The sequence below is a fragment of the Ursus americanus genome, chromosome 5 (assembly GCF_024610735.1).
Source record: "Ursus americanus isolate L20-20 chromosome 5, mUrsAme1.1.p, whole genome shotgun sequence".
In the NCBI taxonomy this organism is placed as follows: Eukaryota; Metazoa; Chordata; class Mammalia; order Carnivora; family Ursidae; genus Ursus; species Ursus americanus.
Genome location: NC_142131.1, coordinates 86,263,900 through 86,335,988, shown reverse-complemented (window position 1 = coordinate 86,335,988; position 72,089 = coordinate 86,263,900). Strand labels below are relative to the sequence as shown.

The 72,089-nt window shown below is 41.7% G+C and overlaps 1 protein-coding gene and 1 pseudogene across 1 annotated transcript; one reads left to right on the top strand and one right to left on the bottom strand.

Annotated features, from left to right (window-relative positions):
* The first annotated feature begins 15,417 nt into the window (after positions 1–15,417).
* On the top strand, positions 15,418–16,362 carry LOC123791145 (olfactory receptor 14A2-like). The gene has a single exon (XM_045795787.2). It carries the CDS (start codon positions 15,418–15,420, stop codon positions 16,360–16,362), a length of 945 nt encoding a protein of 314 aa, XP_045651743.2.
* Positions 16,363–38,198: 21,836 nt separating this feature from the next.
* Positions 38,199–50,620, bottom strand: LOC123791194 (5'-AMP-activated protein kinase subunit gamma-2-like; annotated as a pseudogene).
* Positions 50,621–72,089: the final 21,469 nt, after the last annotated feature.

The window sequence follows — 72,089 nt, the reverse complement described above, 5'->3', positions numbered from 1 at the left end:
ATTCATTCTTGAGCAGGATGGATCTTAGTTTCCAAGTGTTTGAGTTTCTTCCAAATTTTTCCTTGTGATTGAGTTCCAGTTTCAAAGCATTTTGGTCTGACAATATGCAGGGAATAATCTCAGTCTTTTGGTATCAGTTAAGACCTGTTTTATGACCCAGTATATGGTCTATTCTGGAGAACGTTCCATGTGCATTCAAAAAGAATGAGTATTCTGATGTTCTGGGTTGTAGTGTTCTGTATATATCTATGAGGTCCATCTGTTCCAGTATGTCATTCAAAGCTCTTGTTTCTTTGTTGATTTTCTGCTTAGGTAATCTGTCTATTGCTGAGAGCAGAGCATTGAGGTCCCCTAGTATTAATGTATTATTATGTATATGTGTCTTTATTCCAGTTAAGATTTGGTTTGTGTATCTAGCTGCTCCCCTTTTGGGGGCATAGATATTTATAATTATCGTATCCACTTGTTGGATACATCCTTTAAGAATAATAGTGAGGGGCGCCTGTGTGGCACAGCGGTTAAGTGTATGCCTTCAGCTCAGGGCGTGATCCTGGCATTATGGGATCAAGCCCCACATCAGGCTCCTCTGCTATGAGCCTGCTTCTTCCTTTCCCACTCCCCCTGCTTGTGTTCCCTCTCTCCATGGCTGTCTCTATCTCTGTCAAAAAATAAATAAAATCTTAAAAAAAGAATAATATAGTGACCTTCTGTATCTCTCACTACAGTCTTTAATTTAAAACCTAATCTATCTGATATGAGAATCACTACCCCAGCTTTCTTTTGAGGTCCATTGGCATGAAAAATGGTTTTCCTTCCCTTCACTTTCAGTCTGGATGTATCTTTAGGTTCAAAATGAGTCTCTTGCAGACAGCAAATGGATGGGTCATGTATTTTAATCCAATCTGCAACCCTATGGCTTTTTATGGGAGCATTTAGGCCATTCACATTGAGAGTGATTATTGAGAGAGATGACTTTAATGATGTGTTTCCTGTGAAGTCATTGTTTTTATAGATTGCAAATTTCTGTTCTGTATCACTCTTGGGGCCTTTTTACTTTTATAGAACCCCCCCTTAATATCTCCTGTAGGGCTGGATTTGTGGTTACGAATTCCTTCAGTTTCTGCCGATCCTGGAATGTCCTTATCTCTCCATCAATTCTGAATGACAGCCCTGCTGTAAAAAGGATCCCTGTCTGCATGTTCTTCTCAGATAGTTTTGAAAATACCCTGCCAAACCTTCCTACCCTGCCAGGTGTCTGTAGACAGGCTGACGTTATTCTGATATTTTTCCCTCTGTACGTAAGGATTTTCTTCACCGTGGCATCTTTCAATACTGTATCCTTGGATTTATATTTGTGAATTGCACTATGACGTGACGCGGTGTAGGTCTGTACTCATTGACCTTGGGAGAGGTCCTCTCTGCTTCTTGGACACGAATGCTTGTTTCCTTTGCCAGAATAGGAAAGTTCTCAGCTATAATTTGTTCAAATATCTCTTCTAGACCTCTCTCTTTCTCCATGCCCTTGGGGTGTTGATGATTCTGACATTGGAACATTTCATTGAGTCAGTAATCTCCCATAATCTACATTCTTGAGATTGGATTTTTTTTGAGCCAAGTTTCTGTTTTAACTTTCTCTTCTATCATCCCATCCTCCAATTCACTAATTCGTCTTCTGCCTCATTTACCCTGGCGTCAGAGCATCTAGTTCAGACTGCATTTTATTCATAGCATTTATAATTTCTGCCAGACTCGCTTTCATTTCTGCCCGTAGAGATTCTATATTCTCATTAATATTTTCATTAATAGTCTTTTCAAGCTTACACATCATCTTGAGCATTGTTACTCTGAACTCCATTTCTGACAATTTGGTTATATCCATATCCATCAGTTCTGTGGCAGAGGCCACAGACTCATTATCTTTTGTTTGCTGGGGGGGATTTCTCCTTTTCGTCAATGAAGAGAAGAGGTTGTGGGGATGCCCAGGGCCTACTTATTGACCAGGAGACAGGCAGTGTGCACTTGGTTTATAGGGACCTTAGGAATGGTGGCTTCCTGATTTTTTAGCCTGACTTCTGGGTGAGAGGCCTGCTGCGCTGATATTTAGGCAACCCTGTTTGGGTAGAGTTGCACCATCCCCTGCAAGGGGGGATGGGGATGGGCACAATATGAGATGGTATTTCTGTGCTTTGTTGCCTTGCAGCTTTCCCTGGTGGTATCTCTGCCTTTTCTAAGAGGCAGAGCCACAGTGGCCGTATCCTAGCCTCTGTCTCAGAATAGGAGGTCGCAGTTTGCTCTTCACTGAGCTCTCTTGGCCACTTTAACTCTGTTTCTGTCAGTGCTGCTAAAAACCCTGCAGTGACCCGGGATGTTCACCCCACAGCCTGTGTCCCAGCCCTCACTTCCAGGGCTGGCATGTCTCTGTCTTTGTGCTCCTAACACCACCAGCCGCCCCAGTTCCCACACACGCTCCCGAGCTCCTTAGCTCCCTGTTTCAGTGTGGTTCACGTGTGCTCTGGAGCTCCAGTTTTCAGGTCACATGTGTTCCAGGACTCACAGTCTCAGTCTGCTCTCTCACGGGTGCCGGTCCATGAGTCTGGCCCATTCCCCAACACAAATGGCTACTGCTTCCCAGGGCCCAAGTGCAGAGGCTCCCTCCCCCTTCCGTTTATCTTCCTATATCTGTGCGCGGATTCACAGCTCCCTGTTTCATACCTTAATACTCAGCACTGGAGATGTTCATTTGTAGAGATCCAGATGTATCTTCCTACATCTCAGGCTGATTCTCTGGGTTTTCCAGATGGCCTGGTAGATATCCATCTCCACTTGGGACCAGCTGATAAAGGGTCTCCTACTATTCCGCCATCTTTTCTCCTCCTTGCAGAAAGTGGTTGCTTTTCTGTTCCTAGAGTTTCTGCTACTCTTTTCTTCATTCTCCAGTTGTGTTCATAGGTATTTAGAATGGTTTGGTAGCTCTCTTGCTGAATTCGTGGGACCAGATGAACTTTAGGTCTCCTGCTCCTCCGCCATCTTGGAATGCCGAGCTGGAGCTCAACACCTGTTTTAAACTGGGTTCCTTGCAGAAAGTGGTCGCTTTTCTGTTCATAGAGTTGCTGCTATTCCTTTCTTCATTCTCCAGTTGAGTTTGTAGGTGTTCATAATAGTCTGATAGCTATCTAGCTGAATTCCTGGGACTAGATGAATTTTAAGCCTCCTGCTCCTCCACCATCTTGGACTCTTCCTTCCCACATTGTCTTTATACATTCATCAGTCGATGGACATCTGGGCTCTTTCCATGGTTTGGCTATTGTAGATAATGCTGCAAAGATGATCAACATCACTTAGCATCAGGGAAATACAAATCAAAACCTCAATGAGATACCACCTCACACCAGTCAGAATAGCTAAAATCAACATCACAAGAAGCAAGAGATCTTGAAGAGGATGTGGAGAAAGGGGAGCTCTCTTGCACTGTTGGTGGGAATGAAAACTGTTTTGTCCGTTCTGGAAAACAGTATAGAGTTTCTCCCAAAAGTTAAAAATGGAGTACCCTACAACCCAGCAATTGCACTGCTAGGTATTTTTGCAGAGAATACAAACATACTAATTCAAAGGAATATATTCACATCAATGTTGACAGCAGCATTATCTACAGTAGGCAAATTTTGGAAGCAGTATCCACAATGGAATAACACCCAGCCATAAAAAAATAAATAATGAAATATTACCATTTGAATGACAAGGATGGAGCTAGAGAGCATTATGCTAAGTAAAGTAAGTGAGTCAGAGAAAGACAAATGCCATATGATTTCACTCATATGTGGCATTTGAGAAACAAACCAGACAAGCAAAGGAAGCGAAAAGAGAGAGAGTCAAACCAACAAACACATTCTTGACTTTACAGAACAACTTGATCGTTATGAGGGGAGGTGGTTGGGGGAATAGGTTTAATAGGTAATAGATATTAAGGAATGTACTTCCTGGGTGTTGTTTGGAAGTGTTGAATCACTATATCATCCATGTGAAAGTAATGTTACACTGTACATGAACTAACTGAAATTTAAATAAAAATGTGTCAAAAAGAAGTAACAAATCCAATCGTATTTTGTTTTGCTTTGTTTTGTTTTAGTGCCATAAAATTTCAAATAATCCTTAATATTTACCAGGATAGAAGAAATAAAGGGTAAAAAAAAAAGAAGGAGTTGTTAACAAAAATTAACTGCTTGGCTCAGTTGCTTGGAATGTCTTTTTCATAGTCTGGGGTTTGTCTTATTTATGATTAGCAGATATTTAGTGAAGTTTTTTGCATATGTAAAGCAGAAATTCTTTATGTGGGCGAAAATGCCTTTTATTTTTATTTCTTTTGCTGTATTCAAAATAATTACGTGTGTAAAAAACAAGTTTGATATGCCTGGGCTTTGAACCATGATCCTAGTCTATGAATAAGTAAACAACATAGTGGTCAATATGCTGAAGCTTTCACTGACTCACTTAAAGACACTCTGAAGATGTCCTTCATGTCTTACTAATACATTTTCACAAGGCTTTTTATTTGCAGCATTATTTGCAATTGTAAAATTTGGAAAGTACAAAGACACAGGATGTTTTTTAAATAAACTGTGCCATATGTATGCAATGGATTCTTTTTTGGCTATAAAAAATAATGAAGGGAATCCATGAGCTGAAGTGTAGTGATCCCAATCATACATCAAGTAAAACATTAAAGGAAATGAGATTCCATAGTATACTATATAATAAGAAAACACACATGACTCTTCTTTTTTTGCAAAAGGAAACACAAGAAAGGATTAATCCATTAAGCCTTGAGACTGGTGTTCTGCAAGGTGCTGAGTGACAGAGTAGAAAGTATAGGAAGGGAATGGACTTTCAACGAGCATAATTTTGTTGTTGTTGTCTTTCTGCATATTTTTCTTTAGTAAGGCATGTTATTTTTCTACACATTCAGAAACTTAATTTATCAAAGATGGATGTCAAAAATTTAAAGTTGAACGCAAACTGAATCAAATGAAATAACCATTTCAGAATAAAACATAACTATTGAAAATTAAAAATAATAAATTGTTCCACACAAGTTTTGATCAGTTCTTCAATTATATACACTTAATCTAGAGAAGAAAAAAAAGAACTACAGAAAATCTTCACCTATTTTATGTAGGCTGGTTATTGCAGTGATATGATTTTAGAAATTGTAAAACCATGTTATCCTTATTTTAGGATTGTACAAATGAATTAATAATTTAATATTATGGGATCTAGAGCTTCCAGTATAAAGGAATGGAATATGAATCCAGTGGGAAATCAGGAATCACTAGTATTAATTCATGATATAATTTCTGCTAAAATGATATAGAAGCAATGAAGCCCCAGTAGCAATAACCAAATGGAGGGATTCTCAACACAAATTGTGCTTTTGTTCCTTTCCATTCACAGGTTTTAATTTCCCAGGAAACATTTTGTGGTACTACTCCATCCTTTCCCAGAGACCACTACTTGACACACAAATAAATAAAAACAGTATGGCTCATAACCCATTTAACAAGATAAAGATAAACTAATATTGTATGCTTCTGTGTATGCACAGAATACTCTAGTCAAAGTTGCTAATCTAAATGTTATTATGCGGAAATGTGTCCATCAAAAATGAAAGCACTTTCCTTTAGAAATGGTCATATAATTTTCAAAAGTGTCAATGTCATGAAAGAAAAGAAAGATTGAATAACTGTTTCAGTTTATAGAAGACAAAAGGAATGTTGCCACCGAACACAATACATCATCTTGAACAGTATATTTTTTTATTTTTTAATGTTTTTTTTATTATATTATGTTAGTCACCATACAGTACATCCCCGGTTTCCGATGTAACATTCGATAATTCATTAGTTGCGTATAACACCCAGTGCACCATGCAATATGTGCCCTCCTTACTACCCATCACCGGTCTATGAACAGTATATTTCTTAAAAAGAAAAGTGATGAAAAAGAAAGAATGATGTTAATTAAATGAAATAACAATTTTCAACTCATGTATTTTTTTTCTAATAAATAAGCTGTGACAAAGTGTTAAAAATTGGGGAACCAGAGTGAAGGTTATTGGACAGTTCTTTTTAATATCCTTGCAACTGTTTTGTAAGCTTGGATTTATTTTAAAAAATCAGGATGTATTAGAAAAAAACAAGCTTATAACAAAATAACCATGTATATTTTGCAATAATTTCAAAATATATTTTCCAGTTATATTTAATATCTAATTAATATGCTCATAATTTAATGAAGTACATAAAATTTTAATTGAAAGTTTTGAGACCTATTTATACAACATAATAAAATTCTATATCTCCTTTTTTTAATGTTTTTTATTATATTACATTAGTCACCATACAGTACATCCCTGTTTCTGATGTAAAGTTTGATGATTCATTAGTTGTGTATAACACCCACCATGCAATACGTGCCCTACTTACTACCCATCACCAGCCTATCCCATTCCCCCACGCCCTTCCCCTCTGAGGCCTTCAGTTGCTTTCTCAGAGTCCATAGTCTCATGCTTCAATCCCCCTTCTGATTTCCCCCCTTTCTTTATCCCTTTCTTCTGCTACTGAACTTCCTAGTTCTTATGTTCCATAGATGAGAAAAATCATATGATAATAGTCTTTCTCTGCTTGACTTATTTCACTTAGCATTATCTCCTCCAATACTGTCCACGTTGCAACAAAAGTTGAGAACTCGTTCTTTCTGATAGCTAAGTAATATTCCATTGTATATATGGACCACAACTTCTTAATCCAGTCAGCTGTTAATGGGCATCTCGGTTCCTTCCACGATTTAGATATTGTGGAAAATACTGCTATGATCATTGGGGTGCATATGGCCCTTCTCTTCACTATGTCTGTATCTTTGGGGTAAATACCCAGTATTGCAATGGGTGGGTCAAAGGGTAGCTAAATTTTTACTTTTTAAGGGACCTCCACACTGTTTTCCAGAGTGGCTGCACCAACCTGCATTCTAACCAACAATGTAGGAGTGATCCCCTCTCTCCACATCCTCTTCAGCAATTGTTGTTTCTTGCCTTGTCAATTGATGACATTCTAACTGCCATAAGGTGGTATCTTAGTGTGGTTTTGATTTGAATTTCCCTGATGGCTAATGATTTTGAACATTTTTTCATGTGTCTGTAAGCCATTTGTATGTCCTCATTGGAAAAGTGTCTGTTCATATCTTCTGCCCATATCATGATTTGCTTATTTGTTTCTCGTGTATTGAGTTACAGAAGTTCTTTGTAGATCTTGGATACCAGTCTTTTATCTGTAGTATCATTTGCAAATATATTCTCCCATTCCGTGGGCTGCCTCTTAGTTTTTTTGACTGTTTCCTTGGTTGTGCAGAAGCTTTTTATCTTGATGAAGTCCCACAAGTTCATTTTATCTTTTGTTTCTCTTGCCTTTGGAGATGTGTCATGAAAAAAGTTTGCTTTGGCCGATGTCCTAGAGGTTGCTACCTATGTTCTCTTCTAGGATTTTGATGGATTCCTGTCTCACATTGAGGTCTTTCATCCATTTGGAATTTATCTTTGTATGTGATGTGAGAGAGTGGTCAAGTTTCATTCTTTTGCATGTAGCTGTCCAATTTTCCCAGCACCATTTATTGAAGAGACTGTCTTTTTTCCACCGCATGTTTTTTCCTGCTTTATCAAAGATTAGTTGCCCAAAGAGCCAAGGGTCCATTTCTGGGTTCTCTATTCTGTTCCATTGGTCTATGTGTCTGTTTTTGTGCCAGTACCATACTGTCTTTGTGATGACAGCTTTGTAGTACAGCTAGAAATCCGGCATTGTGATGCCCCCAGCTTTGTTTTTCCCTTTGAACAGTTCCTTTGCGAACGGGGCCTTTTCTGATTCCATACAAATTTAAGGACTATTTGTTCCAGTTCCTTGAAAAATGTCATTGGTATTTTGATCGGGATAGCATTGAAAGTGTAGATTGCTCTGGGTAGCATGGACATTTTAACTATGTTAATTCTTCTGATCCATGAGCATGGAATATTTTTCTATCTTTTTGTGTATTCTTCAATGTCTTTCAAGAGTGATTTATAGTTCCTAGAATATAGATCCTTACGTCTCTGGTTAAGTTAATTCCAAGGTAATGTATGGTTTTTGATGCTATTGTAAATGGTATGGATTCCCTAATTTCTCTTCTTCAGTCTCATTGTTCGTGTATAGAAATGCAACTGATTTCTGAGCATTGATTTTGTATCCCGCCACGTTACTGAATTGCTCTATAACTTCTAATAGTTTGAGAGTGGATTCTTTTGTGTTTTCCATATGGAGTATCATTTCATCTGCGAAGAGAGACAGTTTGACTTCTTCTTTGCCGATTTGGATACCTTTTATCCCTTTTTGTCGTCTGATTGCTGTTGCAAGGACTTCTAGTACTATGCTGATTAATAGTGTTGAGAGTGGACATCTTTGTCGTGTTCCTGATCTTAAGCAAAATATACTAGCTTTTCCTCATTGAGAATTATATTTGCTGAAGGCTTCTCATAGATGGTTTTTATGAGATTGAGGAATGTACCCTCTATCCCTACACTCTGAAGTGTTTTAATCAGGAAAGGATGCTGTATTTTGTCAAATGTTGTTTTCTGCATCTATTGAGAGAATCATATGATTTCTGAATTTTTCCTTCTGGATAAAATCTAAGACACTGATAGATTTGCGAATGTTGAACCACCCTTGCATCCCAGCGATGAATCCCACTTGATCATGATGGATAATCATTTTAATGTACTGTTGGATTCTATTAGTCAGGATCTTGTTGAGAATTTTGGCGTCCATATTCATTAAGGAAATCGGTCTGTAATTCTCCTTTTTGATGGGGTCTTTGCCTGGTTTGGGGATCAAGGTAATATTGGCCTCATAGAATGAATTTGGTAGCTTTCCTTCTGTTTCTATTTTTTGAAATAGCTTTAGGAGAATAGGTATTATTTCTTCTTTGAATGTTTGGTAGAATTCCCCAGGAAAACCATCGAGGCCTGGAGTTTTGTTATTTGGAAGGTTGTTTATCACTGACTCAATCTCTTCATAATTAATTGGCCTGTTTAAAAAATCAATTTCTTCCTGTTTCAGTCTTGGTAGTTTATAGGTTTCCAGGAAGGCCTCCATCTCTTCCATATTGCTTAATTTATTGGCAAAACGCTGTTGATAAATGTTTGTAATAATCCTTCCAATTTCATTGGTGTTGGTTGTTACCTCTCCTTTTTCATCATAATTTTATTAATTTGTGTCCTTTCTCTATTCTTTTGGATAAGTCCTGCCAGTGGTCTGTCAATTTTATTGATTCTCTCAAAGAACCAGCTTCTAGTTCTGTTGATCTGCTCTACTTTACTCCTGTTTTCTAATTCATTGATTTCTTTCTAATCTTTGTCTACTGCTTCCTCGTGCATGGATTAGGCCTGTCCCTCTGTTGCTGTTCCAGCTTCTTGAGGTGAGAATATAAAAACTGCATTTTTGATTTTTCTATTCTTTTGAGTGAGGCTTGGATGGCTATGTATTTCCCCCTTAGTACTGCCATTGCATTATCCCATAGGTTTTGGACCATTTTGTTTTCATTCTTGTTGGTCTCCATAAATTAAATTGATTTTTGATTTCCTGGTTTATTGAATCATTCCTGAGCAGGATGGTTCTTAGTCTCCAAGTGTTTGAGTGTCTTTCAAATTTTTCCTTGTGGTTGAGTTCCAATTTCAAAGCGTTGTGGTCTGAGAATATGCAGGGAATAATTTCAGCCTTTTGGTATCGGTTGAGACCTGTTTTTTGACCCAGAACATGGTCTAATCTTGAGAATGTTCCACGGGCATTAGAATAGAATGAGTATTCTTTGGTTCTGGGGTGTAGTGTTCTATATATATATCTATGAGGTCCAACTCATCGAGTATGGCATTCAAAGCCTTTGATTCTTTGCTTAGTTTTTGCCAGGGTGTTCTGTCTATTTCTGATAGTGGAGTGTTGAGGTCCCCTACTATTATTGTATTTTTATCTATATGTCTCTTTATTCTGGTTAAGAGTTGGCTTGTGTATCTTGCTGCTCCCCTGTTGGGGGCATATATATTTATAATTGTCATATCCACTTGTTGAATACTTCCTTTAAGAATAATATAGCTCCCTTCTGCGTCTCTAACTATAGTCTCTAGTTTAAAATCCAATCTATCTGATATGAGAATTGCTACCCCAGCTTTCTTTTGAGGTCGATTTGAATGAAAGATGGTACTCCATCGTGTTACTCTCATTCTGAATGCATCTTTGGGTTCGAAATGAGTCTCTTGTAGACAGCAAATGGATGGGTCATTTCTTTTTATCCAATCTGCAACCCTGTGCCGTTTATGGGACCGTTCAAACCATTTACATTGTCACTAAGAACTGAGAGATAGAATTTTAATGATGCCATGTTGCCAGTAAAGTCTTTGTTTGTATTGGTTGTGACTTTCTTTTCTGTATCACTCTTGGGGCCTTTTTACCTTATAGAACCCCCCTTAATATATCCTGTAGTGCTGGTTTCATGGTTACGAAATTGGTTAATGACTGGCTATTCTGAAATGTCTTTATTTCTCCATCAATTCTGAATGACAGCCTTGCTGGATAAAGGATCCTTGGCTGCATGTTTTTCTCTGAAAGAGCTTTAAAAATGCCCCCCCAACCCTTTCTCTCATTCCAGGTCTGTGTAGACAGGTCTGACAAAGTTCTGATGCCTTTACCTTGGTACGTGAGAAATTTCTTTGCCCTGGCTGCTTTCAATACTGTGTCCTTGGATCTAATATTTGCAAATTGCACTAGGACGTTACGTGGCGTAGGTTTGTCGTGGTTGAGCTTGGGAGGGGTCCCCTCTGCCTCTTGGACACGATTGTTTGTTTCCCTTGCTAAATTAGGCAAGTTTTCAGCTACAATTTGTTCAAATATCTCTTCTAGACCTCTGTTTTTCTCCACCCCCTCTGGGATGCTGATGATTCTGACATTGGATCGTTTCATTGAGTCAGTAATCTCCTGTAACCTACATTCGTGGGCGTGGATTTTTTTAAGACCAGCTTCTATTTTCATTTTTTCCTCTATTAACCTATCCTCCAATTCACTAATACGTTCCTCTGTTTTGGTGACCCTGGCCGTCAGAGCCTCTAGTTTTGCCTGCATTTGGCTCATAGAATTTTTAATTTCTTTCAGATTCGCTCTCATTTCTGTCCTTAGGGATTCTATATTCTCAGTAAACTTTTCGTTAATACTTTTTTCAATTCTACTCATTATTTTGACCTTAGTTACTCTGAATTCCATTTCTGAGAATTTGGTTACATCCATATCCATTAGTTCTGTGGCAGAGGCCACAGACTCATTGTCTTTTCTTTGCTTGCGGGGGGGGGGGGCTTCTCCTTCTTGTTATTCTTATGTGGAGAGGTTGCGGGGTTGTCCAGAGCCCAAATTATTGACTGGGTCCCAGGCCGTGCCCCTTGTTTTATAGGGATCTTGGGGATGTGGGCTTCTTCTTTAAAGATTTTATTTATTTATATGTGGCAGAGAGCCAACCAGCGAAAGAGGGAACACAAGCAGGGGAGTGGGAGAGGAAGAAGCAGGCTCCCAGTGGAGGAGCCTGATGAGGGACTCCTTTCCGGAAAGCCGGGATCATGCCCCAAGCTGAAGACAGGTGCTCAATGACTGTGCCACCCAGGCGCCCCGGGTTGTGGGCTTCTTGATTTTTCAGCCTGCCTTCTGTGTTCTGGGGGAGGGGCCTGCTGCCCCGATACTCAGGCAACCCTGTTTGGGTAGACTCTCTGTATCCCCTGCAAGGGGGATGGGGATGGGTATACTGTGAGCCGGTACTTCCAGTCTTTTGTTCTCTGGCAGCTTTCCCTGGCGGTCTGCTGTGCCTCTTCTGAGAGTCAGAGCAGCAACAGCCGAATTTCAGCCTCTGTCTCAGAACAGAGGGATTGCGGCCCATTCTCCACCGATGTTCTGGCCACTTTAACTCCGTTACTGTTGGTGCTGCTCAACCCTGCATGTCCCGGGATGTGCACCGCACACCCGGAGTCCCAGCCCTCACTTCCAGGGCCGGCGCTTCTCTGTCATTTGTGTTTCTAACACCGCCAGCCACCCCCGTGCGCTCCCGGATCTCCGGGTCTCAGTCTATTTCCGGTGAGCACACCAGGATTCCAGGGATTCCAGGGTTCAGTGAGAAGCCTGGTGGTGCGCGCTCCTGGCTCAGGTTCTCAGTCTGCTGTTTCACGGGTGCCGTGGGCGAGTCCGCCCGCTCCCCCATGCAGGTGGCCGCCAGCCCGCCAGCCACCCTGCGCGTGCTCTGGGAGCTCCCGGTCTCAGTCTGGATCCAGTGAGCACACCGGGATTATGGTGTTCCGCGAGATGCCTGGTGCCGCGCTCCTGGCTCACCGGTCTCAGTCTGTTCTCTCGTGGGTGCCATCTCCAAGTCCACCCACTCCCCCGTGCAGGTGGCCACCGCTTCCCGGCACCCGAGCGTGGCTGCTCCCTCCCCCTTCCGTTTATCTTCCGATATCTGTGCGCGCTTTCACGGCTCCCCACTTTGTACATCAATACTCAGCGCTGAAGATGTTCATTTGTAGAGATCCAGATGTATCTTCCTGTGTCTCAGGCTGCTTCTGTGGTTGTTTTAGCTGGACTGGTACCTATCCAGCTCGACTCAGGGGACCGGCTGAAAAAGGGGTCCCCTACTCCCCTGCCATCTTAACTCCTCCTGTGATCTATAACTACATCTTTAAAAATGATTTGGTTTATAACTCTACAATGATGGTTCTTAACTGATGACCAAAAGTTTATTTTGCTCTTTTAGTTGGCAGCTTATAGCAAGGATTATCAAAGCATACTGCACATCTGATTCCCCAAGTCAATTGACTAAATGAACATCCTTGCACTACAATCAGATAAACATTGAGTCTGTAATTAACAGTATTTGACAGAACTCTTCATGTTCAGCCAAGTGCTCAAGTTATTAGTAGCAATTATAAAGTGATAACCAGAAGCTTATAGTTTATTCCTAAGGGAATTAAGGAAATATTTAAGTACTTTATTATTATTCTAGTAGGACTCTGAATGACATCCTCTATGAGGTATTACCCAAGTTTTCTGGGAATTGAACAATTCTGTCTATAGTGAATACCAGTGATTACAATACAAAAGTTCTTAAGAGATACTCAATAAGGCTTTTCAGAAAATATTTAAGAGTTTCTTCTTTTGAGAATTCAAAGTTATTAGTCACACACCTTAAAAATAATTTGTTGTGGAGACTGACTACAGAATGATCAAATAAAGGGCAAATGACATTCCTGGTTGCATTTAATATTCATCCTTCCACGTATTAATTTCTAAAATAATACTCTTCAAAAATTTTTAATGATACTCAACAGTATATGACTCTTTCCCTCATTTAAGGTTTATTTATACCTCCTTGTCTGCCTCCTCACATTGACAGAAAGCTCCTGGAAAACAATCTTTTTTTTTTTTAATCTCTGCCATCAACTTTGGTGTCATTAATGAAACACTTCTTGATTTTTTCAATAAATAATAAATAATTAAACAAGAGTAACTAATAACCTAGGGAAATATTTTGAACTTTGAGAGAAGATATCTGATATAATTACAACATAAATTATAAATAACATCATATGAAGAAGAAAACCTATTTAGACAGTAAGAATGGAGAAGACATTTTTATGGTGACTTCTAAAGTAAATTTTATTTAAAAAATGACTCTTTTTTATTTCTCTTTGCCTATTTGTTCTTTTTTTTTAATTCCACATATGAATGAAATCATATGGATTTTGTCTCTCTGACTGACTTATTTTGCTCCACATAATTTTCATTAGCTCCATCCACATCTTTGCATATGGCAAGGTTTCATTCTTTTTGACGTGGATCTCACATTACATGATTTGGAGAGAGAAAGAGAGCACATGAGAGAGATTATATATATTAATATAATATATATTATATATTCACATTATATATGCATATATGTATATATTATACATAACATATATATTATGTTTTGGTGTCTTCCCTAATGTAAATAATATGTATGGATATAAATGTATATGTGTGTATGTATCACATCTTTATCCATTCATCAGTCAATGGACACTTGGTCTGTTTCCATGATTTAGTTATTGTAGATAATGCTGCTCTAAACATTGAATAGCATTCATCTCTTTGGATTAGTATTTTTGTATTCTTTGGTTAAATACCTAGCAGTAATATTTCTGGATCATAAGGTACTTCTATTTTAAAATTTCTGAGGAACCGCTATACTGTTTTCCAAAGTGGCTGCACCAGTTTGCATTCCCAGCAACAGTGCAAGAGGATTCCCCTTTCTCTGCATCCTCACAAAACCTGTTGGTTCTTGTATAGGTGACTTTAGTCATTCTGACTCGGGTGAGATGATATCTCATTAGGCGATGGGGATTAAAGAGTGCATTTGTTGTGATGAGCACCCGATGTTGTATGGAAGTGTTGAATCACTATCTTGCACACTTGGAACTAATATTACACTATATGTTAAGTAACTGGAATTTAAATAAAATTTTAGAGAAAAATATTAAAAATGCAACCACTAGAAAGGCCCCACAATAACACAGTAACATGGTTTTCTAGACATATGTGTATTCAATGGAAATGAAGTTTTGCTAAATAATTTATTTCCCTAATACATGACTGAAACATTCAGCACATGTGAATTGCATGACCTCAAGATAACACAAACATTGGACAAATGATGCTTAATTCATTCCTTTGTTTATGTCCATAAGTTAGAAAAAGTTAGTTGGTTTTGCTGGTATATTTAATACATTGTAAATGTGAAATCATAATTGTCACCAACAAATGAGAATTGATAATTTGTTTGTTAGATTATTAGTAATGCTAACACATATGAAGACATAATCTGCATTGTTTTACAGAAATTTAAAGGATTTATCATTATGCATGACACAATAATAATTTGATGTAAATACCTAACGTGTTGGAAAATGTCCATATTTCTTCAAATAATACACATCTGATAGAAAGTTAAAGTTGAAGTTACAGGATCTTATGTAATTCATATTGGGATTAATTGAATTCACATACTACTTATAGAATCGCTTTACCTTAAAAAAAGATTGAACTACTGAAGAAGTATTACAGTAGATACAGGGCCCTTTTCCATTTAAATAATTTGACTAATTGAATTTAAATAAAAAAATAAAGTACATGGAACAAATACAAAAATACTTTTAAAAACCCAAAATAAATATATATATCAACAGTGTTCTTAGATGTGTAAATTTATTATTATTGTTATTATTATTATTATTATTAATTTGGTATATCTCCTTGTGCTGACAGGCAGTGAAGAGACTAGAGCATGACCAATGTCACCTTGGTGGCAGGATTTCTCCTTGTGGGGTTTTCTGACATCCAAGAGCTTCAGATTGTATATGGGATGCTCTTCCTGGTGATTTATCTGGCTATCCTAATGAGTGACCTTCTCATCATTAATCTCACTACCCTAGACCTGCAGCTACAAACACCAATGTACTTTTTCCTGAAAAACTTGTCTTTCCTGGATGTCTTCCTTGTGTCTGTCCCAATCCCCAATTTCGTTGTCAACAACCTAACTGACAGCAATTCCATTTCCCCTTTAAGATGTGCCTTCCAGCTACTTTTAATGACTTCCGTCCCAGCGGGTGAGGTATTTGTCCTCACTGCCATGTCCTATGACCAATATGTAGCCATGTGTCGTCCCCTGCACTATGAGGTCATCATGAATGGTGGTGCCTGTGTACTGATGGCAGGTGTTTCCTGGGCCGTTGGGGGACTCTTTGGAGCTCTGTACACTGCTGGCACATTTTTTATGCCGTTCTGTGGCTCCAATGTGATACCACAGTTTTTCTGTGATGTTCCCTCATTGCTAAGGATTTCCTGTTCTGAAACACTCCTGGTAGTTTACATAGGTATTGGAATAGGCATGTGCTTATGCATGTCGTGTTTCATCTCCATTGTTACATCTTATGCTCATATTTTCTCCACTGTGCTGAAGATTCCAGCCACAAAAGGCCAGTCGAAAGCTTTCTCCATATGCTTTCCCCATCTCATTGTTTTTACTCTTTTCATTATAACTGCTTGTTTTGTTTATCTCAAACTATCTTCAAATCCACCTGCAGTTATTGACAGGCTGCTTTCTGTAATCTACACTGTGGTACCTCCAATACTCAACCCTGTAATCTACAGCCTGAGGAACAAGGACATGAAATGGACTCTCATGAGATTGCTGCACAAAACCTGTGGCCAAGAGTCACATTCCATTTAACACTGTCTAAGGTCAGTGCTCTAGTGCCTTACTGATCACAGTAGACTTTCTCATCAGTTACCTCATTCTTAACTGCAAGACTTGAGACAAGAAAGGTAATGTACTCACATACACCTAAGGAAATAAATGCTCAAGTGCTGAATTGAGTGATTCCAAGGTTGGATAATAGCATTATACCCAGCTAACAGATAGGTGTCATGTTTCTCATTCAGAGATCTTCTATGACAAAGAATCTCTCCCTTTGTGGTATAACTTTCTGAAAAAAAAATGCTCCTGTTTTTCATGGTGTTTATAATTTTGGCCATTGAATAATTCATTTTATCTATTTTATTTCCTGGAAATTAAAACAAAAATGAGGCACTTCAACAGGTAAGGTACCATAAAGACTATGTGAGCTACCATGATAAAATTTACACAATACTTTCCCAAAGGATCAGACTGTCTAATGCTGAATCAGAGCAAAAAGTGAACAAAAATAATATAGTAGAGAGGTGCATTCTAGAGGTGTGCCTACATCTGTAAGCAATATTCAGGAGAGACACCTAAAACAGACACAGTATCCTGGAGGGAGATGCAACCCAGCACAGTTCCTAAAGATAAGTAGTGGTCAACTGGGTAAAGCGTATATGCAGAGAGAAACTAGACAGAGGTCTGGAACTATAAAACATGAGTGTCTGCAGGTCTACCTGTTTTTACCTCCATTTGTGTCAGAGTGAAATTTTGTAAAATTTGTTTAAAAAAGCTATGAAATATGTTACAATTATAGGAGAAGTAGCCAAATTTGGGATGAACCTTCTTTGGCTTATTCTCTGGGGCCTACAATGCTCACATTAAAAAAAAAAAAACCTAGATTTTTTCCCCTTACTTTGTATATAAATCTGCCTTGTGATTGATGTTTTATCAAAGTTACTTTTTTGTCTTTATATTGATTTATTTTAATATTTAATTATTTGAAAGAATACAATTCCTTAGATATTTTCAACCATGTTCTGTTACTTTTAAACCATGATATTGTTTTATTGTCACTTGGATTAAATAGCTGGTATTGTTTCTCAGTAATATGTGATCTTATTTAATCATATAGCCAAATATTCTTTAACAACTTCAGATTTTTACTATAGTAATAACAAATTGTAAAAGTAAATAAATGAGTGTGATAAAAGAAAACTTTGCATCCCTTACACATAAATTTATCATTATTTTCCCATAGGATCCATAGAAAAGTATCCAAATTTTAAAATTATTTTCCATTAAAGAAAGAGATATGCTGAAGTTCATTATATTTGCTTGATGTGTACATTTACCAATGCACCAGTTTGCATTCCCACCAACAGAGCTTGAGGGTTCTTTCTCTCCAAATCCTCACTAATACTTATTGTTTCTTCCATTTGTGTGTGTGTGTGTGTGTGTGTGTGTGTGTGTGTATGTGTGGGTTTTGTTGTTGTTGTTGTTGTTGTTGACATTTTAATAGGTGTGAGGTGATATGTCATTGTAGTTTTGATTTGCATTTCCCTCATAATGAGTGAAATTGAGCATCTCTTCATGTGTCTCTTGACCATCTGGATATCTTCTTTGGAAAAAGGTCTGTTCATGTCTTCCACTTATTTTTAAATTGTTCCTTTGTTTGTTTGGTGTTGAGTTGCATTGGTTCTTTATATATTTTGCACTAACCTTTTATCAGATATGTCATTTGCAAATACCTTCTCCCAACCAGTAGTTTGACTTTTACTTTTGTTGATAGTTTCCTTTTCTTTGCAGAAGCTTTTTACTTTTATGTGGTCCCAGTAGTTTATGTTTACTTTTGTTTCCCTTGCCTCAAGAGACTTATCTAGAAAAATGTTGCTATAGTCAAGGTCAGAGACATTACTTCCAGGGTTCTCTTCTTCTTTTTTTTTTTTTTTCTTGTGTGATTTCACGTAACACATTTAGGTTTTTAATCCATTTGAACTTATTTTTGTGTATGGCATAAGGAAGTGGTCCAGTTTCATTCCTTTGCATATAGCTGTCTAGTTTTCCCAAAACCATTTGTTGAAGAGACTGGCTTTTTCTCACTGTGTATTCTTTTCCCCCTTATCTATTATGACCATATAACTGTGGGTTTATTTCTGGATTTTCTCTTCTGTTCCAATGATCTACATGTCTTTTTGTTTGTTTGCTTGTTTGTTCCAGTACCATACTCTTCTGATCAATACAACTTTGTAATATAAGTTGAAATCTGAAATTGTGATGCTTCCAGCTTTTCTTTTCTTTTTGATTGCTTTGGCTATTCAGGTTTGTTGTTGTTGTTGCTGTGTTCCATAAAAATTTTGAGAGTGTTTGTTCTAGTTCTGTGAAAAAAGGTGTTGGTATTTTGACAGGGATTGCATTAAATCTGTAGGTTGCTTTGGGTAGTGTAAAAATTTAAGACTGTGTTTTTCCAACCAATGAACATGGAATATCTTTCCATTTCTTTGTGTTTTCTTCCATTTCTTTCATCAGTGTTTTATAGTTTTCAGATTACTTGTCTTTCACTTCTGTTATGTTTATTTCTAGATATTTTGTTGCTTTGGAACAGTTGTAAAAAATACACTGTTACTTCATCAAATTGAAAAGCTTCTGCACAGCAATGGAAACAACCAACAAAACTAAAAGGCAGCCTTCATAATGGGAATAGATAATTTGCAACTGATATATTTGATAATGGGTTAGTACCCACAGTATATAAAGAACTTACCAATTCAATCCCCAAAAAACACACAATCTACTTAAAAATAAGATTGTTGTCTTAATTTCACTTTCTCATCGTTCATTATTAGTGTATAAGACTGCAACAGATTTATTTACATTGACTTTGTATCCTGTGATTTTACTTAATTCATGCATCAGTTCTAACAAGCTTTTTGGTGCAGTCTTTAGGGTTTTCTATATATATAGTATTATGTCATTTGAAAATAGTGAAAATTCTAATTCTTCCTTATGAATTTGTTTTGTTTTGTTTTGTTTTGTTTTGGAGGCGGTCTAATTTCCATAGCTAGGATTTCCAATACTATCTTAAATAGAGGTGGTGAAATTGCACATCTTTGTCTTGTTCCTGACCCTGGGGAATGTTCTCATTTTGTTGTTGTTGTTGTTGTTGTTGTTGTTTTGTGTGTATTTTGTTCAATGTGCCTTTTTCATGTAAGTCCTTTACTATGTTGAGATATGTTTCCTACAAACCTACTTTAATGAGGTTTTATTATAAGTGGAATAATCTTGGCAAATGGCTTTTCTTCATGTATTGAAATGATTATATTGTTTTTATGCTTTATCTTCTTGAAGTGATGTATCATGTAGAATGATTTGCAAAAATTCCACCACCTTTGCTTCCTGGGAATAAATCCCATATGATCATGGTGAAGATATTTTAATCTTTTTTAATCATATTGCTAGTATTTTGTTGAATATTTTTGCATTTATGTTCATTATAGTTATTGCCCGTGTTTCTCTTTTTTGTGTTGTCTATCCAATACCTCCCATATTGAGGTAATGTTGGACCCATAGAATCAATTTGGTAGTTTTCTTTTCTCCTCTTTGTTTTGGAGTAGTTTGGAAAGAATGTGCATTAATTCTTTATTAAACGTTTGGTAGAATTTGCCCATGAAGCCATCTGGTCCAGGACTTTTGTTTGTCCAGAGTCTTGTGAGGTTTTTTGGTTTGCTTGTTGTTTTGTTTGTTGTTATTGTTGTTTGTTTTGTTTTGATTACTCATTCAATTAATTACTATTAATTGGTCTGTTCATTTTTTAAATTTCTTCCTGCTTAAATTTTGTTAGTTTTGATATGTTCCTACATATTTATCCATTTTTTCTATGTTGTCCAATATTTGGCATATAATTTTTCATGATATTTTCTTACAATTCTTTTTATTTGTTTGGTGATATTTTTTACTTCTCCATTATCATTTGCAAGGATTTTTTTTTCTTTGAGTTTTCTCTCTCCCTCTGTCTTTCTCTCTCTTTGCTGTTGTTGTTATTTTTGTTGTTTTTGTTGTTGTCATCGTCCTTGGTGAATCTGGCTAGCATTTTACTAATTTTGCCAGTCTTCTCAAAGAACCGGCTCCTGGTTTAATTGAATTCATCTGCAGTTTTTTTGTTTTGTTTTGTTTTTCCTTTTTATCTTCTATATCATTTATTCTTGGTCTAATCTTTATTATTTCCTCCCACTGGTTTTGTTTTTAGGTTGTTCTTTTTCTAGTTCCCTCAAGTGTAAGGTCAGTTAGTTTTCTTATGTTGATTATTAGCACTCTCACATATTTGGGTGCTCCCATGTTGGGTGTATAAATACTTATATTTGTCCTATCTTCTTTATGGATTGTCTCCTTTGTTATTATATAATGTATTATTTTAAGTTTGTATTTAAATTCCAGTTAGTTAACGTACAGTGTGATATTAGATTCAGTCTTTTTGTATCTCATTATATTCTGTATTAAACTCTATTTCTGGGATGCCTTGGTGGCTCAGTCATTATCCAGCTGCCTTTGGCTCAGGGCGTGATACCAGGGTCCTGGGATTGAGCCCGGATCAGGCTCCCTGCTCTGCTGGGAGTCTGCTTCTTTCTCTCCCACTCCCCTGCTTCTGTTCCCTCTCTCACTGGCTGTCTTTCTCTCTGTCAATTAATAAATAAAATATTTTTTAAAAACTCTATTTCTTTAAGTTTTCATTTTTAAAGTATATTTTTTCTGATATATGTATTGCTACTTATGCTTTCTTTTGACATCAATCTGCATGATAAATGTACTGACCTCCCCTCATTTTCTTTTCTCTTATTACTTAAATTCAATTAGCCAACATACACTATGCCATTATTTTCAGATGTAAGGTTCAGTAATTTATCAATTGTAAATAACACCCAGTGCTCATCACATCATGTGCCCTCCTTAATGCCCATCACCCAGTTACCCCATCCCCGCAACTACCTCCCCTCCAGGAACTCTCAGTTTATATCTTATTGTTAACTGTCTCTCATGGTTTTCTTCCCTCTCTGATAACTTCCCATTCAGTTCTCCATCCTTCCCTTATAGTTCTCTGCAGTGTTCCTTACATTCCACATATGAGTGAAACCATATGATAATAGTCTTTCTCTGATGGACTTCCTTGCTCAACATAATACCTTCTAGTTCCATCCATGTTGGTGCAAATGGTATTCATCCTTTTTAATTGCTGAGTAATTCTCTTTCCTCTCTCTCTCTATATATATATTCTATATATATATTCTTCTTTATCCATTCATCTATTGAAGGACATCTCGGCCCCTTCCACAGTTTGGCCATTGTGGACATTGCTTCTATAAACATTGGGGTGCAGGTGTCCCTTTGGATCACTAAATTTGTACCTTTGGGGTAAACGCATAGTAGTGTAATTGATGAATCCTTGTGTAGCTCTCTCTTTTTACTTCTTATGGAACCTCCATACAATTTTCCTGAGTGGCTGTACCAGCTTGCATTCTTACCAATAGTGTAAGAGAGTTCATCTTTCTCCACATCCTTGTCAACATCTGTTGTTTCCTGAGGTGTAAATCTTAACCATTCTGACTGGTGCGAGGTGGTATCTCATTATGGTTTTCAATTCTATTTCCCTGATACTGAGTGTTGTTGAGCATTTTTTCATCTGTCAGTTGGCCATTTGCATATGTACAATGGACTATTACTCAGCCATCAAAAGGAATGGCATCTTGCCATTTGCAACCACTTGGATGGAACTAGATGGTATTATGTTAAGTGAAATAAGTCATCAGAGAAAGACAAATACCATATGATTTCACTCACACATGGAATTTAAGAAATAAAACAGATGAACATAGGGGAAAGGAAGGAAAAGAAAAGAAGAGGGATACAGAGAGGGAGGCAAACCATAAGACACTTTTAATTGTGGGAAACAAACTGAAGATTGCTAGATGGGAGGTGGGTGAGGGGGACAGGGTAATTGGGTGATGGGCATTGAGGAGGGCAAGTGTTGTAATAGGGACTAGGCGTAAAAAAAAAAACCTGATGAATCACTAAATCTACCCCTGAAATTAATATTACAGCATATGTTAATTAAATAGATTTTAAATAAAAACATTTAAAAATACCCTGCTATTGAGTTTTCTCTCAGATTTGAGGTACATTGGGGAGCTTGTAATGCAAGTCTCCGTCGACTGTGGAGATGTTAGCATGTTGCTGGACAATATTGCTCTACTTTGGCAGTGAGCTCTCAATCTGTTCTCTAAGAAAGGGTGTTGGTGGGAAGACAATCTGGTGAAGACACAATGAAAGAAAGTTGAGGAACCGACTTAATTTCCACTGTCAGGAGAAATAAGTGTATTTTGTAGTTCATGGAAAGAATCTGAGTTGAGCCCTACCACCTAAGTATTTCATTGCAATACCTGTGTGATTTGTAGCTTAGATTACACTTGTAATTCATCTTTACTTTTGTTAAAATTTGTCTTTTGTATAATAAATGACCTACTGTATATGTTCACACCTTCCTAGACAAACCACTAAATACATGAGGTTTCAGTGCATTAGGGAGATAAAACCCACAAAGGAAACTGAACAAAATGATATGACAAGGAACTAATAAATGGGTTTGGAGACTACAGCAATCTACATTAAAAGGCCAACCATGTGAAGCAGACAGTGGTCGGGGGGTGTGGAGTGACCAGAAGAGGACACACAGAGAGTTGGGTCTTGGGCTGAGTCTTGAGGAGTGGATATTACAGAGATTGATTAGGAGAAAGAAGAAGAATTGAGGAGGTTAGGAAGGAGAAGAGGCTTTTATGCCTCTCACAGAATGATTATGATTCATTTAAAGTGAAGGAAGATTATTTGCAGTGTCCACATTGAGACATGCGGCTGTACATGCTTTCCCACCAGGACCTAGCCTCTCAAACTGGAGAACTTTTGTTCTTAATTCAGTGGAATTCTTCCTCTGTGAAGTCTTCCCTGATATTCACAACCAGAGTTCTTTCCTTTGACTTCCACTTTTCCTGGTTCACCTACAAGTGCATGTGTAAAAGCAATTATTTTTGGTGTCAAAGACTTTACATTTTGCCAATTCCTGTCTGTTTATTTATTTTTAAAAATTGAGATACAATTGACATGTAACATTTTATTACTTTTTGGTGTACAAAAGGGTGATATATGTATATATTGTGAAATAATCACCACAATTCTGGTTAACATCTCTCCTCACAGTTACATGTATTCTTGTGAAAAGAACTTTTAAGATGTTTTGTTGTAGCAACATCCATATATATACAGTACAATATAATTAACCATAGTCACGATTAACTGCAGTCCTCATAAAACCGGTTTAACCATTTTTCACCACTTAACTTCTGTCTTGAATTCACACATGTCTGTTAAGTGCAGAAGAAGGTATTGGTTCTCTTTTCATTCAAAATGCTTTTGCCCTGTGATTGTAGCTTTTTACCTTCAGTGACAATAACCCACTGGTCCCTGGCATGGTCCTTGACAAGTGGTTAAGAGCATCTTCAGCAGATACAGGCAGGGCTGAGTCCCTGTGGGAGCAGGCAGCTGGTGTGCAGAGGCATGGGGTGATGAAAACCCAAGCAGGAAGATCACTCTGATTGTGAAGGAGGATTTATAGCTAGAAAGTCCTGGAGCTCTTACTGTGAAAAAGGAGACCTGAGAAGCACTGTTGGAGTGACTGTGAGTCTGATCAAGGAGGCAGAAGGAGACTGGGCTCTCCAGCAAAGTTTATTCTAGACTGATAATCAATCCTTGGTATGTTTGCATAGCTGGGAATTATGAAGTCAGCAAAGAAAGAGTATGCTCACTCATTCCATAAGTGTTAGTTTAATGCCATCTACTTTGGCTGAGTATGTGCTAAGCTGTGGGATATAAGGGATAGGATGAGGATCCAGATGCTGGCATGCTGGCTCTGCCCACAAGATCGTCTCAATCAGGGACACAGATTCAAATTGGAGGCAGACCTGTATCACTTTAGAGAAAATTGCTTGTTTATTCATGTATCTTTTCCTGTCATAGCAGGTTTGAATATCTGTTGCCTAAAGGCTTTGACACTGTGTGCTCTGTTCTTTTAGTCTAGGAATATGCCCAGAATGAGTGTTAGAGGGTACCGTGTGTGCTGCTGAGTGGGCCGTCAGGTGCGACAAGAGAGGCATGATAATATGAGTGCCTATGCTGACAAAGGAATGGGCGTGCTTCTAATGGTTAGTGGGAGTGAGAATATCTTTGTCAAGCCCATAACTGAGGGAGGTTATTGTTCTGCTCCATGGATGAAATGTAGATGCCAAGAGTGGAGGGTCACACAGTTCAGGGCTGACTTACCCTCAGCCAGTTCTAGTCATTGTCAGCAGGATTATATAGCACTCCCTCCAGGCACCTGATGTGACAGAGAGAAGATGACAGGTTTTAATCAACCCCTTGTGGGATGACCAATGTCTTTAGGGTTGTGTTATTTCCATGTTGTTTATATGACCACTGTCAGTCAACAAAAAAAAAAAAAAAAAAAAAGAAAAGAAAAAAGAAATAGCTCCAAATTATTTTGAGAATTACTTAATTCACTCTCCATCTTTAAATTATTTTGTTAATATCCAGAATATTTAAGGAGTTTATACAACTCAACACCCATAAACCAAATAATCAATTCCATCAAAAGTTGGGCAGAAGACATGAACAAACATTTTCCAAAGAAGCCATCCAGATGTCCAACAGACACATGAAAAGATGCTCACCATCATTCATCATCAGGACAATGCATATCAAAACCACAATGAGTTACCATCTCACAATCCTCAGAAAGGCAAAAATAAACACAGGAAACAACAGATGTTGGCAAGGACACAGAGAAGGGGAATCCTATTACAATCCTGCTGGGATTGCAAACCAGTGTAACCACTCTGGAAAATGGTAAGGAGGATCATCAAAACGTTAATAATAGAACTACCATACAACCCAGTAATCGCACTACTGGGTATTTACCCCAAAATACAAAAACAAATGGTTACATGCACCCGTATGTTTGCAGCAGCGTCAACCACAATAGCCAAATCATGGAAGCACCTATTGTATCCATCGAGTGTTGAATGAATGTGAAAGTGGTGGGATATGGCATATTACTCATCCATCAAAAATAATGAAATCTTGCCAATTGCAATGTCATGGATGGAGCTAGAGGGTATAATCCTAATCCAAATAAGTAGGAGAAAGACAAATATCCTATGATTTCACTCATATACGGCATATTAAGAAAAAACAAGCAAACAAAGGAAAAAAGAGAGAGAAACCAAGAAACAGACTTAACTAGAGAACAAATGGATGGTTCCCAGAGGGCAGGTGGGTGGGGGATGGGAGAAAGAGATAAAGGGATGAAGAGCACACTTATCATGAGGAGCACCGAGTAAGGTAAAGAATTGTGGAATCACTGTATTATACCCCTGAAATTAATATAACACTGTAAATTAACATTATTTGAACAAATGCACAGGAAAGAAAGCCTATGGCTGACATTTCAATGCAAGGAAACACCTGTCACAAAGGGAGCCTATTACACCACGGGTCGGTGGCACTGCTTCCCTTTTGTTTTCAAAGTTTGGTTTTAATATAATTAAAATACTCATAGGTTTCATGTGGCTGCATTTACATCTAGCCAGATTACATCTAGAAACCAATTAGATTTGAAACCAATAGGAAAAGTAAGTTAGAAGCCAGTTTGACATGAAAATCTAGGCCTGTCCTTTCCTGAACCTTGTACCCCACCCACAAGCAGAGAGTGCCTGGTTGTGTTCGGGATGCTGAGCAAACCCTAGGGAGTGGTTGAGACTTGCTCCTGGCAGGCTTCCCAGGTCAGGTACCTCAGTGTCTGTGGGGTCTGGTAGCATACTGGAGCAGGTGGCATGGCCTGAGTTCAAGGAGACAGAGCCCCCTTGGCTTGTGGGTCACCTGTGCATGTCTGCAGGGTCTCTATAATGGATCTCTGCCTTGAGGATATGGAGTCTTTGTTGCCAGACCAAACGTCTTTCCCCCTAATAGAAATCAGAAATCCAGTGGTTCAAATGTATGTGCAGAGTTAAGAGGGTGAAGGAATAGGGGTCCCTGAGTTTGTCTCATCCCTTGAATACAACTAGAAGATTATCAAATCATTCTGAACACCTGAGAAATCAATCAGAGCTCTGAGAAAACAAATGCTACAAGTCTCAAAGGAGAAACTCAACCATTGTTTGGAAGGTAGGAAGTGGGGACACTTGAATCTAGTGTGATACAGCTGAGGATATGGTGGAGGGGAGGAAATCTGCTTAAGGAGGCTACTGCAAAGTATTATAAGCAGCAGAGCACAAAATCAGAACTTGTAGAAGTCTGCTACATGGGGGACATGCCTCACTTAAAGGTCCTCAGGTGGCAAAACAAGGTGCAATCCCAGGTGTGACAGCATGCTCTGAGGATCCACGGGGTCACAAGAAGGACGAACAGGTGGTGCCTTGGTGCAGCAGAGGTCCTGGGCACAGGAGCCAGGCAGCAGACTGAACCAGAGACCTAGGGGCCTCTTTTCTGTTCTGTGTTGCCATAAACTGTGAACTTCTGCAGGGTCGAGTATTCACTTGGCAGGGAGTCAGCAAAAGGCAGAACCACGGTGAGACCCCCTTTCCTTCCCTAAAAGGGACTGGGTCCACCCCTTAGGAGCTTGTCAAATTTGGAGTTTTGAAAAACAAACAAACAAAACAAAACAAAACAGAACACCTCAGACACATGCAGGGTGAACACAGAGTTCTGCCAGAAACCAGGGAGGGAATACTGATTGAGTACTTTTCAGTTAGGGCTCATTGAAGAGTGGGGGGCATGAATTTTCAGTTCCAGGGCTAGAGAGGGGCACTGCCATATTCATCCCACACATCAGCTCTCAAATCATTCAGAGAGTAAAACAGTGACACCTACCGGAGGCTGGAAAGCTTACACCAAACCCTGCCTCCCTGTGCCTTTGAGGAACTGTTCCCCTAGGTCAGGCCCACCTGAAAATCAGTTCAGTGTCCACCCCCCCCAAAGTCCAGCACAAAAAACTTGTGATCATACCAAGTTTCCTGATCATAGAGGTCTACCAATTTTGAGCTGTTGTGGAGAACAGTATATAGCATTATTTGCATTTTTCTTCTTTGGTTTTTTATTATTTTCCACTTATTTCTGATTTTTCAATTCTTTTTTATTAATATATATGAATATATAAAAATATAATATATTTGTTATAAATACAATATTTTATATAATATAATAAAATATAGTATTATATATTAAATAAAACAAGTATAATAATATATAAATATAATGTAAATATTTTATAATAATATATATTTTCTAATAATACATAATATAAATATATAAAATATTTCTTTATTTTGACATATAGTTTCTTTTAACATGAACACAAAACACACCCAGTATCTAGTTTTTTGTTTTGTTGTTTGCTTATTCTGTTGTTGTTGTTGTTGTTTTTCATACTGTTGTTATTGCTGTTTTTTGTCTTTCTTATATTCTTTTCTGGACAAAATGAGGAGATGGAGAAATTCATCCCAAAAGAAAGAACAGGAGGTAGTACTTACTGCCAGGGATTTATGGATATAAATAAAATGTCTGAACTAGAATTGAAAACAATGTTTATAAAGATACTAGCTTGGCTTGAAAATAGCATAGAAGGCACTAGAGAATCCCTTACTGTAGACATAAAAGAACTAAAATCTGCTCAAGCCACCATTAAAAATGCTATAACTGAGATGCAGCCGTAGATGGAGGCCATACAAAGTTAATGAATGAGGCAGAAGAAAAAATCAGTGATATGGAAGATAAAGTGATGGAAAGTAAGAAAGCTGAAAAAAAAAAGAGAGAAAGAAAACTGTTAGATCATGGTGGGAGACTTCGAGAACTCTTTGATTCCATAAAGTGGAATTATATCTGCATTCTACGGGTCACTTCTGATGAGGACCTGTAGGAAGGGGCAGAAGCTAGCTGAGAACTTCCTTAATGTGGAGAAGGAGATGGGCATTCAAGTCCAGGAGGCACAGAGAACCTGCCTCAAAATCAATAAAAGTAGGTGAATGCCTTCACATACAATACTGAGACTCACAAATTTCAAAGATAAAGAAAAAATCCTGAAAGTAGCTCAGGACAAGAGGTCCTTCACCTCCAAGGGTAAACACATGAGGCTGGCAATAGACCTAGCCAAAGAGACCTAGTGGGTCAGAAAGGACTGGCATGTTATATCCAAAGTGCTAAATTCCAAAAAAAAATATGCAGCCATGAATAGTGTATCCAGTAAGGCTGCCATTCAGAATAGAAGGAGAGATAGAGGTTTCAGGAAAAAGAAAAAATAAAGTAATTTGTGAACACTAAACCAGCCTTGCAACAAATATTAAGGGGGATCCTCTGAGTGGAGAGAGAGTCAAAAACGGAACAGAGAGATCTACAGAAACAGTGACTTTCCCAGAAATACAGTGGCACTAACATCATATGTTTCAATGATTACTCTAAACGTAACTGGACAAAATGTTCCAATCAAAAGACATAAGGTGTGATGGGTGGAGAACAATTTATCATTGTAGTAGACACCAACAGAGAGCTGGAATAGCCATCCTTTTATCAGACATACCAGATTATAAACTAAAGCTTGTAATAAGAGGTAAAGAAGGACACTATATCATAAGAAAGGTGTCTATGCAACAGAAGATCTAACAATTATAAATATTGATGCCCCTAACTTGAGAGAAGCCAAATCTACAAATTGATTAATAACAAAATTATAGATACACTTTGATAATAACAATAATAGTAGGGGACCTTACCACCCCACTCACAGGAAGGGACATATCATCTAACCAGATCACAAAGGAAACGAGGACTTTGAATGACACCCTGGACCCAATGGACTCAACAGATATTTTCAGACCATTTCATCCTAACACAACAAAGAACACATTCTTCTCAAGTGCACATCAAACATTTTCCTGAATAGATCACATACTGGGTCACAAATCAGGTCTCAACCAGTACAAAGAGATTGAGATCATATCACGCATCTTTTCAGACCACAATGCTTAAAAACTTGAAGTCAGCCACAAGGGAACATTTGGAAGGACAACAAATACATGGAGGTCAAAGAACATCCTACTAAAGAATGAATGGGTCAACCAGGAAATTAAAGAAGAATATTAAAAATACTTGGAAGCAAACAAAAAGGAAAACACAACAGTCCAAAAGCTTTGGGCCGCAGCAAAAGAAGTCCTAAGAGGAAAGTATAAAGCAGTACAGGCTTTCCTCAAGAAACAAAAAAAGTCTGAAATACACAACGCAACCTAATGGAGCTCGAAAAAGAACAGCAAAGAAAGTCAAAATCCAGCAGGAGAAGAGAAATAAAAAAGATTAGAGAAGAAATCGATGAACTAGAAAACAAAAAAAATAGTAGGACAGAACAGTGAAAACAAGAACTGGTTTTTTGAAAGAATTAATAAGATCAAGAAACCGCTAGACAGACTTATCAGGAAAAAAAAAGAGAAAGGACCCAAAATCATGTATTAAAGAAAACACTTCATAAACAGGACTTTACCAAAATTGAAAACTTTTGCTCTACTAAGATCTTTTGTTCATGAAACATGAAAAGACAAGCTGTAGACTAGGTGAACATATTTTCAATCTATGTTTCTGACCATGAAATTCTATCTAGAATATGCAAAGAACTCCCAACCCTCCACAGAAAAAAACTAAACTATCCAAATAGAAAATGGGCAAAAAGACATGAACAGACATTACATCAAAGATAATATGCAGATGGCAAATAAGCACAAGGAAAAAAATGTTCAACGTCACTAGCCATGAGGGAAATGCAAATGAAAACCTGACTGAGTTATCACTACTACACACCTGTTAGGACAGCTGCTTAATATAATACACAGTAAAAACATCAAATGTTGGAAAGAGCCAGCTCTCCTACACTGCTGGTAGGAAGCTAAATGGAACAGCCGCTCCAGTAAGTCAGATTGATAGGTTCTACAAAAGCAAAACATAAATCCTACAACCTAGCAAGCACTCTCCTGGACCTTTAGCACAAAGAATGAAAACTTAAGATCCCATGAAACACTGTGCATAAATGTTCACTCTGGGTTTATTCATAATAGCTGAAAGACTGGAAACAACAAAAACGGGTAAAGGGTGCCCTCTGAAGGGACCTTTCTGAACTGTCTGCAGCTACTTGTGAATCTATAAATATACCTCTCTACCTCCTGACCTATCTGTAGCAGTGTTCTGTCAGCACACCTCAGAATAGTCCCTAAGTCTAGCAGTCCCACCCTGGCTCATGGGAGCTCCAAGCTTCCCTAAAGGCCCCAGGACCCTAAGGTGTTGGTATCAAGCAGCAGTCAAGGAGGCAGGAAGTCTCTGGTGCTGGTTTGTGACATGGCAGGTGCTGGGCTGTGACACCCTGTAGCCCTAATGTGCATAAAAGGCCAGATATGGGACAGAGGCAGCTCCCACACTGCTGTCCTCCCAAAGTAATGTTTTCCTTTGGGGAGGAAAGGCCAAGACAAGGGCCTGGCTCACAGTCTACCCTCTTTTCTTCCGCCTTCCTCTGGACTGCAACTGTCCCCTGCCCTTGTAGACCCCTCCTCAACCCTGCCATCTCCTGCCTCCTGCTCACACAACAACCACCCCACCAAAGTTGCCCCCATTTTACAGATGAAGGAGTGGAGACTCTAGGAGTGAGCAGCTCTGGGTGCCAGCCCATCCAGGAGCCTGATGTTTGTGGAACCCAGGGTGTGGTGAGCAGAATCTGAGCAGCTAAGCACAGGAGGTTCCAAGTGTTGGGATCACATAAGCAACCCACATCCACTTACATCTAAGGGACCTGGACTAGACCAGCCTCCAGACTGACTCCTGAAAACAGCACCTTCAAATCAGCTCAGACACCATCCATTTTAGGGATGCAAGCTTCCCACCTCCCAAGTCCCCCTGAAGTTCACTTCCCACCCCCATAGGAAGCTTCCTCATGGCTCCCATCTGTGTATGCCCAGGAGCTATGAGCATACTTCCGACTGAGCTCAGCCCAGGAGCCATAGCCCTAGGCTCTTCCTCTCCCAGCTCAGCTGGAGCCACAGGTGGGGCCCCAGCTCACGGGGTTCTGCACCTCACCTGAGCTTCCAGCCCACATCACTGGGGCTAAGAGGGCCCATTTCCCAGGAGGGGATGAACCTGGATCCTCAGTTTCCAACTCCCTTCTGACCCCCTGTGTCCAATTTATCACAGAATCTTGGCTCTGCCTTTTGGAATTGGACCTTTTCCTTCATACCCAAGCAGACCCCACAGTCTCCAAGGTGCACTTGTCCCCACCTCTCACACTGTGCCTTACTCTGTGCAAACACCCAGACACTTAAAGTACACAATGTGAATCCATGTCTCCCCCAATTCGTGCAGTGCATCTATGGTCAGAACAGAGCCTGCCACCCTGCCCCTTACACCATTCTGCCTACCGTCCTGTCCCCACACCTATTCACTCAGAGACAGGGAATGATCCCATGCCTCTGGATTCCCTCCTCCCTGGTTTCCTGGTCTTGTCATATTTGCTCTTCAAAGGACTGCATTACACAGGAACCTGTCACGGAGAAACACTTGCTGTTGTGGCTGCAGTTTGAAGCCATAACATCAGGGTTCAACCTCAGGTTTAGCAACAATCTGCTGGGAGGTCTCAGCCAGAAATGCTTTATGCAGAAATACCTGTGTACAGACATACTGCTTCTCTATTCCTTCCAATCAGAATGGTACTAACCTCAGCAGCTGTGCTTGGGTTGTAGAGATCAGCATGTCTGAAAGTGTTGCTGAGGTGAGTAGGGTGTGCTCAGTGTCAGCTCTGCATGCTTCACCAATACTTTCTCAGAGCCATGGAGACCCCTGCTCAGCATTAGGAGAATGTGATGACTCATAAGTGGCAGTAGTGACTGAAAGCCAGGCTGTACATTACAATCAACCTGGAGTTGTTTCTCATAAATTCTTCATTCAGAAATGATCATTTAAATTGTTTAATTAACCTGACATTCAAATTTATACCACACCCATACTCCCAGAAATGACCACATTTTTCCCAACTCCCCTTCTATGCCATCGTGGGTAGGTGCACAGATGTCACCCCTTGGACACTGCAAAGGAGGCAGAAACTTCCAGGAAGACCTTCATTCAAATGAAGAACTTCTCCACCTCATGGACCTGAGCCTGCCTCTCACTTCATTCCTTGGCCTTTTATTTTAAGGCCTCCACCTCTCCCTCCAGGATGGAGGACCACTTGTTCAACTGGAGGATCTCAGCCAATGATTCCTCTGTGCTCAGGGCCTTGGTCTCCTCTACAATTGCCCCCCAGCCCCCTTCCTCATTTTCTGCTCTGAGTTTTAATGTGGTCTTCAAACCACTGGTCTGTTTCAACTTCTAGGGCATAGCGTTGTTTTCTTCTGAGGAGGAGAACTCCCCAAAAGATGAATACAGCACAGGTAACAGGGCATAAGTTCATCAGTCTGAAGTCAATCCCGGGGAGAAGAGGACTGTATGCTCACTTCTATGCAGAGTTGGAAGGCACCCGATCAGCAGGTTTTGGGTCAGGCTGGTGTTCCATTGGCTTTTTAGCCCAGTGCTTAGCTGGGTTGCAGGGCTTCTGGTTTGAAGTCTCCCAGGTAGCCATGGGTCCCATGGACTCATGGGTGCAATAATGTGCAGGTTTGGAGTTCTCATAGCATGAGACAAAGTGGCAAGGCTGGCGTTTGAGTGTCCTATGTTCTGGTTCCATGTTTAAGGGCATGTGGTGAACCCACTGTCCAGGTGCCTGCTTGGCGTTGTGCAGAGCTGTATTGTTGGTCTCCAGGTTGAACGGCACACGGTGAGCCTGCTGTCCAAGTGCTTCTCTGCCTAGGAAAGAGCTGATTTCTTGGTTGCCAGGTCCAAGGACACACGGTTAGCCCTCTGTCAAGGTGCCTGGTTTGCCTAGCACAGAGTTGAGTTGTTGGTCTTGAGGACCAAGGCCTCATGGTGAGCCAACTGTGCAGGTGCCTGCTTGGCCTAGCAGAGAGCTGTGTTTAGGGTCTCTAGGTCCAAGGCTCATGGAGAGCCTGCTGTCAAGTTGTCTGCTTAGACTAGCACAGAGCTGAGTTGTTGGTCTCTAGGTCCAAGGGTACATGGTGATCTTGCTCTCCAGGTGAGTCATTTTCCCATTGCTGACCTGGGATATAAGACTCATGGTTTCTTGGCACCTGGCCAGACCAGTGTTTCTGGACTCACTTGCCTTGTGCTGTTATTGGCTGGCCAGCCTGTGGTGTGAGGGCTGATGTTCCACCCAGTGTCTGTGTGACTCATCTGGCCACTGTCAAATGAGTTCAGAAGTCTCCAAGTCTGAGGGCTCCGTTTGGGTGCTCTGTTCTGGGAACTGAATTGCTCTATATATTCTGCTGTGTTTGAGGGTTGGTGGTCTCTTGGCCCCTAGTTGGCCAGGTGTAATGGGGATTAGTTTGTCCACTGCTGACCTGGGTCAGAGAGATTGTGATCTGAAGACCTATGTTGCAAGGACTCCCACTGTGTCCAATGATGTGGTGATTCCTTCTCTCAGTACTTACTTGGTTCCTAAAATTCCCTCTGCCAGGTGTCTGGAGACATTGTACACCTTGTGCACATCTGGGTCAGCTGGGTGTTCAGGACATTCATGTCCTCTGTACTGAGCCGGGCTGGAGGGCTCCAGAGTCGTAGTGTGCCCAGTGCTCCCTCAGGACATGGACTCAGCTTTCCTGTACTGATCCCAGTTGTGACCCCAGAGGTGTGGGGCCCAGCTCTCTGAGAATCCACAGTACTCTGATTGCTAGTGTCCCACTCCCACATGCAAAATGGAAAAATGTACCTGAGCGGCCAGGCCATCTTCATAGTGGGAAACATGTCCAGCAGTCACCAAGAGCAGGTTTGTGGACTCTCAGGACCACAGAGGAGCACAAAAGTAGGCACAAACCTGACAGTGGAGTGCAGAGTGTTGGTGAGAGGCCCGGGGTGAGAGGGGTGGGCAGGGGGCTTGCCATGGGCAAGGGCAGAGAACAGGGCAGAGAAGGTGAGGAATAGTGGCAGGAAGAGCTGTGGCTGAAGCGCCATCTCTCTCTCAGTGCAGCCTGGGCTGTTGCCGTGCTTTATAACAGCCCTGGGGCATCACAATGCCTTCTTGTGATGTCACCACCATGCCCTGGCCTATCACCAGGGAACTGTTAGGTTGGCCCCATTTGGGCGGCCAATCACCAGGCAGCTCAGCTGGCCAATTACTGATGGCGTTCTCAACGACCCTCCTGACATCATTGCCTGGAAACCATGTTTCAAAGAAAACAAGTTAACTTTCCATCAGGATGAAAAATTAATATTTGGGTTGTATTTATAGTTCATGGAGAACCTGAAAGACTCAACCAGTACAAAGCTAAATGTGTCACTCAGAGTCCCCATTCACTAAAACACTGACACCAATGTTAATGAAGACATGGGCCATTAGACCCCATGAAAGGTCACACTTCAGGGGTAAGTGGACAACATGGCACTAGAGCAAATGCTACTCTCAACTTATCCAAAAACACTCAGAAATATGTCTAGAAAATCGTAGATATTGTGTTTGGTACACCTTCCCACAATAAACCTGAACCTGGGATGGATGAAGCTGTGTCACCTGTTGCCAAAACAACATTCAGCCTCATAGAAGGGGAACAACATAATCCAGCCTGTCACCAGGTTCACAGTCTTCATGTCCAGATCCAATCAGAAAGTTCTGGGGGAAGGAGTTATGTTTCTCCCCTCCCTTGAATACAAATACATAGTTATCAGATCATTCTGAACACCCAAGAAATCAATCAGAGGTCTGAGAAAACAAATGCTGCAAGTCTACAAGTAGAAAAGTGATGACCATTTGGAAGATGAGAGGTGGAGAGACCTGAATTTGATGTGATACAGCTGAGGATACAGTGGGGGAGAGAAAGTATGCTTGAGGAGGCTACACAAAGTATTATAAGCAGCAGGGTGCAAAATCAGAAATGTTGGAAGTCTGGGTAAAGAAAACGTGGTATGAACATACAATGGAATATTCCTCAGCCACCAAAAAGAATTAACTCTTGCCATTTGTAACAATGTGGATGGAATTAGGGGGTACTACATTAAGTGAAATTAGTCAGTCAGAGAAAGACAAATACCATATGATTTTACTCATATGTGGAATTTAAGAAACAAAACACATGAATATAGGGGAAGGGGAGAAAAATAAGATGAAAACAGAAAGGAAGGCAAACTATAAGAGACTCTGAACTGTAGGGACCAAACTGAGGGATGCTGGAGGGGGCTTGGTGCAGAGGTGAGGTAACTGGGTGATTGGGCATTAAGGAGGCACATGATGGAATAAGCACTAGGTGTTCTATGCAACTAATACAAAACTAAATTCTACCCCTAAAACTAATTTAAAAAGGAATATGTTCGGGAACCATCATTATTTGTTCCCCAGCACACAGGAAGCTCCCAGTAATGACTTGTTGAAAGAGTGAGCTCAGAGCTGTCTCATCACGGAGCAGATACACAGGGTCTGGAGCCCAGGGGAGAGAAGAGCAATGAGCAGAGAGGTGCTCTCTGAAACTGGGGGATAGATGGGGTTCCCCATGAGGACCGTGAAGAGAAGAGCATGTGGCCTAGGACTGAACACCAACCACAGGGGTGCACACAAAAAAGCTGGAAAAGGAAGCTGAAAGAGAAATCAGCAAAGAAGGCAACTGAAAGTAGAATGATCTCAGAAGTGAAGAGTGCAGTGTCCCAAGAGTCCAGAGTTACCTGCGGCCCCTAGACAGGCTGAGTGAGGCTATTTCCAGCTGGATTGCATTTGGGTTTCTATCACTGTCAGACAAACCCAATTCTGTTTTATATATACTTTCTGACTCATATTTTTTAATTGAAGCATAGTTGACACACAATGTCATGGTAGCTTCATGTGGACATTATAGTGATTGGAGAAGTTTTTACCTTATCCTATACTCACCACAAGTGTAGCTCCCATGGGTCACCAGAGACACTATTACAATACCATTGACCATATTCCCTTCATTGTGCCTTCCATCCATGTGATTATTCATCCCATAACGGGAAGCCTGTGTCTCCCACTCCCCTGCACGCATTTCTCCCATGCCCCCCTCCCTCTCCTCTGACAAACATCACTTTGTTCCCTGTATTTATAGGTCTGATTCTGCTTTTTGCTTGGTTGTTTATTCATTTGTTTTGCTATTCATATTCCACATAAGACTGAATTCATACTCTGTCTTTCTCTGTCTGACATATTTCACCTAGATTTATGCCATCTGGGTCTATCCATGTTGTGCCAAATGACAAGATCTCATCCTTTTTTATGGCTGAGTAATTTTCCATTTCTATATATACCACCTGTTCTTTATCAATTCATCTGTTTTTTAAATAGGTAGTAAGATTATTTTAAAATTATTTAATTATTTGTGCGTGTGTGTGAGAGAGAGATCATGAGGGGGGAGGGGCGGAGGGTGAGGGAGAATGTTTTAAGTTCCCCACTGAGCAGGGAGCCTGACAGTGGTCTTGATCCCAAGACCCTGAGGTCATGACCTGAGCCAAAGACAGACACTTAAATGACTGAGCCACCCAGGTGCCCTATAGATAGTAAGATTTATTTTAATTTTTCAATCTGACAAAAACAAAAACAAAAAATCACAGTATACTCATATATATCCACAGTATGGGCATTTCCAGAGGACTTACATTAAGAATCATTGTTTCTCTTCAACTACATGACAGGACTGCATATGCCATAATAACACTTTACAACAACAATCCAGCAGCAGTCATACAGACAGTATGATTTTACATTTCTTTTTTTTTTAAAGATATTCTTACTTATTTGTCAGAGAGAAAGCACAAGCAGGGGGAGCAGCAGGCAGAGCCCAATGTGGGACTCGATCTCAGGACCCTGGGATCATGATCTGAGCCAAAGGTGGACACTTAATGGACTGAGCCTCACCCAGGCATCTCATGATTTTACATTTCCATACATGAGAAGAAAGTTGACATTTTCACAGCAATTTCTTTCCTCATAATGGTTGCCTGTTTCCAGTCTAGCAGAGCAGGTCTCCACACATGCTTTTGGAAACCTGAGCTTTTACGCTCTAACAGTGGCTACATTAGAAGTTTTATCCTTTGCAGATACAAAGTTAAATGAGGAAGTTGCCATTTACAATAACAACCAATGGTTTATTAATGGGTACGGTGAAGCTTACCTGCCAAGGTGTGTAGAATATTGCTGAGAGTAAAAATAAATAATGCTGTCGTAAAGCAGATTTCTTTACATTATAGATCAGAACAGACACTTATCATAAAAAGCTGTTAAGTTTTACAAATTGATTATATTCAAATTACAGCTGTTCCACAAATCTAAGGAAAAGAAACTGGTTGGAGAAAAGTTCAAAGACTTTCACTCCCCAGCCTGGCGAGTCTCCACCTGCCACGGGCTACAATGATGACATAACCTGTGATATAAAACACGAGATATGAACAGGTCATGCTCTCCCCTTATGTTCTATTAACTGTTATAGACCAGTGATTCTTCGAGATGAAAAATAATAAGAATTTCAGGACACAGTGCACTTTGATAATATATAGCATCTGAAATTTTTCTAAAGTCTGAAAACAGTCTTTTAATGCAAGCCTGCATCTTCAAACACATAAAATCTGCTCCTATGCTTGATTTCAACATCACTGGAAAAAAAAAATACCCATCACTAAAGCCTGATACACATTCGTAGCCATTTCACCATCTTCTATCATGGTCAGTGTTCAGGAGGCAAAGCCTGACCCAGAATCCTTGTTCGTGTTTTCTCCAAGGGCGTCTCCATGCACAGTGGCCATTCTGCTTCTGTCTCCTTCTGCTTGGCACCTGCAGGCATGAGTATCAGGGCTTACCACACGTCTGACAGGGAAATGACTCCCACGATGCTATCTGCTTCACTTGTGACCAGCAGTGCAGGGGTCAGCCCACGCTAATCTGTCCAGGATTTCCAGCTTACCGTACTTCACAAAACCCTCAAGACACTGTGAGCGGTGCTGAGGGCCTGGGTCACTGTGACATCTAGGTTACTGAACGTTTTCTCAGCAGCAAGCTTAATTACATCAGACTTAGAATAAATATCCACAACTTCTCCTGACTCGTGCACCACAGGGAAAGCCAGCACCTGTCTTTCTGCAAAGACATTCAAGGCTGTACTGAAGGGAGTCTCCTGGTGAATGAAGGGATGTTGTGGTGGGTCCCAAATGCAAGAACATCCAGGTTCTGCTTCATGAAGGCAGGCTTCGGCAGACCAGACATAAAATGCTGGAGGAACGAGAGGATTCTTTTGTGGGTACGTGTACAAAGTGCATTCTACTGGTCGGATCAATAACTGGCAATGAGTGAATTTTATTTGTGATCAGTGAGTGCACAGCATGGAAGATGTTTGCATCTGGAGCTATAATCACTAAAGGCTTATGTATTTCTTGGGGATGAAGCTCCCTCCCCATTTCAATCTTTTGTGCCTCTAATTCATAAATCTGTACCAGTGTTGACATATGCCATCTCTGTGGTGTATTTATGAACCCTGTAATTGTTAGCATTCCTACAAACTTTGTTTTGTGCTCTCCAGCAATGGCGCTGTTGGAACACCACTGCTGCTAAGGCACAGAGGCTTTCTAACATGCTTTGAAGAGTTGGAAAGAGGTGGTGATCCTTGTGTTACTTCGGTGCATGAAAACCCGCATTCTGAGTCTTGTGCTTCCTCTTCCAACTGGAATTTCTCCCACATGCTGGCTTCTTGGTCCAGGGGCTGCAGCCTGCTGCTACCAGGGAGGAGGAGGACCAGGATCTGCAGGTACTTCTGGATGCTTCTCTGGCCAGGGATACAGGCGCACAGGGTGTGGGCTAGGACACTCTGGGGTGCAGGTGGAGTGCAGAGACCTGAGGGTGCTGGTGATTTGTGGGGGTGCTTGCAGAATGTGTGAACATGGAGGTTCTGGAAAGGACATGGGGTTGCACAGACACCAGGTCTTGGGCTAGGACCCTCTGGGTGGTGCAGACATAGTGGGGGACTTGGGGGTGCAGGTGGGGATCCCTGGCTAGGCAAGCAGGGAGATGGTGGTTTGGATGAAGAGCAGCCCTTATCCATTCCTCTCTGATGGATACCTGGGTTGTTTCCACACCTTGGTACTGTAAGTCATGCTATAGGAAATGTAGGGGTGCATGCATCTTAACACTGAGGGCACCCAGGCCGCCTGGCTAAAGCTGAAATTGATACAAGCTGGTATCATAAGGCTCTCTGTGCAGAGGGCCCCCTGGCAGGGTGGCTGGAGTGGAGATGGATCAGGAGCTGAGGTTTTCTGGGGTTCTCTGCACAGAGGTGCCCTGGCAGGACAGCTGTAGCTGAAGAGGGTGGGCTGGAGTGTCCCAGGGCTCTCTGCAGAGAAGACACGTTGGGCGGGTAGCTGTAGCTGAAGTGGATTCAGGATTGGGGGGTTCTCTGTGCACAGGATCTCCTAGCAGGATGTCTGAAGCTCAGGTGGGAGAAAGCTGGGGTGTCCTGGGGTCTTAAGCACTGTGAGTGGGCTGGCAGAGTGTGGGATGGGGGGTGCTGGGCTTTCCACATTAAGGGGCTCCTTGTCAGGACAGTTTGAGCTGAGACAGTAGAGACCCAGGAGGTCACATAAATCTCCATTCCCCTAGGGGGTGCCCTAGCAATCCGAGTCATGCAAGCCTGAAGTGTGCTGGGGTGAATAGGATTAAGGTGTCACATTGGTGTGACTTCTGGAGCTGTAGTGAATGCCGACCGGGGCAACTCAGTGTGTGCTATGCTGGGGCTGCCTCGTGGGCACAGCTGGGGTTGAGTGGGTTGGGGACCCAAGGCTCAGCGAGGTAGCAAGCTGGCTAGGGTGCTCAGAACCTGCTTCTGTCCATGCTATCAAGGTGGAGGGGAATGGGAACCATGGCGCTTGCCAACACTTCAACACAGAAAGAGATCCAGCACCACTCCCTCCCCACTGGGGGGCTTGAAGGGTGCATCCTTCACAATACATTTGCTCTTTAAATTGCAGCTTCTTGAGACACCTTGGTGGCTCAGTTGGTTAAGTGTCTAGCTTCTGCTCAGGTCATGATCCCAGGAGGATCATGGGATCAAGTCCCATATCGAGCTCCTTGTTCGGTGGCGAGACTCCTCCCTCTGTGTGCCGCTCCTCCTGCTTGTGCTTGCTTTCACTCTCCCTCTGTCTGACAAATAAAGACAAACCTTAAAAAATAAAAACAAACTGCAGCTTGTTTTCTGTGACCCAGGGCAGACAGATCAGCTTACATCTCCCAGAACTATCCCTCTCACTGCAGTTGGCAGGATGGTGAGGGTGTCTCTGTCATGTGTTGTGCAGAAGCTGTTCAGTTGGCCCTCAGTTCTTCTTCAGGAGGATCTGCTCTATAAATAAGTGTAGACTTGATGTGTCCCTGGAGGTAGTGAGTTCAGTTCTCACCATAGGTGAGGTGAGCAAGGTCCCCATTTGGACTCTTATCTTTATAAACTTGCTCAAGTTGTTTCACTTCTCAGACTATCCATCTCCATTTCCTGACTGTAAAACAAGACTTTTTTTTTTCTTACAAGATCCAATAGACTTACATGTCTAAGGTGCCTGGCACACAGTAGGTGCTCATTAAACATCTCTCATTCCTCTCCTCCAACAATGTGCTCTCCAAACCAAATCCTTGATTCTTCAGACAAACTGCTCCTCCCACTGTCGAGGTCTGAAATTTCTTTCTTTCTTTCTTTCTTTCTTTCTTTCTTTCTTTCTTTCTTTCTTTCTTTCTTTCTTTTTTTTTGGCAATTGTTAAACTTTATTAAGATGCACCCTGGTATGGGTTGTACATTCTTTTCTATTATTATAATATTTTTTATTATATTATATTAGTCACCATACAGTACATCCCTGGTTTTTGATGTAAAGTTCCATGATTCATTACTTCCATATAACACCCAGTACACCATGCAATACGTACCCTCCTTAATACCCACCACCAGCCTATCCCATTCCCCAACACACCCTCCCCTCTGAAACCCTCAGTTTGTTTCTCAGAGTCCAAAATCTCTCATGCTTCATTCCCCCTTCTGATTACCCCCCCCTTTCGTTATGCCTTTCTTCTCCTACCAATCTTCCTAGTTCTTATGTTCCATAGATGAGAAAAACCATATGATAATTGTCTTTCTCTGCTTGACTTCTTTCACTTAGCATTATCTCCTCCAGTACCATCCATGTTGCAGCACATGTTGAGAACTCGTTCTTTCTGATTGCTGAGTAATATTCCATTGTATATATGGACCACAACTTCTTAATCCAATCATCTCTTGAAGGGCACCTCGGTTCCTTCCACGATTTAGCTGTTGTGGACATTGATGTTATGAACATTGGGGTGCATATGGCCCTTCTCTTCACTATGTCTGTATTTTTGCGGTAAATACCCAGTAGTACAATGCCTAGATCATACGGTAGCTCAACTTTTAACTTTTTAAGGGACCACCACACTGTATTCCAGAGTGGCTTTACCAACTTGCATTCCCACCAACAATATAGGAGGGATCCCCTTTCTCCACATCCTCTCCAACAATTGTTGTTTCTTGCTTTGTCAATTTTTTCCATTATAACTGGCGTAAGGTGGTATCTTAGTGTGGTTTTGATTTGAATTTCCCTGATGGATAATGATTTTGAACATTTTTTCATGTGTCTGTTAGCAATTTGCATGTCTTCATTGGAAAAGTGTCTATTCATATTTTTGGCCCATTTGATGATTTGTTTATTTGTTTCTTGCGTATTGAGTTTGAGAAGTTCTTTGTAGATCCTGGATACCAGTCTTTTGTCTGTAGTGCCATTTGCAAATGTATTCTTCCATTCCGTGGGCTGCCTCTTAATTTTTTTTGACTGTTTCATTGGCTGTGCAGAAGTTTTTTATATTGATGAAGTCCCACAAGTTCATTTTATCTTTTGTTTCTCTTGCCTTTGGAGACGTGTCATGAAAAAGGTTGCTGTGGCCGATGTCGTAGAGGTTGCTGTCTATGCTTTCCTCTAGGATTTTGATGGATTCCTGTCTCACATCGAGATCTTTCATCCATTTGGAGTTCATCTTTGTGTATTGTGTGAGAGAGTGGTCAAGTTCTGTTCCTTTACATGTAGCTGTCCAATTTTCCCAGCACCATTTATTGAAGAGACTGTCTTTTTTCCACTGGATGTTTTTTCCTGCTTTGTCAAAGATTCGTTGCCCAAAGAGCCGAGGGTCCATTTCTGGGTTCTCTATTCTCTTCCATTGGTCTATGTGTCTGTTTTTGTGCCAGTACCATGCTGTCTTTGTGATCACAGCTTTGTAGTACAACTTGAAATCCGGCAGTGATGCCCCCAGCTTTGTTTTTCCTTTTCAACACTTCCTTGGAGATCCGTGGCCTTTTCTGGTTCCACACACAATTAAGGGCTGTTTGTTCCAGTTCTTTGACAGATGTCATTGGTATTTTGATTGGGATAGCATTGAAAGTATAGATTGACCTGGGTAGAAGGACATTTTAACTATGTTCATTCTTCCGATCCATGAGCATGGAATATTTTTCCATCATTTTGTGTCTTCTTTAATGTCTTTCAAGAGTGATTTGTAGTTTCTAGAATATAGATCCTTTACATCTCTGGTTAAGTTAATTCCAAGATAACGTATGATTTTTGGTGCTATTGTAAATGGGATGGATTCCCTAATTTCTCTTTCTTCAGGTCCGAAATTTCTTTTTTTTTTTTAAAGATTTTATTTATTACTTAACACTGAGAGACAGCCAGCGAGAGAGGGAACACAAGCAGTGGGTGTGGGAGAGGAAGAAGCAGACTCTTAGTGGAGGAGCCTGATGTGGGGCTCGATCCCAGAATGCTGGGATCACGTCCTGAGCCGAAGGCAGAAGCTTAACCACTGCGTTACCCAGGCGCCCCAAGGTCTGAAATTTCTGAGCACAGTATGGGAAGACCCACCCTGCTCCTGGGCTTGGCACCTCACAGGTCACTCTGGCAACTTTACCCTTGCCACTTGCTTGCTTTCTCTCCACCTACTGAACTGAGACGTGCAAGTGCCTGGCTCAAGCCTCCTCTATAAATCCTACTCCCTGGCTGGAGGCTAATTTCAGAATCCATCAAGGTTCATGAATACCTTAGCAGCCAAGGGAAATGCTGAGCCACTGGGAAAGTCTTCCCAAGGGTTTTAGAAATCCACTGCTAGTGGTTGGATTTTGGAAAGCATTCCAGTGGAGGGCCTAGGAGGGTCTTAGTGGTTGAGTAGGGTAGGTTTAACTAAGGTACATCTGTGGATTAGGAGGAAAGTTTTCATCAATCTAGCAGCCGGAGTCAGATGTGAAATGGAAAGGAGAGAAGGAAGTAATCATTGCTGAGTGCCCAGAGTGGATGCCTGACTCTGCCAGGCCATTGATATAGGATTGTTCTCTGAATGTGGTAACAATTCTACAGACTGGTCACACTCTTGCATGTCCCTATTTTGCAGATGAGGAAAGTGACATTGGTTGGGCTTACCTAACATGTAGCTGTGCTATAACATGGCGCATGGAAGGAGGCTATAGTGCCTAGTGGGTCAGGGTTCCCATCATAGCTCCACCTCCTCCTAGCTGTGTGACACTGAATACATTCCTGAACCTCTCTGATTCTCAGTCACCTCATCTGCAGCATGGAGAGACCAGTGCCTACCTCATTAATGTGTTTGAAGATTGAAATGACACAGGGAACCTGCAACCCTTAGCAGTGTTTCTAGCACACAGTAAACAATCACGAAATACGGTCTGTTCTTAATTTTACTATTATTGATGTTATTGCAAAAAATCCTGACCACACATGAGGGCGCTTGGATTTAAACCTAAATCCTTCTGGATCCAAAAATCAAAAGTGTTAGAACCATAACCATGTTAGGAAAAACCTGGTCATACTCATTCCTTCAAGCTTCTTGGTTACATTTACTAATGCCCGGCATGGTGTTGGGTACTGGAAACACAGAATAAAGAATATCCTTCTGTTTAAGGGATCATAAGCAAGGGAAGTAAAGTAAATTGTATTATTTGTCTCCATTTTTTCACCTTCCCTTCATGGCCGTAGCCCTCCAAATTGACCTCATTTACTTTTCTTTTTGAATGGGCCAGTTGTAGGACTTGCTTTGGCCAATGGAATGTGAGTGTTCTTGTTGGCAAACAGAGACTTTAAATGGTCAAAGTTTGGAGCCACATTTTCCCACAAAGTCTGTGAGGTCTCAGGTCAGAAATGGTCTATGCCAAAATACCTGTGTGTAGATACCCTGCTTCCCTTTTCCTTTCTATCAGAGTGGCACCCACCTCAGTGGCTGGCCTTGAGACCTAGAGAAGTCAGTGCTTGTGAACAGTGTTCACTAAGATGGGCACGTTGTGCTGTCAGCTCCCTATGGTTCACTGCCACATTTTCAGAGGCTTGGAGTCCCCTGCCCACAATCTGGAGAATGCAGTGTCTACTGTGGTGACTTGGTGACTCTGATGCTGAGCTGTGTATTACAAACATCTGGAAATTATTCTTTTGCAGTGTAACTATTTATTTAAAGTTGGTAGATATCCTGAAACTCATGCCACCCCCACTCCAGGAGGTGACACACACACTCAGCCCAGCTTCCCTTCTATGTCCTCCTGAGGTGGGCATGTGTAGTGTCCTCTCCCCTTTGAAAATGTGGCCTGGAAGGGAAAACCTTCCAGGAAGCCCTGAATTTGGATAAAGAAGCTCTGAAGCTCAGGGACCTCAGTCCGCCCCTGACACCTCCAACTCCACCTCCCCCTCCAGTAGGGAGGACTTCTCCTCAGGCTAGAGGAGCTCAGCCTAGGATTACTCTGTCCTCAGAACCTGGGTCTCCTCCTTTGCTCCCAGCTCCCTCCTCATGCTGGGCCATGTCCAGGGAGCCCTGGTCCTCTGGAAAGGTCTTCTAATCTTGTCCTTCTTCTACACCAAGTAAAAAAGCAGATTTGTCTTTAAACTTTGATGTTCTTCCACAAATATTGTGAGGGAATTCTTTAGCTTAAACTCTTTTTTGGAGAGTTCTTTATTACTGTTCTTGCTTGTGTTAAAAGCCACCCAATCCTCTCAAAGTATTATCTATGGCTTTCATTGCCATGGACAGCTCTCCCAGCTGCTGGTCTTTCTCTTATCTTTAGTCCTGGCGTCCTTTGCTCACTCAGGAGAGACTTCCCCTAAAGATAAAGTCTCCCCAAGTGATATGTTACCAGGACATCAGGCTAAACTCATCCCCAGGCCTGAGGTCTGCGGGTCATGGAACCACCAGCATCTCGGCACAGTGACTCCATGTGGGTACTGCACTCTGAATGGCTGCAAGCACCAGCCAGGTCTTGGCATCCAGCTGTGAATCACTGACATTTGGGAGTAAGCCCCCAGGAGAGGGAACAGCCTTTACTTTCACAGACCACACCACACTGGACCTTCTACTGGAGAGGGGGATTTGTGTCTGTCTAGTAACCACAAATTTCTGACATCTGGGTACAAATGCTCCACCTTTCCGGGTTTGGGCTGTCCTTCCTGCTCCATGTCCTGACCTTCTGTGTGTCTTACCGAGTCACTGAATGAGTTAGTGTGGGAAGGTTCATGGGGCCAATTCTTCTCTGTCTTGCAATGGGGACACCATTTGGGATCCAAGAACATGGTCATCGTGTGTTGCCAGGAAGCAGGGATGTTTCTGAGGCCAGTGCACTGTTCGTGTTCTCTGGGCTCACATTTTTGGAAGGCAGCGTGGGGTATAGTGTATGGGGACTGGTGGCCTATGCTTCCAACCAGGTTACCTGTGCCAGGTAGGGAAGCTGAGTTCCACAGGCAGAGGAGGCTTTCGGGAACAGCAAGGGAAAGCCTGGGGATGGACTCCCACCATGCCTGTAGTTGGGGTCAGAGGGATGGGGTGGGATTGGCAGGTGGTCTTTGCTCTGTGGACAGTCTGCAGGGGCACAGAGGTGTTGGTGGCTCTGCGTGTGGGTCACAAGTTTCCCTTTGTTGAGCAGGGGAGTCTGGTATGAAAACCATGGATTTAGAGAAGGGAGGTGGGCTGGCATGCATAGCTATTTAGAGAGGTGGGGGCTGGTCCTTGCTGTGTGTGCAGTCAGGTGCCAGTGGAATGAGGAGGTGACCAGAGGTGGAACCCACTCTTTGTCCCACTTTGGAGCACTGGGCCATGGCTTTTGTAACTGCAAGCATCAAGATCCCTAAGCTCACCACAGTGCTCCTGGCCAATTGCCAGGTGTCTGCCTGGCTCCCTCTCCCTGGACATTCCCCATGCCACTGTCCCTGCCCCCCACGCTTGGCTAATCGCCTACCACTGACCCTGCCTCTCACCCTGGCCAATCATTAGGTAATTATTGTAGCCCTTCTCTTACTGGCCAATCAACAGACAGCTCTCAACTGTTATATCATCCTGTTAACTCATCCGTTATCTCGCTTCTCTGGCCAATCACCAGGCAGCATGGCAGTCCAATCACCAGGCAACACTCATCTCTGGCCTCATGCCCTTGTCCACCAGTGGTCTCTTGGACTCACAAGCTGTTGCACAGTGTCCTTGCTGGTTCTTTCTGTGGACAGAGACTGGCTCCTCTCCCATTTGGGCCAACCTTCCTTTCCTAGGTGAGAAATGAGAAGTGGGGGAGGTGACCTGCTACTCAAAGGACCAGGAGATCTGAGAACGATTATGGGCCCACCCCTCGAGAAGCTCTGGAAGGGTTTTGCTTGCTGATCCCGAAGGATCCTGAATCCATCAGTAATTCCACCTGAGAGCCAGTTCTGAGAAAAGAGCACCGGGGTGGGCTACGAGACGGGAGGGAGGACTCCAGGAAGAGGAACTCTCCTAATGCCTCAGCGTGAGACTGAAATCAGACAACTTAGATAGGAGAAATGTGAGAGGGAAATTGCGAGTTGGCCACTGGCAGTACGTGGGGAGGTTTGATTGACAGTCATCACTGCTTGTGGGCACAAGGGAACAACAACGTTGAAGGAAGTGCATGGGACCGGAGAACGTGGAGTGTTCGGGGCAAGTGGAGATGCATTTCAGGAAAACATATATCCCCAAGATGGTCCAAGTGCTGAGTGCTGACTGCAGCTGATTAGGGCAGATGGCCATTTGCATGGCTCTGTGTTGCTTTTACAGACTTTACTGTCCTTACAGTGTGGGTGGTCGCAAGGCAGTGCCTGAGGCTGAATCTCACCAGTATTAGGAACAGCTATCGAGCCCCAAGAGGATGTCATGTGCTCACGGAGTTCATGGTCCTGGGCCATGATTCTCAGGCAAGGGTGATCCGAGGGTGAAAAAATCACTTTGAGGGATCCCAGGGGAGGCACAGTTGGGCGAGGATGTCTTCCCAGATCAAAGCCTCTGGGGCCTTAACCTCCAAGGCCAGGAGACACAGCCTGCTAGCTGGGAGACTCGCACAAGCTTCCATGTGGACACCCTCTCTAGCAGGCAATTCCACAGAGTGGTATCTCTGTGTTCCATACAGGCCAGGGCCCTGAGAACTCAACGATACAGATAGCATAGTTCACCCTTTGACGGGACAGGCTCCAGGGCTCAAGTCCAGACTTGAGACTCCTCTGGCGTGGCTGGCCTTGGACCCCAATGTGGCTGCAGGCCCATTTTTTCCTCCATGTCCTGTGTGCACAAGTGCCAGCCCCGAGGGTCCAGAGACCTCACAGACACTCTCAGATCAGAACGCTATCATCCCACAGCCACGAGGGAGGCTTTCTTCCACGTGGCTTCCACAGACAAAACGAAAGCCCCCTGTGTTCCGAGGCCACCTTGTCCCCAGGCACCTTTCAGACATTGGAACCTGCTCTGTCCAGGGAGGGAGACAGACCCTTCCACTCTGTCTACAGAAGTTACAGGCAGTTGTGTCCATAGAGTGAACTTTAGGAGTGACACTCTGGGGCAAGAGAGATGTACAGGGTTTCTAGCACAAGCTATATGGACAGAGAGATATGCACAATCCACCAGTGCAGCTGGACGCACGGAGGCATGGAGAGACGGACGTGTTTGTGCATATGCGCGTGTCCAGAGAGATCGAGATCTTTTTGGACAGAAGCGGCCAAGATCAAAATTCTTTCATTCTGGGCAACTTGGAACACATACGTGTTGGGCGTGGGGGGAAGGGGGCGTCAAATGACTGAATCCACAATCTCTCATCTCCCCGGGCACGTAGGAAAGAGTTAGGGGAAGAATAAATCCCCAAGGAACTAGCCGCTGACACACACTTGAGCGCGTCCTCTGACATGCTTAAGCAGGATCCTGTGACACTGTGGACCTCTGAGTGTGTCCACTTATGAGGGAAAGCGAGATAGAGAGAGAGGGGGATAGAGAGAGACAGAGATCTGAAGAAAGAGACAGAGACAAGGAGGGAGGCAGGCAAAAAAGCAAGGGAGGGAAGGAGGGAGGAAGAGAGGGAGGAAATGAGGGAGGGAGAGAGGGAGGGAAGGAGGGAACTTCGTTGCCTGCGTAGTATGATCAGCCTTACATGTGCATTTGGCCTCGGCTGAGAAGGATGGGGTCGAATCCCATGGGCGTGCACTGACTGCCCCTTGGGCTCAACCTACATCCCTTGGAGGAATACTGGCCCCTGAGGCACCTTCATCTGGGCGAAGGTTGATCAGATGGCCGGAAGCCTTAGAGCGGCCACACCGGGTCATTGGGGCTGGAAGCTGGGAACCAGACATGGGCACCCCGATGGCTTCCCCAGCCGGGCCCAGACCCAGGAAGCCTCACAAATCTCTGAAGATTGGCAGGCATGACAGGACGGGAGGGGAATGGAACAAATCACTTCCAAGAGATCGCACTGGGGAGGCAAAAAGGGGTTTATTGTAGCAATGGAGAGTCCCATGGAGCTTGTAAATCCAGGTTGGATTTCCTCAGAGCTACCCCTTGCAGGGGAGAGAGGTGAGCCAGCTGGTGGAAGACCACCGAGAGCCTGGCAGGGAATGGAGGCTTTCCTCCTGAGAAGCTAGGAACACCGTGGGGAGTGAGGCATGCCGACACATGGCAGAAGAGAGGAGACAAATGCTAAGCTTCTGGAAACAGCCACAGTGCTACCATTTGCAGAACACCTGCTGGGAGAGAGGCCGAGGCCCCTGGGCTTGCCCTTTGGCATCCCCGGGACAGGCTCCGGGACAAGCACGCCAGGCAAAGGCCCCAGGGGCCTTCCGGACTTAGGCTGGGACAGGATCCCTGAGAGATGGGAGACTGCAGTCGTTTGCCCAGGAGGGTTCCCAGCCCTCCCAGCCAGGACGGATTCGTATCCCTGGCCTCCCATGGTCAAGACGTGGAGCGTCCTGTCTAGGTCTACACGCTCAGCTCCTGGAGATGCGACCTTCTGACTCAACAGGAGGAAAAGGCACGTGGAGGTGTCCTTCTTCGATCTCTCCTCCTGGCCTGGTTTTGCTGCCAAGGTCAGGGTGCCCCAGGCCACAGAGGCAAAGGTGATGGCAGGGAGAACGTCGTGTGTGTGTGTCCTGAAAGTGCTTTGGATCAGCAAGGCTGCCGGGGAGGGTGTCCAGTGCCCGGTGCCCACGGTGACTTCAGAGGCCTTGTGGAGCTTGGTGAGCATGGGGAAGGCAGTGGGATCCCACCTGCAGGGCAGAGAGGACAGCTTTCTTCTGTCTTTCCAAGCCACAGGCACTCCTTTGGGCCTCCTCGATCTTCCTCAGGAGCTTGAGCAGTGCTGCATGCTCCTCCTCCTCGCTGTCCTGCTAGGACTGCCTCTCAGGAAAAGAGGTCTGAATGCCTTGGGGGGTGGAGAGGACGACGCCTCCCTGCTCCTAGGACTGAGGCCAAGTGGAATTATGCAGCATGGCCAGCAGGGCCTGAAAGTCGTCCTCACTGAGGGGTGCTTCCGGTGGTCCTGGAGACTCCTCTTACCGCAGACACCCACTCAGGATAGGGTGTCTGGCTTCCTCCATCTCTGCAGCTGAGCAAAGCTACTCTAAAATACTTAAGCCTCTGCGGAAGGTGGTTGCTGTGGGTCGAGCACAGCAGACAGCCCTGCAGCAGAGTGTGCCTGTTGCTGGTAACCAGGGGTCTCAGCGTGTGCAGACTGTAGAGCCGCCCCATCCGCAGTCTGTCTTGTGCCCACGACAAGCCGGGACCCCTGGGCCCAGCACTGCGCGACATGGTCGCGACCCGAGGGCCCTGCCTCCTGCCAGCCTTGGCAAGGATTGGCAGCTGGAGGCTGGGGTAGTCTTGGAAGGGCAGGGGTGCCATGCCAGGGTGCTCAGGCTGCTGCTGGCATTGCTCTTGCCACGGGGTGCAAAGAGGAGCGGGAGAGCTGAGAAGTACCCTCCCACCATCGGTCCTGTCAAGGAATGGCTCCTCAGGCCTTCAGGAGCAGGACAGTGGTTTCCTCCTTGGCCACCTTGGGTGGGTGGGACCATCATGGCCTCCAGGGCCGGGCTCCCAGGGCCCCCACAGGAACCCAGAGGGGACAAAGCCCATGGCGGGAACAGGAGGTGTCCCTGCAACAAAGGCCTGCATGCCTCTCGGAGTATTGGACGGATTCAGATGCTGAGAGCCTCCGGGGTCCCCCAGAACAGTCAGGTGAGGAGTGGGTTTGGGGTTTGCCCCCCAGGCATTCGGGGGCCACTTCGGCTCTGGTCTGGGTGCCGAGCCCTTCTGTTCTGAAACCAGACCTGGGACACAGAAGAGAGGTCGTGGGCATGAGAAGAAGGGAACGATGCCAGCTCTGCTTCCCCTCTCCCCCGCCCGGGATCCCTCGGGGACAAAGCCAGGACTGTTGGTCTGAACCGCAGGGGAACCCTGTCCATACCTTTCAGCTGGCCCTTGCAAATTAGGTGAACGCCCAGGGCAACTTGGACACCTGGCCAGGTGGGGATTCCCCCTTTCCTGGCTTGAATGGGGTGTGCTCAGCTCCGAGGCTCTGCCTGCTGTTCAGTCCCCACCTTGCCCTCTCCTGGCTTGCTCACTGCAGCTTTCTGAGCCATTTCGGGGGGCAGACCTGGGACAGGACTTAGCCGACCGCCTGCCCCTCCTTCCCCAGGCTACTCCAAGTCCTCGGGGAGGCCTCAGGACACCTTCACTGACACCCCCAGTGTCACACCACCTGCTCTGACTCGGAGACCTTCAACCCATGCCTCCTGGCCTCACATCCACATGGGAGGTCTACAGGCACATCTCTTATCGGCCGACGGGAAGGCATGGGCAGCCAGGAGTCCCCATCAACAACACCTGTGTTTGGATTTGGCTCTCGCTCCTCTTGTGGTTAAATGAAAAGTTTAGGTCTCAGGATCACTTTGCGTTTCTTCTCTGTCCATGTGTCAGCATTGTCAGATAATCAGCCCTACATGCCAGGTCATGCTGTTGTATGGTGTCTTGTACTAATTTAGACTCTTTCAGATAGTTATCTCTTATGGTATGAATTATTTCTTGTATATAATGTATTATTATATTCTTCCTGGTATTATTGCATATAACATATATTTTAAGAGCATTTTTTCATGAATATTACTGCCTTTATTCAATATTCTTAAATATCAATTAAGGAACTATATCTTTTCCCCTCTTTCTCTGAGACATTTAACTTTATGCTAGTTAGAAGTCCATTTTTATTATTTAATATGCATGTTTTACTTTCTTTTTTCCCTTTATATAAACATTCATTTCCTTAATTTTCATTTATTTCTTTTTATTGTGTTATGTTAGTCACTATACAGTACATCATTAGTTTTGGTGTAACATTTCGTGATTCCTTATTTGCATATATCTTCCAGTGGTCATTGCAACATGTGCCCTCCTTAATACCCACCACCCAGCTACTCTATCCCCCCACCCCACTTCTTTCTGACACCCTAAGTTTGTTTCCTGTAGTCCAGGGTCAATCATTTTTCTTCTCTCACTCTGTTTTCTCTCCCTTCAGTTTTCCCTTCCTTCCTCTAACGCCCTCTGTGTTATTCGTTTCTTCCACAAGTGAGTGAGACCGTATGATAATTGCCTTTCCCTGTTTGACTTATTTCACTTGGCATAATCCCTCTCAGTTCCATGCATGTTGCTGGAAATGTTGGGCAATCATTCTGTCTGATGGCTGAGTAATATTCCATTGCATGTATGAACCACATCTTCTTTATCTATTCATCTCTTGAAGGGCATCTCAGCTCCTTTCACAGTTTGGCTTTTGTGGTTAATGCTACTATGAACATTGGGTGCATGTGCCCCTTATTTTCACATCTGTATCTTTGAGGTAAATACCCACTAGTTCAATAAATGGGTTTAGGGTAGCTCTATTTTTAACATCTGGAGGATTTTTCATACTGTTTACCAAAGTTGCTGTACCAGCTTGCACTCCCAAGAAAAGTGTAAGAGGGTTCCCCTTTGCCCACATCCTTGCCAACATTTGTTGTTCCCTGCCTTGTTAATTTTTGCCATTCTAGCTGATGTAAGGTGATATCTCAATGTGGGTTTTTTTGTTTGTTTTTTAATGATTTTTTATTATATTATGTTAGTCACCATACAGTACATCCCCGGTTTCCAATGTAAAGTTCGATGATTCATTAGTTGCATATAACACCCAGTGCACCATGCAATACGTGCCCTCCTTACTACCTATCACCAGCCTGGGAAACAAACTGAGGGCTTCAGAGGGGAGAAGGGTGGGGGAATGGGATAGGTTGATTCCATACGATTTTAGGATTGTTTGTTCCACTGCTGATTACATGTTGATGGTATTTTGGTAGGGACTGCATCACATTTGCAGGTTGTGCTGGCTAGCATAGACAGTTAAAAAATATTTATTATTCCAATCCATGAGCATGGAATGTTTTTACATCTTTGTGTCTTCCTTAATTTTTTTCATAAGTATTTTGTAATTTCTAGAGTATAGATCCTTTACCTCTTGGTTACATTTTTTCTTAGATACCTTATGGTTTTTTGTGCTATTGTAAATGGAATCGATTCCCTAATTTCTTTTTCTACAATTACATTGTTAGTGTATAGAAAAGCAACTGATTTCTGTGAATTGATTTGGTATCCTGCCACATTACTAAATTTCTGAATGAATTCTAGTAGTTTGGGGGTTTGGTCTTTTGTGTTTTCCTCATAAAATATCATGTCCTCTGTGAAAACTGAGATTTTGACTTCTCCTTTGCCAATTTCAATGTCTTTCATTACTTTTTGTTGTCTGATTGCTGAGGCTAGGACTTCTAGTACTATGTTGAACCGTAGTGGTGAGAGTGGGCATCCCTGTCATGTTCCTGATCCTAACATAACAGCTCTCTGCTTTCCCCCTTTGAGAATGATGTTCACTGTGGGCTTTTCATAGATGGTTTTTATGAATTTGAGGAGGTTCCCTCTATCCCTACACTGTAAAGAATTTTAGTCAGGAAAGGAGGTTGCATTTTGTCAATTGCTTTTTCTGCATCAACTGAAAGGATCATATGGTTCTTGTCTTTTCATTTATTAATATGCTCTATCATGTTGATTGATTTGCAAATGTTGAACCACTCTAGCTTCCCAGGAATAAATCACACCTGATCGTGTTGGATAATCCTTTAAATGTACTGTTGGATCCTATTGTGTATTTTGGCATCCATGTTGATCAAGGATATTAGTCTGTAATTCTCGTTTTTGTTGGGGTCTCTGCCTGGTTTTGGGATTAGGGTAATATTGGCCTCAGAACAAGTTTGGAAGTTTTCCTTCTGTTTCTATTTTTTGAAACAACTTCAGAAAAACAGGTATTATTTCTTCTTTAAATATTTGGTAGAAATCCCCTGGGAATCCATCTGGCCGTAGATTTTGGATTTTAGGGAGGTTTTTGATTACTGCTTCAATTTCATTACTGGTTATTGTTCTATTCAGATTGTCTATTTCTTCCTGCTTCAGTTGGTTGATTATAGGTTTTCAGGAAGGCTCCATTTCTTCCACGTTGCTTAATTTGTTGGCATGTATTTGCTGATGATAATTTCTAATAATTGTTTCTATTTCCTTGGTAGTCATCATGATCTCTCCCCTTTCATTCATAATTTTATTAATTTGGGTCCTTCTCTTTTCTTTTGGATAAGTCTGCAAGTGGGTTATTGGTCTTATTAATGCTTTCAAGAAACCAGCTTCTAGTGTCGTTGATCTGTTCTACTGTTTTTTTTTATTTGTTTCTATTTCATTTATATCTGCTCTAATCTTTATTATTTCTCTTCTTCTGCTTGGTTTAGTTTGCTGTTCTTTCTCCATGTCCTTTAGATGTAATGTTTGCTTGTACATTCGGGATTTTTCTTCTTTTTTTGAGTGAGGCTTGGATTGTTATATATTCCCCCCATAGGATCCCCTTTGCTGTATCCCATCGGTTTTGAACCAATATGTTTTCATTCTCATTGGTTTCCATGAATTGTTTAAGTACTTTAATTTCCTGGTTGACCCTAACATTCTTAACAGGATGTTCTTTAACTTCCAGGTGTTTAAATTCCTTCCAATTTTTTTCTTGTTTTATTTTGTTCCAGTTTCCAAATATTGTGGTCTGACAGTAGGCAGGAAATAATCTCTATCTTTTGGTATCAGTTCAGACCTGATTTGTGACCCAGTATGTGGTTTATTCTGGAGAAAGTTCTGTGTGCATTTGAGAAGAATGAATATTATGTTGTTTCAGGGTGGAATTTTCTGTATATATTTAGGAAGTTCTTCTGGTCCCATGTGTACTTCAAAGCTCCTTTTTCTTTGTTGATCTTCTCCTTAGGTGATCTGTCCATTGCTGAGAGTGGTGTGTTGTGGTCTCCCACTATTACAATAATATTATCAATATAATTCTTTATTTTGGTTAACAGTTGCTTATATAATTGGTTGCTTCCATATAGGGATCACAGATACTTACATTTGTTAGATCTTGTTGTATATACCTGTTATGAATAATATAGTGTCCTTCTCTATCTCTTACTATAGTCTTCAGCTTAAAATCTAATTTTTCTGATATGAGAATTGCTATACCAGCTTTCTTTTGAGGTATGTTGGCATGGAAAATGGTTCTCCATCCCTTCACTTTCAGTCTGGATGTATCTTTAGGTTCAAAATGAGTCTCTTGTACACAGCATATGAATGTGCCATGTCTTTTTTATCCAATCTGCAACCTTGTGGCATTTCATGGGAGCATTTAGGCTGCTCATGTTGAAAGTGACTATTAAAAGATATAAATTTAGTGCCATCATATTGCCTGTGAAGTCCTGTTTTTATAGATTGTCTCTATAAATTTCTGGTCTATTTTACTCTTGCGGTCTCTCTTCTTTTATAGAATTCCCCCTAATATCTCTTGGAGGGCTGGCTTGGTGGTCACTTCTTTCAGTTTCTGCTGGTCCTGGAAGCTCTTGTCTCTCCATCCATTCTGAATGACAGCGTTGTTGGATAAAATATCCTTGGCTGCATGTTCTTCTCATTTAGTACCCTGAATATGTCCTGCTAGCCTTTGCTGGCTTTCCAGGTCTCTGTAGTCAGGTCTGATGTTATTCTGATTTTCCTCCCTCTGTACAAAATAAATATCTTCCCCTTTCAAGATTGTTTCCTTGGATCTAAGATTTGTGAATTGTAGTATTATATGTTGTGTGTCAGTCTCTTGTCTTTGATCTTGGAAGGGGTTCTCTCTGCTTCTTGGACAAAAATCTTATTTCCATCACCAGATTAGGGAAGTTCTCAGCTACAAATTGCTCAGACATATCTTCTAGACCTCCCTCTCCATCCCCTCAGGGATCCCAATAATTCTGATATTGGAATGTTTCATGGTGTCATTAATCTCTCTCAGTCTAATCTTTTGAGCCTTAATCTGTTTTTCCAGGCCTCCTCAGTTTCCTTCTTTTCTATCATCTTATCTTCTAGCTCACTAATTCATTCTTCTGCCTCGTTTACCTTGGGTGTCAAAGGTATCCAGTTTAGACAGCATCTCATTCATACCATTTTTAAGTTTGGCCTGATTAGATCTCATTTCCGCCCTCAGAGATTCTATATTGTCACTAATATTGTTATCAAAGCTAGATATTGACTCCATAATTGCTACTCTGAAGTCTATCTCTGACCTCTTGCTAATATCTATATCCATTAGGTTTGTGGCAAAAGCCATATTCTCTGGCTCCTTTCTGTGTTGGGAGTTCCTCTTCTTAGTCATTCTGTTGAGGACTGGTTGAGGGAATGTACAGAGTCCAAAGTATTAACCATGACCCACGCAAGATGCACCCATTTTATGGGGATCCTAGGGTTGTCATCCTCTTGTTCTTCCATCCTGTCTTCTGGGGGTCGGGCCTGACATGCTGTTACTCAGGCATCCTTGATTGGGCAGAGTTGTCCTGCTCCTGTTGGGGTGCTGGGCTCAGTGGAAACTGGGGGTGGGACAACTCTGCCAGGCAGGGATACCTGAGAAACACTGTGGCAGGTCCCTCCCCCATACCATGCATATTTTCAGACCACAAATTTATGAAACTTGAAGCCAGTGACAAGAAAAAAAAAATAAAACTGAAAAGACTACAAGTTAATGGAAGTTAAAGAACATGCTACTAAACAACAAATGGGTCTACAAAGTAATCAAACAAGCAAATTTTAGAAAATACCTGAAAATGAATAAAAATGAAAAACAATGATCCAGAACCTTTGGGATGCACCAAATGCAATCATAATGGAGAAGAACATAGAAAAACAGACCTAATTCAAAAAGCAAGAAAAGTCTCAAATACACAACCTCATTTTCACCTAAAGGAGCTAGAAAAAGAGCAACAAATGAAGCCTAAAGGCAGAAGAATGAAGGGAATAATAAATTTAGAACACAAAATATGATGTAGAAAGTAAACAAACAGACAAAAAAAAAAACATGGAACAGATTGGTGAAACCAGGAGCTATTTCTTTGAGAACAGAAATAAAATTTTAAAAAACCCCTAGCCAGATGTATCAAAAAGAGAAGAGAAATGATGCTGATAAGTAGAATCACAAATGAGATAGGAGAAATAATAACCAACACTACAGAAATACAAGGAATTATGAGAATGTCATGAGAAACTATATTGCAATAAATTGGACAACCTGGGAGAAATGAATAAATTCCTAGAAACATATAAACTACCAATAGTGAAACACGAAGAAATAGAAATAACTGTTAAAGAAATTGGATCAGTAATCAAAAAGTCTCCCAATAAACAAAAGTCCAGGGACATATGTCTTCACAGAGAATTCTACCAAATATTTACAGTGTTAATTCTTCTCAAAATATCAAAAAAAAAGTAAATGGAAAGTAAACTCCCAAATTCATTCTATGAGGCCAGCATTACAGTGACACCAAAACCAGAGACTCCACTGAAAAGAGAACAACAGACCAATATCCCTGATGAACATGGATGCAAAAATTCTCAATAAAATACTAGGAAATTGAATCCAATGGTACATTTAAAGAATCATTCACAGTTATCAAGTAGGAGTTATTCCTGGACTGCAGGGTTGGTTCAATATTTGCAAATCAATTAATATGATGTACCACATTAATAAGGATAAGAATCTATTGATCCTTTTAATGGATGCAGAAAAGCATTTGACAAAGTACATCTATTCATGATAAAAACCCTCAATAAAGTTGGGTTAAAGGGAATATACCTCAACATAATAAAGGCCATATACGAAAAGTCCACAACTAATATCCTCAAGAGGGAAAAACTGAGTTTTCCTGTACCATCAAGAGCAACATAGGGATATCCGATCTCACCACTGTTATATAATATAGTACTGGAAGTAGTAGCCAGAGAAATTAGACAACACAAAGAATAAAAAGCAACCAAATCTGAAAGAAAGAAGACAAACTGAAACTATTTGTGGATGGCTTGATGATACTCTGTATAAAAAGAAGAAGATGGGGCGCCTGGGTGGCTCAGCCGTTAAGCATCTGCCTTCGGCTCAGGGCTTGATCCTGGCATTCTGGGATCAATCCCCACATCAGGCTCCTCCACTGGGAGCCTGCTTCTTCCTCTCCCACTCCCCCTGCTTGTGTTCCCTCTCTTGCTGGCTGTCTCTCTCTGTCAAATGAATAAATAAAATCTTGAAGAAGAAGAAGAAGAAGAAGAAGAAGAAGAAGAAGAAGAAGAAGAAGAAGAAGAAGAAGAAGAAGAAGAAGAAGAAGAAGAAGAAGAAAACTACACCAAGAGATTACTAGAACTTTTAGTTTTGTCACTTGTTTCCTTTGCTGCACAAAACCTTTTTATCTTGGTGAAGTCCCAATAGTTCATTCTTGCTTTGTTTTGCTTGCAAGAATTTGCTGTAGCTAGGTGCGCCTGCATGGCTCAGTCATTAAGCGTCTGCCTTTGGCTTAGGGCATGATCCCTGGGTCCTGGGATCAAGCCCCACATCGGGCTTCTCTGCTGGGAGCCTGCTTCTTCCTCTCCCACTCCCCCTGCTTGTGTTCCCTCTTGCACTGGCTGTCTCTCTCTGTGGAATAACATCTTAAAAAAAAAAAAAAGAATTTGCTGTAGCCAAGGTCAAAGAGGTTGCTGCCTGTGTTTTCCTCTAAGATTTTGATGGATTCCTGTCTCACATTCAAGTCTTTCATCCATTTTAAGACTATTTTTGTGTATGATGTAAGAAAATGGTCCAGTTTTATTATTTTGCATGTGGCTGTCTAGCATTCCCAATGCCATTTGTTGAAGAGACTGTCTTTTTTCCATTGGATATTCTTCTCTGCTTTGTCAAAGATTAGTTGACCATAGAGGTCATTTTTGGGGCTCTCTATTCTGTTCCATGGATCTATGTGTCTGTTTTGGTGCCCGTACTGTACTATTTGATGATTACATCTTTGTAATATAGCTTGAATTCCTGAATTGTGATGCCAACTGCTTCAGTTTTCATTTTTAACATACCCTTGACAATTCTGGGTCTTCTCTGGTTCCATACAAATTTTAGGAGTATTTGTTTCAGGTCTGTGTAAAATGTTGGTAATGTTTTGATAAGGATTGCATTGAATGTGTAGATTGACTTAGTAGTATAGACATTTTAACAATATTTGTTCTTCTAAACCATAAGTATGGAATATTTCTCCATTTCTTTGTGTCTTGCTCCATTTCAGTCATAAGTGCTCTATAGCTTCCAGAGTATGGATATTTTTACCACTTTGGTAACATTTATTCCTAGGTATCTTATGGGTTTTGGTGCAATTCTGAATAAGATTGATTCCTTAATTTCTCTTTCTTCTATCTCGCTGTTACTGTATAGAAATGCAACTGACTTCTGTGCATTGATTTATATCCTGTCACTTTGCTGAATTCCTGTATGATTTCTAGCAAATTTTGGGTGGAATCTTTTGGGTTTTCAACATACAGTATCATGTCAGCTGTGAAGGGTGAAAGTTTGACTTCTTCTTTGCAATTTAGATGTCTTTTATCTTTTTGTTGTCTGATTGCTAAGGCTAGGACTTCTAGTACTATGTTGAATATCAGTGGTGAGAGTGGATATCCGTGTCATGTTCCTGATCTTAGGGAAAAATTGAGGATGATATTCACTCTGAGTTATTTGTATATGGCTTTTATGATATTGAAGTATGTTCCTTTTAAAAATGTTTTTTATTACATTATGTTAGTCACCATACAGTACATCCCTGGTTTCTGATGCAAGATTTGATGATTCATTAGTTGCGTATAACACCCAGTGCACCATGCAATACGTGCCCTCCTTACTACCCATAACCAGTCTATCCCATTCCCCTACCCTCCTCCCCTCTGAAGCCCTCAGTTTGTTTCTCAGAGTCCATAGTCTCCCATGCTTCACTCCCCCTTCTGATTACCCCCCTTTCTTTATCCCTTTCTTCCCCTACTGAACTTCCTAGTTCTTATGTTCCATAGATGAGAAAAATCATATGATAATTGTCGTTCTCTGCTTGACTTATTTCACTTAGCATTATCTCCTCCAGTGACGTCCATGTTGCAGCAAACGTTGAGAACTCGTTTTTTCTGATAGCTGAGTAATATTCCATTGTATATATGGACCACAGCTTCTTAATCCAGTCATCTGTTGAAGGGCATCTCGATTCCTTCCACGATTTAGCTATTGTGGATAATGCTGCTATGAACATTTGGGTGCATATGGCCCTTCTCTTCACTACGTCTGTATCTTTGGGGTAAATACCCAGTATTTCAATGGCTGGGTAATAGTGTAGCTCAATTTTTAACTTTTTAAGAGACCTCCACAATGTTTTCCAGAGTGGCTGCACCAACCTGGATTCCCACCAACAATGTAGGAGGGGTCTCCTTTCTCCACATCCTCTCCAGAAATTGCTGTTTCCTGCCTTGTTGATTTTTGCCATTCTAACTGGTGTAAGGTGGTATCTTAATGTGGTTTTGATTTGAATTTCCCTGATGGCTAATGATTTTGAACATTTGTTCTTGTATCTGTTAGCCATTTGTATGTCCTCATTGGAAAAGTGTCTGTCCATATCTTCTGCCCATTTTATGATTTGTTTATTTGTTTCTCACATATTGAGTTACAGAAGTTCTTTGTAGATCTTGGATACCAGTCTTTTATCTGTAGCGTCATTTGCAAATATATTCTCCCATTCCATGGGCTGCCTCTTAGTTTTTTTTATTGTTTCCTTGGCTGTGCAGAAGCTTTTTATTTTGATGAAGTCCCACATGTTCATTTTATCTTTTGTTTCTCTTGCCTTTGGAGATGTGTCATGAAAAAGTTTGCTTTGGCTGATGTCGTAGAGGTTGCTGCCTATGTTCTCCTCTAGGATTTTGGTGGATTCCTGTCTCACATCGAGGTCTTTCATCCATTTGGAGTTTCTCTTTGTGTATGGTGTGAGAGAGTGGTCAAGCTTCATTCTTTTGCATGTAGCTGTCCTATTTTCCCAGCACCATTTATTGAAGAGACTGTCTTTTTTCCACTGGATGTTTTTTCCTGCTTTGTCAAAGATTAGTTGCCCAAAGAGCTGAGGGTCCATTTCTGGTCTCTCTATTCTGTTCCATTGGTCTATGTGTCTGTTTTTGTGCCAGTACCATGCTGTCTTTGTGATCACAGCTTTGTAGTACAGCTTGACATCCGGCATTGTGATGCCCCCAGCTTTGTTTTTCCTTTTCAACAGTCCCTTGGTGATTCAGGGCCTTTTCCAGTTCCCTACAAATTTAAGGGCTATTTGCACCAGTTCCTTGAAAATGTCATCGGTATTTTGATCGGGATAGCATTGAAAGTGTAGCTTGCTCTGGGTAACATGGACATTTTAACCATGTTAATTCTTCCGATCCATGAGCATGGAATAATTTTCCATCTTTTTGTGTCTTCCTCAGTGTCTTTCAAGAGTGATTTATAGTTTCTAGAATACAGCTCCTTTACGTCTCTGGTTAAGTTAATTCCAAGGTAACGTGTGGTTTTTGGTGCTATTGTAAATGGGATGGATTCCCTATTTTCTCTTTCTTCAGTCTCATTATTCATGTATAGAAATGCAATGGATTTCTGAGCATTGATTTTGTATCCTGCCACATTACTGAATTGCTCTATAACTTCTAATAGTTAAGGAGTGGATTCTTTTGGGTTTTCCATATACAGTATAATGTCATCTGCGAAGAGAGACATTTTGACTTCTTCTTTGCTGATTTGGATACCTTTTATCCCTTTTTGTTGTCTGATTGCTGTTGCAAGGACTTTTAGTAGTATGTTGAATAACAGTGGCGAGAGGGGGCATCTTTGTCGTCTTCCTGATCTTAAGGGAAATACTTCAAGCCTTTCCCCATTGAGAATATTTGCTGTAGGTTTTTCATAGATGGTTTTTATGAGTTTGAGAAATGTACCCTGTAACCCTACACTCTGAAGTGTTTTATCAGGAAAGGAGGCTGTATTTTGTCAAATGCTTTTTCTGCATCAATTGAAAGGATCATATGGTTCCTGAGTGTTCTCTTGTTGATATGATGTATCACGTTGATCAATCTGTGAATGTTGGGCCACCCTTGCATCCCACCGATGAATCCCACTTGGTCATCATGGATAATCCTTTTAATGTACTGTTGGATTCTATTAGCCAGGATCTTGTTGGGGATTTTGGCGTCCATATTCATTAGGGAAATCGGTCTGTAATTCTCCTTTTTGATGGGGCAATTGCCTGGTTTGGGGATCAAGGTAATATTGGCCTCATAGAATCAGTTCGGTAGCTTTCCTTCTGTTTCTATTTTTTGAAATAGCTTTAGGAGAATAGGTATTATTTCTTTGAATGTTTGGTAGAATTCTCCAGGAAAACCATCTGGGCCTGGAGTTTTGTTATTTGGAAGGTTGTTTATCACTGACTCAATCTCTTCATAATTAATTGGCCTGTTTAAAATGTCAATTTCTTCCTGTTTCAGTCTTGGTAGTTTAAAGGTTTCCAGGAAGGCCTCCATCACTTCCAGATTGCTTAATTTATTGGCATATAGCTGTTGAAAAAGTTTCTAATGATCCTTCCAATTTCATTGCTGTTAGTAAGTACCTTTCCTTTTTCATTCATAATTTTATTAATTTGGGTCCTTTCTCTATTCTTTTGGATAAGTCTTGCCAGTGGTCTGCCAATTTTATTAATTTTCTCAAAGAACCAGCTTCTAGTCCTGTTGATCTGCTCTACTATACTTCTGTTTTCTAATTCATTGATTTCTGCTGTAATCTTGGTCAACTGCTTCATCGTGCATGGATTAGGCCTGTCCCTCTGTTGCTGCTCCAGCTTCTTGAGGTGAGAATATAAAATCTGCATTTTAGATTTTTCTATTCTTTTGAGTGAAGCTTGGATGGCTATGTATTTCCCCCTTAGGACTGCCTTTGCAGTGTCCCATAGGTTTTGGACCATTGTGTTTTCATTTTCGTTGGTCTCCATAAATTTTTTGAATTGATTTTTGATTTCCTGGTTTATCGAATCATTCCTGAGCAGGATGGTTCTTAGTTTCCACGTCTTTGAGTTTCTTCCAAATTTTTCCTTGTGGTTGAGTTCCAATTTCAGAGCGTTGTGGTCTGAGAAGATGCAGGGAATAATTTCAGTCTTTTGGTATCGGTTGAGACCTGTTTTGTGTCCCAGGACATGGTCTATTCTTGAGAATGTTCCATGGGCATTAGAATAGAATGAGTATTGTTTGGATCTGGGGTGGAGTGTTCTCTATATATCTATGAGGTCCAACTCGTCAAGTATGGCATTCAAAGCTCTCGTTTCTTTTTTGATTTCTTGCTTAGGTGATCTGTCTATTGCTGATAGTAGAGTGTTGAGGTCTCCTACTATTATTGTATTTTTATCTATATGTCTCTTTATTGTGGTTAAGAGTTGTCTTGTTTATCTTGGTGCACCCCTGTCGGGGGCATATATATTTATAATTGTCATATCCACTTGTTGGATACATTCTTTAAGAAAAATATAGTGCCCTTCTTTGTCTCTAACTCTAGTCTTTGGTTTAAAATCCAATCTGTCTGATATGAGAAATGCTACCCCAGCTATCTTTTGAGGTCCATTGGTGTGAAAGATGGTATTCCATCCCTTTACTTTCAGTCTGAATGTATCTCTAGGTTCAAAATGAGTCTCTGGTAGACAGCAAATGGATGGGTCATGTCTTTTATCCAATCTGAAACCCTGTGGTAGTTTATGGGAGCATTTAGGCCATTTACATTGAGACTGATTATTGAGAGATATGATTTTAATGATGCTATGTTGCCAGTAAAGTCTTTGTTTCTATAGATTGTGACATTCTGTTCTGTATCACTCTTGGGGCGTTTTTACTTTTAAAGAACGCCCCTTAATATCTCCTGTAGGGCTGGTTTCGTGGGTACGAAATTACTCAATAACTGGTGATCCTGGAAGGTCCTTATCTCTCCATCCATTCTGAATGCAGGCTTGCTGGATAAAGGATCCTTGGCTGCATGTTTTTCTCTGAAAGAGCTTTAAAATGCCCCCCCCCCTTTCTCACATTCCAGGTCTGTGTAGACAGGTCTGACGTAATTCTGATACCTTTGCCTTGGTACTTGAGAAAATTCTTTGCCCTGGCTGCTTTCAATACTGTATCCTTGGATGTAATATTTGCGAATTGCACTATAACGTGATGTGGTGTAGGTTTGTCGTGGTTGAGCTTGGGAAGAGTCCTCTCTGCCTCTTGGACATGAATGTTTGTTTCCCTTGCTAGATTAGGGAAGTTTTCAGCTACAATTTGTTCGAATATCTCTTCTAGAACTCTGTTTTTCTCCACCCCCTCAGGGTTGCCGATGATTCTGACATTGGAATGTTTCATTGAGTCAGTAATCTCCTATAACCTACATTCCTGAGTGTGGATTTTTTTTGAGTCCAGATTCTAGTTTAGTTTTGTCTTCTACTAACCCATCCTCTAATTCGCTGACACGTTCTTCTGCCTCATTCACCCTGGCCATCAGAGCCTCTAGTTTTGACTGCATTTGGCTCATAGAATTTTTAATTTCTGCCAGATTTGCTCTCATTTTTGCCCTTAGAAATTCTATATTCTCATTAACATTTTCGTTAATACTTTTTTCAAGTCTACACATCATCTTGACCATTGTTACTCTGAATTCCATTTCTGATAATTTTGTTATATCCATATCCATTAGTTCTGTGGCAGAGGCCACAGACTCATTGTCTTTTCTTTGCTGTGGGGGATTTCTCCTTCTCGTCATTCTGATGAGGAGAGGTTGCGGGGTTGTCGAGAGCCCAAATTATTGACTGTGACCCAGGCCGTGAGCCCTTGTGTTATAGGGATCTTAGGGATGTGGGCTTCTTGATTTTTCAGCTTGCCTTCCATGGGAGGGGCCTGCTGTGCCAATACTCAGGCAACCTTGTTTGGGTAGATTCTCTTTGTCCCCTGCGAGGGGGCATGGGGGTGGGCACACTGTGAGCTGGTATTTCCAGGCTTTTGTTCTCTGGCGGCATTCCGTGGTGATTTGCTGTGCCTCTTCTCAGAGTCAGAGTAACAGTGTCGAAATCTCAGCCTCTGTGTCAGAACAGAGGGATGGCAGACCATTATCCACTGATGTTCTGGCCACTTTAACTCTGTTTCTGTTGGTGCTGCTCAACCCTGCAGCATCCCGGTATGCACGCCCCACACCTGGCATCTCAGCCCTCACTTCCAGGGCTGGTGCGTCTCTGACCTTTGTGTTTCTAACACCGCCAGCCGCCAGCCGCCCCCGTGTGCTCCCGGAGTTCATGGTCTCAGTCTGGTTCCAGTAAGCAGACTGGAGCTCTGGTTTTCAGTCTGGTGGCGTGCGTTCTCCGGCTCACGGTCTCAGTCTATTCTCTCGCAGGTGCCAGTCCAGTAGTCTGCCATCTACCCTGTGCAGGTGGCTACCACTTCCTGGCACCCGAACATGGTGGCTCCCTCCCCCTTCCATTTATCTTCCGATATCTGTGCGCAGTTTCATGGCTCCCTGCTTCATACCTCAATATCAGTGCTGGAGATGTTCATTTGTAGAGATCCAGATGTATCTTCCTGCGTCTCAGGCTGATTCCATGGATGTTCAGGCTGGTCTGGTACCTAACCAACTCTACTCAGGGAACTGGCTGAAAAAGTGGTCCCATATTCCTCCGCCATCTTAACTCCTGAGATCTCAATGTGGTTTTGAATAGAGTTTCCCTGATGGCTCATGACGTTGAACATTTTTTCATGTGTCTGTTTTCATTCGTATGTTTTCATTGGCAGAGTGTAGGTTTAGAGGGTGCATTCCTCAAATTCATAAAAACCATCTATGAAAAGCCCACAGGGAATATCGTTCTCAAGGGGGGGAAAGCTGAGAGCCTTTCCCTTAAGATTAGGAACATGACAAGGATTCCTACTCTCACCATTATTGTTCAAAGTAGTACTAAAAGTCCTAGCAACAGCAATCAGACAACAAAAGGAAATAAAATGTATTCAAATTGGCAAAGAAGAAGTCCAACTTTCTCTTTTTGTAGATGACATGATACTTTATGTGCCAAAACCACAAAACTTCACACCCCAAATTACTACAACTCATATACCAAGTCAGAAATATGGCAGGATACAACATCAATCCACAGAAATCAGTTGCTTTTCTATACATTAACAATGAGACTGAGAAAGAGAAATTAGGAATCCATTCCACTTACAATAGCACCAAAAACCATAAGATATCTTGGAATAAAACTAACTAAAGAGGTAAAGGATCTATACTCTAGAAACTACAGAACACTGATGAAAGACATTGAAGAAGATACAAAAGGGGCACCTGGGTGGCTCAATGATTAAGCATCTGCCTTTGGCTCAGGGCATGATCCCAGGGTTCTGGGTTTGAGCCCCATATTGGGCTCCATGCTCCGCTGGGAGCCTGCTTCTTCCTCTCCCACTACCCCTGCTTGTGTTCCCTCTCTCACTGGCTGTCTCTCTCTATGATAAATATATACATACATACATACATACATACATACATACATACATAAAATCTTAAAAAAAAGAAGATACAAAAAGATAGAAAAATTTTCCATGCTCATGGATCAGAAGAATAAACATAGTTAAAATGTCTATGCTCCCGAGAGCAATCTATACTTTCAAATGTCAAAGTACCAATGACATTTTTCAAATGCTAGAACAAACAATCCTAAAATTTGTGTGGAACCAGAAAAGACCCTGATTTGCCAAGGAAATGTTGAAAAAGAAATACAAAGCTGGAGGCATCACGTTGCCTGATTTCAAGCTATACTACAAAGCTGTGATCACCAAGACAGCATGGTACTGGCACAAAAACAGACACGTAGACCGATGGAACAGAATAGAGACCCCAGAAATGGACCCTCAACTCTATGGTCAACTAATCTTTGACAACGCAGGAAGAAACATCCAATGGAAAAAAAGACAGTCTCTTCAATAAATGGTGCTGGGAAAACTTTACAGCTATATACAGAAGGATGAAATTTGACCATTCTCTCACATCACATGGAAAGATAAGCTCTAAATTGGTGGAAGACCTCAATGTGAGACAAGAATCCATCAAAATCCTAGAGGAGAACATAGGCAATAATCTCTTTGACATCGGCCATAGAAACTTCTTTCATGACACGTCTCCATGGGCAAGGGAAACAAAAGCAAAAATGAACTTTTGGGACTTCATCAAGATAAAAAGCTTCTGCACAGCAGAAGAAACAATCAACAAAACAAAGAGGAAACCCATGGAATGGGAGAAGATATTTGCAAACAACCCTACAGATAAAGGGCTGATATCCAAGATCTATAAATATCTCAAACTCAACACCCAAAATACAACTAATCAAATTTTAAAAAGGGGGGCAGAAGATAAGGACATGCAGGCGTTTTAAACCAGCTATGCTGAAACTTTTCCTAAGGAATCTCAGATTGAATTTGAACAGCTTTCAAGGTCAGAAGCCCAGCCAAATACTCCCCATCAGACTTTGCCTGCAAGCCCCATAGTTTACTCTTTTCTTCTTGAAATCTCCACAATGTCCTGAGGTTCCTGCAGTTGCCCTTCTAGCAGTGGGCTTCTTCCCTTACCTGATAAGGCTGCAGGGAACATTGCAAACAAGGTGTCAGGATGTTATTTCCAAGGGGCTGGAGCAACTCCATAAAGTCAACCTTATTCCTTCAAGTCTTCTGGTCAGATCAGAGTCTATGCACATCTCTCTTAAATATCCCATTCCAGTCAAAGCCTTGGTAACATGATAAATGTTACTAATTGTGTTCTGTCACAAGGAGAACATGTTCTTATTGAGCTTATGCAAATAAATATGTTAGCACAAAAACAGGAATACTCACTAAGTTTCCAAAATCTGAAAAAAAAAATAATTCTCAATCCTTACCTTTTGGCCAAAACTAAGTAGGAAGCAGTTGTGAACTGTGTGCTGTACCAGCACTCTTTGGATCAGCAAATTTATGAATACATTTCATAATTCCCAGAAACATGTACTTCTTCATAGTATAATCTTTCATAAAACACAAAACACGTTCACTAAGAGACCCAAGTTTCTCTTGAGTTTCTCTGTGATGAGGAAGCCAAAAGTTGAGAAACCTACGTTCAGTTACTTATTTTATCTTATTTGGATATCATCTAGATATGTAGTGAATTTGACTGAGCTCATCTTTTTTTTATAATTGTTTTTTATTATATTATGTTAGTCACCATACAGTACATCCCTGGTTTCTGATATAAAGTTCGATGATTCATTAGTTGTGTATAACACCCAGTGCACCATGCAATACGTGCCCTCCTTACTACCCATCACCAGCCTATCCCATTCCCCTACCCCCTCCCCTCTGAAGCCCTCAGTTTGTTTCTCAGAGTCCATAATCTCCCATGGTTCATTCCCCCTTCTGATTACCCCCCTTCATGGGGGCGCCTGTTTGGATCCATTGGTAGAGCTTGTGACTCTTGATCTCAGGGTTGTAAGTTCAAGCCCCACGTTGGGTGTATAGATTGCTTAAAATCAAATCAAATCTTCAAAAACAAAAACAATGAGCTCATCTTTTAACTTCAACAGAAATGAAGATTTCAAGTTACCCAAAAGATTTAGAGGAACTAAAAGTTTACCTGTACTTTCTGGTGTGATGGCAGAGTGAAGTGGAAACACTGGGGCTGGAGTTGAGTGAGGTTATGGTCCCTGCTGGGGGGTGTGTTGACCCTTCATTAGAGTGGAGGGTACAGGAAGCAGCTGGTTGGAAATGGTGATTCCCGGGCTCATCCAGTCACAGGGAATGACACACTCGAGGCTGAGGAAGGGCTTGCAAGCAGTGCTGATGCAAGCCCAGGGCTGAGAAATGTTGGCACCCACCTTGTGAGTGGATGAGCCACAGGGGGAAGTGAGGACCACTCACACGAGGCTCCTCCACTTACCTGTAGGCATCCATCACCTGACCCTGTTACTCCATGTGCATCATGGAAACTGATGTGGAGAAGCCCCTGCAGGAGGAAGTGAGGTGTCAGGTGAGTCCTCTGACACCTGCAGACCTGGAGGTTAGCTGGAACTAATTTCCCACCCCTTGCCTGTCCCTCCCTGATGAGACCAGACCCCACCCACAGCCTGCCTCCTTCCCTGCTGTCTCATCTCAGGAGAAGGGGAAACTCTGGCCAGGTGATGATGCTGTTTGCTGCTCAACCACACAGGGAAATTAAGATACTTGAAAAATCAGGCATATTTAGTGGAGACCATCTGTGTGTTCTCAGGACAGATTCTAGGAATGCAACATCCTAGACCTGCTTGGGGGCCTTGTGACCTTCGTCTGCTGTGTGTCCAGGCACTGCATTCTTTCCTTGTCACTGTTAGTCTGTGTGAACAACTCAGGCTGTGTCCTGAAAAGGCCACAATCTGTGCCAATGTCACAGAGTCTCTCCCTGCATCGTGGAGAACTCACATTCAGTGTGATCTCAGTGTCGTGTGTTCCATAAGATTATAACATGGGGGGATCATGGGAACCAGGGAGTAGGATAATCAGTCATCCTGCGCCCTTTCTCAGAGGGTTGTGCCCTGGTCATAAGATGACAGTTCAATACGTCAGGGCATGTTGCTGCTGCTGTGAAGATTGTTTACATGAATTACTTGCATGTTCTGGAAAAGTAAATGGAATTCATCTGCATAAAAACACGTCATTACAGAGACAAGAAAGAAAACGACAATGACAAGAAATCCAGCTAATTCTGTTTCAGCAGCAGGCCACCTGCTCCCTCTGCCCACTGCACCTGCACGATAACCCAGGTAAAATGTTTGCTTTTCAAGGTGTTGAGAGAAAGGGACCAGGTTTTCATGTACTAGCTCATCTGGGGACCTCAGTCCAAGTAGGTATGGCTGTCTCGTACCAATAATACATGGCTTTCTGGAAGAAATACTACTTTGGGGAAACAGAACCTCAACTACGGATCCTAAATTCATGGTACTCATTCATGCTCCTCCTCAAGGATGTTTGGGTTTACTGGGGTGATGACCCCAAAAATCTCAAATGTGTGAGGGCAATGAGGGAACCACATTAATCCTGGAGATAGAGACTTCCTACTGGTTGACAGTTCAGCAGCTATCTGCTCACTATCTTCAAATCCCATATGTTTTTTTATTATTTATTTGTTTATGTGTTTATGTATGTATGTATTTATTATTTTATTATGCTATGTTAGTCACCATACAGTACATCATTTGTTTTTGATGTAGTGTTCCATGATTCATTGTTTGCATATAATACCCAGTGCTCATTGCAGCACATACCTTCCTTAATACCCATCATTGGGCTAACCCATATCCCCACCCGCCTTCCCTCTGAAACCCTCAATTTGTTTCCTGAAGTCTATAGTTTCTCATTGTTCGTCTCCCCCTTGTATTCCCCCCCTTCATTTTTCCCTTTCTTCTTCTGATTATCTCCCTGCTATTCCTTGTTCCACATATGAATGAGACCATATGATAATTGTCTTTCTCTGCATGACTTATTTCACTTAGCATAATCTCTTCCAGTTCCATCCATGTTGATGCAAATGATGGGTATTCATCCTTTCTGATGGTTGAGTAATATTCCATTGTATATATGGACTGCATCTTCTTTATCCATTCATCTGTGAAGAACATCTCACCTCCTTCCACAGTTTGTCTATTGTAGACATTGCTGCTATGAACACTGGGATGCATGTGACCTTTCTCTTCACTACATCTGTATCCTTGGGGTAAATACCCAGTAGTGCAATTACTGGGTCATAGGGTCGCTCTATTTTTAATGTCTTGAATCTCCATACTGTTTTCCAATGTGACTGTACCAACTTGAATCCCCACCAACAGTGTAAGTGGTTTCCCCTTTCTCTACATTGAAGCCAATGTTTGTTGCTTCCTTACTTGTAATTTTAGCCATTATGAATGGTGTGAGGTGATATCTTACTGTGGTTTTGATTTGGACTTCCCTCATGATAAGTGATGTTGACCACTTTTTCATGTGTCTGTTAGCCATTTGTATGTCTTCTCTGGAGAAATGTGTGTTCATTTCTTCTGCACATTTCTTGACTAGGTAATTTATTTGGGGTGGTGTTGAGTGTGATAAGTTCTTTATAGATTTTGGATAGTAGCTCTTTATCTGATATGTCATCTGCAAATATCTTCTCCCATTCCATGGGTTGCGTCTTTGTTTTGTTGACTGTTACCTTTGCTGTGCAGAAGCTTTTTATCTCTATGAAGTCCCAAAAGTTCATTTTTGCTTTTGTTTCCCTTGCCTTTGGAGATGTGTCTTGAAAGAGGTTGCTGTGGCTGATAGTGAAGTGGTTATTGCCTATGTTCTCCTCTAGGATTTTGATGGATTCATGTCTTATATTGAGGTCTTTCATCAATTTAGAATTTATCTTTGTCTATGGTGTAAAAGAACGGTCAAGTTTCATTCTTCTCTGTATAGCTGTCCAATTTTCCTAGCACCATATATTGAAGACACTGTCTTTTTTCCATTGGATGTTTTTTCCTGCTGGTTTGAAGATTAGTTGACCATGGAGTTGAGGGTCCATTTGTGGGCTTTCCATTCTGTATCATTGATCAATGCATCTGTTTTTGTGTCAGTACCATACTTTCTTTGTGATCACAGCTTTGTAGTATAGCTTGAAATCAGGCAACATGATGCCCCCAGCTTTGCTTTTTGTATTCAACATTTCCTTGGTGATTCAGGGTCTTTTCTGGTTCCATACAAATTTTAGGAGTGTTTGTTCCAGCTCTTTGAGAAA

Bases quoted from the DNA above. Each gene is read 5' to 3' on its own strand.
- LOC123791145 (XM_045795787.2), top strand. From the start codon at position 15,418: ATGACCAATGTCACCTTGGTGGCAGGATTTCTCCTTGTGGGGTTTTCT.